Raw genomic sequence first — 72,089 nt, forward strand, 5'->3', positions numbered from 1 at the left:
CTCAATTTGACAATGTCACATTACTTGGGACGGAAAGAGTAAATATTATTATTCACAACAATACTACTCCATAATAAAGATCAGGGCCAGCTCTACTATTATCACCGGTAAGGGTTGTGCCTTAGGCCCCAAATTAGGGGGCACCATCTTATAGAAATAACTAGTTTCTCCTCAAGTGCGTCGTACGCGAATGCTTAGCTATGTAAAATCGACTTCCTTTACTTTTCTCGCTAAGATTTGATTGTTCATCAACAATAACGAATCAAGCAAAACAGATTTTTATAAACTTGGACATTTTAATTCACTATTAGATCTCCACAATAGACAAATAATTTTGCTCCAAATATCCTCTCTATCAGCCGTCAAATAGAATAATTATCTTCGCTTGACTTTGGACTCATGTTTCTGTGGCATTTTCTCATAAACTTCCCAGTAAAATAGATAAATCTTCATTTTGTAGCCGAACAATCATGCTCTATCAAACCGGGTTTATTGGGTCCTCCTTTTTCAAATTTCTTCACATATTTGTATGTTTGAACAATAAGGAAGATTCCATTAAATTGAAAAATAACTATCCTAAAATTTTTGTAAAATATTGAAAATAATTCAATGGAGTAAAATTGTGCAAGAGAATTTTAACGAAAAATATAAAATGAATGTAGACAGGATTTTTCAGAAAACTATATTTAGGTTAATAATTTTTTCACATGGTGCAAGTGATAAAAAGAAATACAATAACATCTACTAAAGGAATTAAAATTACACTCAATGAATAACTATCATAGGATAATTGCTTAATATATATTTTTCTCCAAAGCCGATTCACAAAAAGATAGTGGGAGAGGAATAGTCATAAAATTTCTAAACAATATGGCACAAAAAGTGTTTTTGAAGAAAACGAAAAGAAAAAAAAAATGTACGACTTCAAAAGGTAATTCTTCATTTGTAATTTCGTATTTAAATAATAAATAATAGCTTTTTCATTCTTTGTAACTAATTATTCATAAACTCAACAATTAAATTGAAAGATTAGTTGCAAAATAAAAATTATTCCTTCTCACAACTTAATTAAATATGTATTTTTTTCTCACCTAAACTTTTTTCATTTAACTCCTCTTGTCTTTACATTGATATGATATTTGTCTTTGCAATAATCTTAGTCACATTACGTTCTGTTTTTCCATCTCTTCGCTTTTGTACAAATCTCGTCTTCCATTATTTACTTCGCTGTAACAATCTATCACATTATCAAGCTAAAACAAGAGAACAAAAAAAAATGACAAATGAAATAAATTAATTTTTTTTAATAACATGAATGTTGCCTCCGTACAACAGTAAGTTGTTATCTTGCCTTTGTTGGCAGTCTTCATCTAAGTCCTCTAGTCACAGGGAAAGAGTACGACATCTTGTTACCTAACGTTTGCCAACGGTTTAAAAGAAAATTTAAAAGGGATAACTTTAGTTACTCATAATTAGAAAGACATACATGTTAAGGAAAAGGCATACCGATTTATTTTTTTATCTTTTCAATTATTAATAGTCTTATTATTTTATATAAAAATTTAGAAGGGTAAATAGGTAATTTAACTTTTAAGTTTATGGGTTCATGCTTTTAATATAATATAAAATATAGATTCAATTATTAATAGTCTTATTATTTTATATAAAAATTTAGAAGGGTAAATAGATAATTTAACTTTTAAGTTTAGGGGTTCATACTTTTAATATAATATAAATAAGTTTATAGGGATTTAAAAAAATATTTAATACTTCTAATACAAAAAGTAGTATTTACCCTAATATATTCATATTTGAGAAACCCCTTACATTTTCTTTGCCTTTCTTTTTTATATTATTATTCACCTTCTTTCTCTAATCTCAGACTTCATTACTCGCCTTTTTTTCTCAAGATTTAATTAGTTCAAGTGTTTAACAGTACTTTTAAATTTTTCGGTCTCATTTTAAACTTTGATTTTAGGCCACACATGTGCTTGAGTCGCCCCCGATAAAGATACAAACTTAAAATTAAGAACTTTCAATTATACATAAAGTTCGAAGTAATGACGATTAAAATGCAAGCATTCACGATCAAGAAGCTATTGTATTTATCTGGATCAAAATTGATGAGTTTTTATTCCTTTGCTTTGTTTGTGCTACTTCTCCGGTCCAAAAAAAGGTCGTTTATTGATTTGGGCGCACTAATTATGAAAATTATTTAATTGTAGTATTAATCATAATAACAGTTAGACTAAATTATTTGTACCTCCTCAAATTCTGCATTATCTCTTCTTAGACTTTTTAGCCTATTTATTAGTGTAAAAAGTAGATTTAGATAGAAATAATTTATGTCTCCTTGATTTCCAGATCAACACTTAATTTGGATCAAATAGTTTGACCAAAATAATACTCTTAGTACTTTTTTGTAGAAATAATAGTATTGCATATGTGAACGGAAAAAAAAACATTGCATTATTCGAGCTGTAGATCCTTTAGAATAGTAGTAAAGTTGAAGTAAAGATCTAACGATGACGCTTTAATCTCATATTGTAAATGAATTTAATGTCGTTCGCTACCCAATCAAAGGTCATTTTAGGCTTGTAGTTGTTGATTTTGAGGGGCCTCGTGCTATTTTCGGTGTGCAATCAATAATTTGGTGCACTTAATTACTTCAGAAATTAAACACGAGTCAACTGGATGACTGAACTTAATGATGCTGATTCCCATGTGCATTAAACCATCTTCCTTTATTTTGATAAACTTCTTCTGATCCAATAGCCACCAATTTTCCACTTTAACTATGTCTGTTCCAAATTTACCGTCTTACTTAAACTTGACGCAACTCTTAATAAAATGTTAATCGAATATTTGGTAGCTGTGCTCTGAAATATACTCGTAATATAGAAGAAGTTGAATCGGAAATAATGGTAAATTATACTATATATCTTCCTTTAAATTTACCTAAATAGATGTAACCTAACTAAATTTTATCGTCACAATCCAAACTAGAACTAAATGTTACCTATTATTCACATTTTAACAAAATTAGAATGGTCACCAAGTACAAGAGTTTACTCTCTAGTGATATTTTTTATAGGTAGAACTATTTTGAGTAGCAATCTAAACTTACTGAACTTGTCCAAATCAGTAAGAGTTAAATCGCCTTATTTACTAGTACTTGTGAATCGTTTATGCTTACGCTTCTGAGTAATCTCTCATATTTTTAACTTCGTATACATTACTCACTTGAGCATCAGAATAAATTATTTTAAGTTTTTAACTATTTTGCGAGAGATACTGAAAATTATTGTTGGTTCGTAGCAGGGGCAGCTCTGTGATATTTGTGGCCTAAAGCCAAACTTCAATAAGGATTCCTAAGATTTTTGTTGTAGAAGAAAACTCATAATTTTATTTGAAATTTATTTTTCTAGCTTTTTGAGATGCGAAATTATTAATAATATATTTATATTCGATTTCTTCTAATAATTCTTTTCCAATTCATAATATAGCTAATCCATTTAATCTATCTTGAGACATTGTTGATCTTAAGTAAAATTTTATTAATTTTAATTTTGAAAAACTTCTTTCCGATGAGGCAACTGTTACAGGAATTGTTAACATTATTCTATAAGCAATATAAACATTTGAAAAAGAATCAAGTCTTTTTATATGATTAAGTATATCGATTAGAGTATCATCTTCTACATGTATTATTTCCCTTAAAAATTTTAATTTAGAAAATAAGTCTAAACCATCAATATCATAGTAACTATTATATTTCAAAGATTTAGAATTTTTACTATTCGCTACAAATTTATCAAGTGCTCCTTTTTGGGATTGTATTAGAGTTTCAATCCTTTTCCTTTTTTGACGTTTTGAACATCCTGATTCATATTTTCTAGTTGACAACTCAAGTAAATAACTAAAAATATAATATATACTTACAAAGAAAATATATCCAAAAAAATTAAAAAGTAGATGCAAATAATAAAATATAGAATAATCAAACCTGATTCAACAAATAGATAATTTGATAAGTTTTTGCTACTTCAAAATTCTTGATGTAACGCCAAAATACTTGAGAACAGATAAAACAGATGGTACTTGTATTCTGCTCTTTTATACTGTGATAGTGATTCAATGAGATTGAAATGTAGAGAAGGCCAAAGAAACAATAGAAGAGTAAAAGTTAATAGACTTTTGCAGAGAAAGATAAAAAGAGATGAAAGAATGTGGGCCCATTTATAATAATGATGGTACATAGATGAGGTAAGATTGTGGAATGTTCACGCGTAAATAAGGCATGGATCCCAAAAATATATTCCTTTTCCAATTGTTCTCCAACGGCCCTCTTTCCTTGAAACTTGCATTTTTTTTTCTTTTCAAATACTTAATATTGTTAAAAAAATGGACAAATACATTAACTGTTAGAAAATTTTGGACCTCTACATTTTACTACGCTAAAAGGGCACTAGTCTTTAAGCAAATAAATAATCTAAACAAGATAAAAACAACAAATATATTTTAATCACAAAACAAACACAAAACACTAATATCTTAGTCTGGATAAAAATAACATACTAGTTTAATCGCAAAAAAAATAATACAAAACAACATGGAAACACATTCAAAACAACTAATATGCATTATTATACGAGTTTCGACATAAACTAAATCGGAATACCTCGATTTATGTTTTTCGGAAAGTCGATGAATTGAAAATTTGAACCCGAAACGAGGAAACTACAACAATAGAAGGCTTGACTAGGATGTGGGACCTACAATCTTATCTTTTTGTGTGACGGGTGGGGTTCACTATAATTTTTTTAGAAGGAAATTTTGGGGGGAGGGGGGGCGTCTGGTTCGAATGGGGAAGAAGGAGGGGGGGCGTTTATTTATGTATGTATAGCGCAGTATATAACTGCGCTATACATATATAGCGCGGTTATATAATTGCGTTATATATATATATATATATATATATATATATATATATATATATATATATATATAGCGCGGTTATATACCGCGCTATGCATAGCTGTCTTATCAGCCCTGTATAGCGCGATTTAAAAGAGCGTTATATATATATAGCGCTCTTTTAAAGAGCGCTATACTTTAACGGCCAAAACTCTGTTAAAGTATAACGCTCTTTAAAAGAGCGCTATATATAAAAATGTCACTCTTTTTTTTAAACACACATTTTCGTCACACTTGTCCAAAAAAATCACAAATGGGTTCTGGACTCCGGGGCCTAAGCAACGACTTTATTTGCTTGGCCATTAGGGGTTCGTAGTTATAGTAGTGTTAGTGAGAAGATTTAGTTGGTTTTTTCATCGTTTTGTTCGAATTTTCTTACTCTTGTAAGCTCGATTTGTCATGTCTATGTTCAGTTCCTCGATCGTTGTTTGACAAGCAATTTCCGACCATCTTGACCACACATGTTGTAGAGTCGAACTAATTCGAGATTCATCTTCATCTTGGCACATATTGTTAAGGTTAGGTAAGCTAGAAACATATTTGATTTATTAAAGTGAATTTATTATGTTTTTTAGTGAAATTTCTCACATATAGATATTTCAGTGAATAATTAAGAGGTTATTTTATTTGCTTGACTCTTGCTAAGCATATAACGACTTATGAGAAAATTTATCTTTTATTTCTAATAGATTGAAGGAAATGAACTTGTATTTCATGTAAAAAAAGAAGTCAAAATAATAAAACAAAAAACTAACTATATTTGGTTTCATTTGGATTTTATCAATTCAAACTTTAAGAAAAAATCATGAAGTTTGAATTGTGGCAGTTCAAACTCCAGGAAGAAATATTAAAATTTGTACTCCAGAGAAGCTCTATGATATTATCTTGGAGTTCGGGAGGAGACAATTCAAACTCCATGATTTTTTCCTGAAGTTTGAACAACACAATTGAAACTCTATGAATTTCTCGAATTTTAGCACACTGTGCATGGAGTTTCATTTGTAAAAGCTTGAACTCAGCATAATGTCTTGAATTTTTTTTCGTATTTTATCAAGAGGGGATTTCGGTTCGATATTTTCGGTATTCAGTTTCTTAAAATGCTATACCAATAGTATACCTAATTAAATTCGGTATGACTCGATTTTTCTCCTTTTGTTTTCGGTTTATTCGATCTGGTAACTTCGGTTTGTTCGGCTCGAATATTGACTAATGCATAATGTCATAGACTATAATTTTTTTAACTAAGGAATGCACAAATACGAAAGTAAAGAAGATTATGAGAATTTTAGGGGATTATAACAATACTTCTGGCCAGTTGATAAACAAAGCTGCTCTCACTTGTGTTTTCCACTACAATATTTCTAGAATCTTTTAAATCACTGGTTTTACTAAGAAAGAATCACCAATCACATACCTTGGTTGCCCCCTCTAAGTTGGAAGAAAAAAAATTCTACACTTCAATGGATCCATGAGCAGAATTAGAGAATGGCACAACAAAATGCTTTCTTATGGAGGAAGAGCTACTTTGATCAAATATGTGCTGCAATCCTTCCCCATTCACCTGCTATAAGCTGTTTCACCACCCAAAACTGTCATGAAACAACTAAAAAGACTAGCTGCTAACTTTTTCTGGGGTATGGAGAAGGATAAAAATAAATACCATTGGGCTTCCTCAAAGAAGCTATCATATCCACAAGAGGAAAGGGGTGTTGGTTTTAGAACTATGACTGATGTATGTAAGGCTATGGAATTCAAACAATGGTGGAATTTTAGAACAAAACAGTCTTTGTGGAGCACCTTCTTGCTAGCCAAATATTGCAAAAGATCACACCCAATCTCAAAGAAATAGCACTCTGGCCAATCAAAAACTGGGAAGAAAATGATATGTAACAAGAAAGAAGCAGAACCACATATAAACTTGAGGTTATATTCAGGCAATGCAAGTTTTTAGTGGGATAATTGGTTGGGAACATGTCCTTTAGCTAGCTACAAAACTGAGTAAGGAAGGCCAGGCAACATCACTGTCTCTCAATTCTGGGATTCTGGAAAATGGGATCTTCAGAAGCTCCACAACCAAGCCCCAGTCCACAAAATCTCTAATATCATTCAGATCCCAATCCATTTTTCTCCTCACACCCCTAATAAACCTATATGGGTACCAACTACCTCTGGTAAATTCACTTGTGCTTCAGCATGAGAAGCAGTTAGAAAGAAGAAACAGATCCTCTTCACCAACAAGATGACATGGCACAAAAGAATCCCCTTTAAATGGTCCTTTTGCATATGGAGAGCCCTCAGAAACAAATTGCCCACTAATAATAGGGCCATTTCCTTTGGTCAACCTATTGTCACTAGATGTGTGTGTTGTATCAAACCTAAAGCTGAATCAGTAGATCACATTTTTAGTTTGGGCCACTTTGCTAAGGCAATATGGAGGCAATTCACAGGTCCAGCTAGCTTAACAATACAACATCACATATGCACATCACAGGTGACCTGGCACGAACCTGAGGATGGATTTGTCAAGCTGAACAGTGATGGCAGTGCCCTCAACCATCCAAAAAATATTGGTGCAGGGGCAATTATTAGAAATCATCTGGGGAGATTTATCCATGCCATAGCAAGTCCACTTGGAGAAGGAAGTGGTGCCTGGAGAATTTCCACTTCAAAGTATATTTAGAAGCTGACTCTGCACTACTTGTTCATTGGATCAACCATGAATCTAGCCTCCTTGGAGTTTAGAGATGCAGCTGCAGAAACTGATTGACATATGCTCCTAGTGTCATAAATTCAAATGCTCTCATGTTTATAGGGAAGCTAATTGTCCTGCTGATTCTTTATCTAAGCTCATCCATGATCTCCCTCAAATCACCCATTTTGAGAACATTCTTGACCTTCCCAGGCAAATCAGAGGTCAAACCAGACTTGACCAAATGAACACCTCAGCTTTCAGACGTAAGAAAACAAGCAAACTTCAGCCTTCAACAAATCACACTTCCACCTCTAATTCCAATGGATATGGTTGAACATCCGAAACCTAGGAGCAGACCATATAGTCCAAACACCAAAGTTTTGGGTAGCAATTTCAACTATACCAGCTTGCCCAAACTCTTCAGGAAAAGGACTATGACACTATGGTTTTAACTAACAATTTCCTCCTTTTTTGCAGGTGAATCCACTGTTATCCTGCCCTGTCTACTGCTTCCTTTTCAGTGTGTGGTATCAACTCCTTTGGTACTCTTTCTGTTGGAAATCAATCAGGGGATAAGAGTAGGCATATTGTGCCATCTCTATAGGAACACTTGGAATCCAAAACATCACAACATAAACAAAAGCACTAGCTCCTAAGGAAACACACACATACACCTTCCATACCCTCTATCAGAAGAAACATAAACAGCAACACCACATACAACCTCATTACCCATATCTGCAACCTAGCCCCACACCAAACAACCAGGAATCCAGTTATACACCACACAATCATCACAAAGCCTCTACCATCCAGTAATCCAACTCACCTTCAATACTTCCAAAAACCAAAACACCACCACCATACTAGCATTTCTTCAGGGACCAGCAAACACAAGAACCTGGATGCCCACCCATCTGACAGAAATGTCCTTTTTTTCTCTAACCATGGTTTCTCTTTTGCAGGTACCTACTATATGGGTCGAAATCTGTCTTAGTACTTGGTGGGAAGTAACTTCGAGAAAAGAGTCAGTCGAGGTCGACCAGGGGATGGTGAAGCCTATGGTCGAGATGCAGACGTAGGTTGATGTCGAGCACGACTGAAAGAACTGTAACGACTAATTTACTAGAATAGGATATTAAAGAGAATATTCCTTTGGATATTCTTTGTACTTTTATTATTAGGGTTTATTGGGGTATGTCCCATATAAATAGAAAAAAAGACAATGAATAAAGCTATGTGATATTCACTTGATAAGAACACTTTTTAGAAGATGAACCTCTCTCTCTCTAGCAAAGATACAAACATTACCTTTTCATCAAGATTCTTGCTTATATTATTCCATACTTTTCCATCAAATCCGAGAATAGTTCGAACATTCTAGGATTTATCTGTCACGCATCAATGTCAGGAGGAACAATCATCTAACTCATTCATTATTAGGTAATTTATTTTTTTTATTTACTTAAATGTCATTTATTGTTATTTATTACTAGTTACTCCTCCATTATTGCTCATACTTTTGAAATATTTAATGTACGATATTATTAATCCCCCACTGGATCAGCCCCACATTATCCGTATTTTCAAGATCCACATTTAGGAATATTGTTATTAACTAGGTTTAACCTAATATTACATAAATATAAATGTTTAACCGAAAGTTATACTTTTTGGTCAAACAATTTGGCGTCATCTGTGGGGATTTTCTAGTTAAATTTTTAGTTTCCTCTAGATCTACAACTAACACGGATTGCTAACGTAAAAAAAAGAGACCAAGAACAAGATTTCCTTTCTTTGTATACACAGATCTAATATGGCAGGTAATAAAGAATATATGAGAATAATGAGCGACCTCCCAACTAACCTCATGAGCATCATCAATGAGAGCTCTGAAGTAGTGGACGAGGACGTAACTCCCAATGCCTCCCCCAGGTGAGGCGGGTTACCCCTCCTCACTGTAGCATCACGAAATCTCTTCATAAGGGAGCCTCCACATCCGTGATGGAGGAGACACAACCAGCAGTAAAAAAGCTCCTTGAGGCCTGGCTAACTGGCACGCTAACTAGCGTCCTCCATAAGCTCATTCGGGATGCGGCTACAGAAAGCGCAAGGACTTGCATTATACCACCAGCAGACGAGCAACATGATCAACTTCCTCCTCCTCCTGCAATGACATGTATTATTCACAATGTTGTTAACAATGCATGGCCATTCTGAAAAGGATGAAGGAAATTGAAAATGAGAACAAAGTACTTCGGGACCAAATGAGAGAACACCAAGAAAGGGTCGATAAAATACCGGGCGCTCCTAAGCTTTTGCCGAAGAGAGATACTGGTCGATTCGTAGAGAAACTGTACAGTGACGATGCTACCCCACATGCCATACCAAAGACCTTTAAAATGCCACTCTACCTGAAAATATACGATGGCATAACCGACCCCGAAGACCATGTGACCCACTATGTCACGGCCGTGAAAGGCAATGACCTCGCTAAGGAACAAGTATCCTTCATTTTGTTGAAAAGATTCGGCGAAACCCTCATTGGAGGAGCATTAACATGGTATTCACAGCTGCCCGCGCATTCTATTAAAATATTTGAAAAAATGGCCGATAAGTTCGTAACGGCCCATGTTGGGGACAAGAAGGTAGAGGCGAGAGTAAACGACATATTCGCTATCAAACAGTCGCCGGGAGAGGAATTGAGGGACTTTCTCGCCCGATTCAACCGAGTAAGAATGACCTTACCGAATATATCAGAAGAGATGGCTGTCGCAGCTTTCCAGAACGGGTTGAGCAGAAATGGTTCAAGGGCAACGATAAAGTTATTAAGTCGGCTTGTAAAGTACCCCCAATGACTTGGGATGTAATACACAATGCGTATTGTGCCGAAGTCCGAGCAGACGAGGACGACCTCAATGGGCCGACTCATCGACTGACCGCAGTACAAGCTGAACCCAGAAAAGATTGAAGAAATGATATCATAATGGACCTTACAGCTCCACGACTCAATCGGGAGCGGCATCTACCATATGTCAGAACCGCCATTGCATCCTCTTCCCGCCACGAAGAGGGCCCACATCGATCAAGAGCAGGGACTCACCGGAACGAAAGAGATATGCCCCCTATTATCCGCTCACAATTTTTATGTGTCACATACAGAAATAGTCTACGCCTTGGAGAAGCTCGAAACTAAGGTGAAGTGGCCACAAAAGATGAGGTTAGACCCGAATACCAGAAAATCAGATGACCTTTGCGAGTTCCACCAAGAGCGAGGACACAAAATCGAGGATTACATCGCCCTAAGATAGGAGGTCGTAAACATGCTACGATAGGGACACCTCAAAAAGTTGTTGAGCGACCGAGGAAGGACCAATTTTTTCAGAGGACGTGAACAATATCAAGGACCGTCGAAACCACCCTCGCCAACCCGCACCGCCATAACTAAGTATAGGTTAAACTTGACCTCATTCGAATCAACACATAATCGGCCCTCGGCCATAAATAAACATACGATATGTTCGACCTCGTTCGAACTAACATCTACTGGCCCTCGGCCATAATCAAACTTAGGTTTTGTTTCGACCTCGTTTGACCATACTCGAGCTAAGTTATTATGGCTAAGGAAACCAATGCAACCAAGAAACAAAATAAAAAAGCATACAAACTCGAACAGAAGAAAAAGAATTAGGTACAAATAACAAAACTGGTATTTCATACTTAGAATATTTTTTACAAAGGCTCGAAAAGACGCCCATAAAATAACGCACAAGTCTGCGACAAAACAAAAAGAAGGAAAAGAAAAGCTACTAATCTCCGCCTGGCCTAGCAGCGCCATCGGCCTGATCGCCTAGGCCATCCCCATCCTCCCCTTCACCTTCACCATCACCATCAGGATACTCATCCTTATACCAGGAATCCTCTTCAATATGATCCATACCCGCATCCTCCTTGTCATCACCAGCCTCCGGTGTAGCAGGATCGTAACCACAAGCGACCCGAGCTCTACTGCCTTAACACGAGCATCCTCAAAGACTGCTTATGAAATGATTCTCGCCCTCATAAGATCTCTAAATATATCTAGCTGGGCCTCGATGTGAATCCACTTCTCGTACAAATCTCGAGGAACATCAGGGAAACTAGAAGTGCGGGAAGAGGATGGTCGAGCCAGTAATTGTGCCTTCTCGGCCTCGAGAGCGGCGACTCGATCACAACGGCCAGAAGCCTCTTCTCAAATTCTCTAATCTGTTCATCAAGCCGCTTTTCTTTGAGCCTAGTCGTCTCCAAGGCACTCTCTCGCTCAGAATGAAGAACACAGATTATGATCTCCAAAGCCTCCGCCTTCCTCATAGCCCCCGACCGATCTAACTCCGCCTTCTCAAGATCTGCTGCCTTCTCAGTGAGCTCGCCACTTAAAGCATCCACTTTGAATTCACACTCCTCGAGCTCGACGTGCAACAAGACCATCTGGGCTTGGAGATCGCCGCACTGGGCTTTGACCCCCTACTAATCTCAAGCTCCTCTTCTTTATCTCTCAGCCCCCCCTCAAGAACGTTGTATTTTTTGAGGACCCTCACCAGCTCGCGGTGCTAGCCACGGTACTTGCAGTATTTTTGCTCCATCTTCAGAAAAATAGCCTTATGCTTCTCCTCTCTTCGAGTGCTTTCAATCTCCAAAATCACAGTCTGACAGAGAAAGACAAAGAAAACAGAGAGTAAGAACGAAGCCTAAATGTTGAACTTGACAAACAAAAAACGGAAGAAGTCAAGAAAATTACCTTGAGAGCGAGGCCGGCTATGCTCCTTGATAAGGTAGCGTCATCCAGCTTTTCAAGGGTTTTACCCTCCACGTCAGAACATAGGGGACCAAGGGAAGGAACTACATTCTCTATATATACCAACAAATCTTGATCCATGGGGATCGCAATGGTCCGCGTGGACCTCTCCAGGCTTACTTCAAGTCGAGTAAACCCCCCCCCCCCCATCATCCTCACCTCATCGACATCAATATCAGAGCCCATCTTATAGCCATCCTCGGCAACATTTTTTCCTTTCCTGTCGACCAGCGAAAAAAGACTGTTTGTTCCCCAAGTACATGCAAGTATACATGGTCGTCAAGTAATAAAGTGACTCAAAAGTCGGATGTCGAACCCACAAAGACTTAGATCAATTGTCAACTAAGCAAACTAAAATTAATTAATTGTCCAAGATAATCGAGAGTGATGTTTTTCTATTAATCTACTATTGCAGAAATTAAACAAGTAACAACTAACTTATCAATAATGCAAATGTGTATGATGAGATTTTACTTCAGAGGAGATGAAAATTCCAGGGTTGTGGTTGGTTTATCAATCCTATTAAGTTCAATAATCACACTCGTTAATCCAGATTATCTATGGTTGCTAATTAACCGGATCGTTTATATGAATAGCATGTTCCCACAATACTACTCGCCTGCCCATAATATATCAACCATATATTCCTATGGTATTGAGTCTATCATGAACGAATATAATACGATATTCAATTAAGCAAGACTATTAGGTATATTCCTATCCTAACCGCGAAATCTTTCCCTGAGCCACGGGTTCAGAAACAAGATCTCTCTAATTCTACTCTAATCTAAACATGGCTTTACCAAGTATAGCATAGATAGTAGGGTGAATTGGTAGCTACAATAATTCACAAGTTAAAACTAAAATTAAAGAAATAACCACAAGATGATAATCCGAATTAATGAATATGTAATTAATAAACGTTAATAATCATGTCAACCACAACCCTAGAAACGGAGTGCTTAGCCACTCATGTTCGTAGTAACAATTTTCCAAGTATTTTGCATAAACAAATTACAAAGAAAAGATAAAGGAATGAAGAACTCGATGATTTTCTTCTCAAAAGTTGTTCCACGTGATGTTCTTGCCTTCGGTCATAAAAAACTCCTAAAAATGGTATTAAATGACTATTTAAATGTGTAGGAAAAAGACCTAGACGAAATAACCAAGTCCAAAACTAAATTGGAGACAAAATAGGCTTTCAAACCCGGAACATCCTCGCTACAAACCTCGCGGCGCGAGACAAAATGCGAGCTTCATCTCGTTGTACCCCATGCGATGCAAGCTCTGTCGTGCGCTTTAATCCTCGCCTCGCCTGCCCTAACGCGAGAAAAGTAGCTCGATATGCCTGCTGCTGCTTCGATTCAATTTTGTTGCCTAACATTTCCAATTCACGTTTTTGTTTCTTTTTTTCAATTGTTCTTTTTGTCTTCTTTTGATTTGTCTCTTTTGTCTTCCTTTGCAATGTTAAACTTTAATCCTTATATATCCACTAATTAAATAATCATAACTCCATTCTTGTAGTGTATAAAATATACATAAAATCTCTACTTTGCTCCCAATTTTATCTTCAACGTACCTACACATAAAATAAACTCAATTAAGTACAAATATAGTATAGTTTAGCATTAAAACCCCAAAATATAAGGTAAGTAATGCACTAAAAATATGAAATTATAGCCAAACATCACTACCCCACACTTAAACGTTACTCGTTCTCGAGCAATCAAACTACACTTTATATAGACACGACCTTTTTTTAACAATTCTCCCAACTCATCACACCAAAATTTTTTAAAATAGACTAAACACAAGGGTGTAACATCTTCACCTCAAGATTTGACTCGCAAGTACCATGCATTATTCACAACTCACTCACTTACTCTAATATAGAAGTCAATGACATTACCTTTCCTTCATGAATAAAGTGCCCTCACACAACAAAAGAGATTAGTTCCACACACAATAAAATTTAAGAACAATTAGGAACTCAAGATAGAAAGAATTCACTCACTCTCAGAAATAACATTCATATGCCACAAAAGATGCACCATAGGCTTGCCTGTAGTGTACCACTTTACTAATCGAGCTCATTCATTCTAGGATCAATTAGGACTTTAATTGGTTATAATGTAGGCTGCGGGTCGGGTAGGATACGTTTGGATATAAGAGTGACTACACCTCCCTAAGCACTTTGTTTTTACACTTTAATATTTAAAACCCGTCACTTATGTCAAACCATAACTCCACCTTCACATCAATGTATATTAACTCCATACTTCTTTAAGAACAATTACATCAAGAGTCACCACTATTAAAGAATATTTTTCACAGTAATACAACTATATATATATATATATATATATATATTCAAAATAGTGCACTTTTCTCCTTATTTTATTAGTTTCACTCAAAAGCCAAACCAACTACCCACACTTTAACTTTTACAAAGTTCGTTAAAATTCAAGTGCTCATGAGAGGTTAGAAGGTTCAAATAGATGGTTAATTCAAACAAAAGATTAAGGCTTGTAATGTGGTTGCCAAAGAAATAGGATTACAGGCTCAAAGGGGTTAACTGCGTTACATACCAATTAGGCGGATAAACTATATATATCCGGTTCAACAAAGAAACGCCTATACCACTTCCAAGACTGAACAACACTACTATTTCACTTTGCAAACATACGGGGCAAGTTCTAGACATCAAATCCAATGTACAAAATAACACACAAATCTCACACACACAGCACATAACTCACTCAGGATTGGACTCATCAAGACACACTAGTCAAAACAATTAAGGAAAGTGATTATACAATTTAAGATACTTATACAAGAGTCAAAAACTGAGCCTAAGCGTCACAACCAAAGTACTTACTATTCTCAAGGCATAACAAAGTCAAGAGATATTGCTTCAATTCAATTCATCTCACAATGGCTCCTACTCCTAAAAAAATAAAACTAATTACACCCAGTTCAAACAAAACCTTTGGAAAAGAACCGCGGCACAAAAAAAAACCAAGGGCGAATTACTACAATACATACAAAGAAAATCTTTTTGTCCTTTTTCTTTAGACTTAAATCCTTCAAGAAAACTGTCTAGGAGATCCATCGTCGGAAAAAGTTCAATTTTTCTACTATTTTTTAAGGACCTACTAAAATACTACACAACTATAAAAAACAAAAATATGAAACTAAAAAAAATGAAATACTAATATAATATTACTAATGATCTAAAGGAATTCTCCCACCCCGCACTTAAAAGAGTGCAGTGTCCCCAATGCACAAATAAAGCAAAACAATAACGAGGGTGGACAAGAAACTCCCTGAAAGGCCAAAGGCCGAAGCAATAGCGGCTCACGGGTACTCAGACTTCCCCCCAGATATGGTCCTTTGTGTGCGCACCCCACACTTAGTCCTCACCATTTAGCTCGCTTTTGCACTCTTCCAATGGCTTTGCTTCCTATGCTTATAATCCTACAAAAAAAAAACTATAAAAAAATATAATAAAAATAAAAATAAAGTAAAGCAGTAAAGATGGGTTGCCTCCCAACAAGCGCCTGATTTAACGTCGCGGCACGACACTGCTACTCTGCTCAGGCTGGGCGCTTTCTCTTCTTCTTTCTCCCATTAAGTCGAGCCTTTTTACACGCTCTCAGAAGGTCTCCTCTTTCATCTCTGGCTCTTTTCTCAATCGTCCTTACACACTCAGCTTGCAACACCACCTCCTACAACTCAGTTGTCCCATCCGAATCACTATAATTCACATAAGGACTCTGCTTTATCCCCTTCAGTTCTACCACAATAATCATACACAAGTCCTCATAATGCTTAGGGAGCTTAAGTGCCTTGTACACGTTAAAAGTAATTTCCTCATCGTCAACTCTCATCTTCAACTTCCCTTCCCTAACATCAATAATCGCTCCACCAGTAGCTAAGAATGGTCACCCCAAAATAATGGGTACTACCTCATCTGCCTCGTAATCAAGAACAATAAAATCAGCAGGAATAATAAACTTTCCCACTCGAACTAACACATCCTCAATAATTCCTTCTGGCATAACTAGTGACCTATCTGTCAACTGTAAAGTGATTGTAGTAGGTCTAAGCACCCCCAATCCGAGTTGCTTGAACAAAGAGGATGGCATCAAATTTATACTAGCCCCTAAATCACACAGGGCTCTACCAACTTCTTATTTTCCGAGAGACAGAGGAATTGTGAAACACCTAGGATCCTTCAACTTAGGAGGAAGTTTACCCTGAACTCTAGCACTGCACTCTTCAGTAGGTGAAACAGTTCCAAACTCTGTATGTCTTCGCTTGTTTGCCACAATATCTCTAAGATACCTTGCATACTTAGACACTTCCTGCAAAACTTCCACCAAAGGTAAATTCACACGCACTTGGCTCAAAATATATAAGAATTTCTTGTACTTAGCGTCATCTTTTTGATTTTGTAGTCTTTGTGGAAACGGAGGTGGTGGCCTTGTCACAATTACTGGATTTGATCCATTGTTCTCTTTCTCATTCTCCCTAACTGGCTTAGGAACTAATTCTTCTTCAGGACTAGCTGTATACTTCTTTTTCTCTGGAACTTATTCTAATACTCTTCTATTTCTCAAGGTAACCGCATTGACTTGAGCCTTAGGATTAGGCTCAGTATTAATCGGGAGAGCTCCAGCAGGTCTAATATTCTACTTGTTAGCCATTTGCCCAAACTGCCTCTCTAGATTTCTGAATTTCGTGCGCAATTGTTGATTCTCTGCCATAACTTTCTGATTGTCTATCAAGAGCTTTTTCATCATGTCAGGCAAACTCTCTTCTGCTTGCTGTGGAGGTTGAGGTGGATGATTATAATTCGCTTGAGGCATGATGTTCTAATTTCCACCCCAAGAGAATTTAGGATAATTCCTCCAGTTCGGATTATATGTGTTACCATATTGAGCATTTTGATTCATCAGCCCTCTAGCTTGTTACCCACGTAGTAGATGGATTCAGGATTCACGGGGCATATGTCACTTGTGTGACCTTCACCACATAACTCACAGCAAGCAAACATCTGATGCACATGCTGCATCTGTTGTGCTTGGTGCATTGTCATCTTATTCATCTGATTTGCTAATCTCGCTATATCTGCCCTCATGGCTAAGAAATCATCAAGCTCGATCATACCTGCTGCCTTTTGTTTAAGTGCTCTTCGTAGTTCCCCATCTCCTAGCTAATTATTATCATTAGCAGTGAAATTATTTAGCAAGATCTGGATCTCACTATACGGCCTTGCCATGCAACTACCCCCAAATGATGAGTCAAGATTCATCTTTGATGCCTCGTCCAACCTATCAACGAAAGAGTGACCCAACACCTCATCAGTCTGACAATGGTGTGGGCAGTCTCTGAGTAGTTTCTTGTATCTTTCCCAAGCTTGTCGAAGAGTCTCACCATCTCATTGTTGAAACCCAAGAATCTGGGTCCTCAACGACTTTGTCTTCTTGGTGGGAAAAAAAATGATTAAGAATTTCCTTGCTAGATCATCCCAATTGTGGATTGGGTTCGCGGGCTCCTTTTGTAACCATTCCTTAACTTCCCCCATAAGTGAAAAAGGAAACAATGTCAGTCTGACATAGTCCTTGGAAACGTTCAGATAATTGTAAGTGCCTGTAATTTCCAGGAAGTTCTGAATGTGCCTCTGCGGGTCTTCATGAGATAGACCCATATATTGCCTTGTGGATTGAATCAGCTGTACCATGTACTGTTTGAGTTTAAAATGACCCGTGATATCAGGCTTCACAATCGCCTGAGTCATAAGAGCCAGATTGGGCCTTGCAGCCTCTATCACCGGACGCTTTTCATTACCCGCCATCTCTATTGGCTGTGGTTGAACTACGATGTCCAACTCTATTTTAATTCTAGTTCTAGCTTCGACTTTCCTCCTCACTCTATGAAGTGTTCGTTCGATTTCAGGATCAAGAGGAAGGAGATTATTTGCGCTTCTACTCCTCCGCATTCAAGAGAAGAGCTTGTGTTATCACAAATAAAACAAACTAAAAATTAAAACTTTAACAAATAACGAATAAAAGCTTAACTTAACTAAACAATCAATAACTAAGTCCCCGGCAACGGCGCCAAAAACTTATTGGTTCCCCAAGTACACGCAAGTATACGTGGTCGTCAAGTAATAAAGTGACTCGAAAGAACAAGGTCGAACCCATAGAGACTTAGATCAATTGTCAACTAGGTAAACTAAAATCAATTAATTATCCAAGATAATCGAGAGTGATGTTTTTTTATTAATCTACTATTGCGGAAATTAAACAAGTAACAACTAACTTATCAATAATGCAAATGTGTATGATGAGATTTTACTTCAGAGGAGATGAAAATTCCAGGGTTGTGGTTGGTTTATCAATCCTATTAAGTTCAATAATCACACTCGTTAATCCAGATTATCTATGGTTGCTAATTAACTGGATTGTTTATATGAATAGCATGTTCCCACAGTACTACTCGCCTGCCTACAATTTATCAACACTATATTCCTATGATATTGAGTCTATCATAAACGAATATAATACGATATTCAATTAAGCAAGACTGTTAGGTATATTCCTATCCTAACCGTAAAATTTTTCCCCGAGCTACGGGTTCAAAAACAAGCTCTCTCTAATTCTACTCTAATCTAAATATTGCTTTCCCAAGCATAGCATAGATAGTAGGGTGAATTGGTAGCTACAATAATTCACAAGTTAAAACTAGAATTAAAGAAACAACCACAAGATGATAATCTGAATTAACGAAGATGTAATTAATAGACGTTAATAATCATGTCAACCACAACCCTAGAAATAGAGTGCTTAGCCACTCATGTTCATAGTAATAATTTTTCAAGTATTTTGCATAAACAAATTACAAAGAAAAGATAAAGGAATGGAGAACTCGATGATTTTCTTCTCCAAGAGTTGATCCATGTGATGTTCTTGCCTCCGGTCGCAAAAAGCTCCTAAAATGGTGTTTAATAACTATAACCTAGACGAAATAACCAAGTCCAAAACTAAATTGGAAACAAAATAGGCTTTAAAACCTGGAACACCCTCGCTACAGGCCTCGCGGCGCGAGGCAAAACGCGAGCTTCATCTCGCTGTAGCCCGTGCGACGCAAGCTCTATCGTGCGCTTTAATCCTTGCCTCGCCTGCTCTAACGCGAGCAAAGTAGATTGCTATGCCTGCTGCTGCTTCGATTCAATTTTGTTGCCTAGCATGTCCAATTCACGTTTTTGTTTCTTTTTTTCAATTGTTCTTTTTGTCTTCTTTTGATTTGTCTCTTTTGTCTTCCTTTGTAATGTTAAACTTTAATCCTTATATATCCACTAATTAAATAATCATAACTCCATTCTTGTAGTATATAAAATACACATAAAATTTTTACTTTACTCCCAATTTCGTCTTCAACTTACCTACACATAAAATAAACTCAATTAAGCACAAATATGTTATAGTTTCGCATTAAATCCCCAAAACGTAAGGTAAGTAATGCACTAAAAATATAGAATTATAGCCAAACATCAAGGACCATCAACTGGTCGCAAGGCCGATGGCTCATCTTGCCGTGAAATATTAGAGACTCTCGGAGACGACCCTTCAGCTTCCATCGTGATATTGGGAAGGGACATGCCCTCTGCGGCCTCAGCCGATGGTGGAATTCAGGCGGCGACTCGATGTCATCTTCGAGGACTATTGTCGCCATCTCACGGATGACGAAATTGCCTTTTACTGAATCCACAGCCCGGGCGACCCCATCACCGACACCTACCAATCTTATCTTACAGGGAACCAAATTCCCACCACTCGACGACAACTCTTCCTCCCCATCCACTAAACGATGCAAAGGAGAAGCCGGGAGCACTCCTCTCGATATACCTGCAGACGGAGAAGAAACTGATACGGAGGTAGCAGTAGGTATGGCTGACGAACGAGTAGACCTCGCTGCGGCAGAAGAACGAATAGAATCAAATGACCGAGAAGGCATAGCAGCAGTCATAGTAGGAACAAACTCCAAAGAAGAAGAAGCCTTCCTATTACGAAACGCAGGAGGAGGAGCCCTCGGGCTCCTCAAAGATCCTCGAACTGAAAAAGAAAGATTAGAGGTTGTCACTGCCGATAATAAACTATAGCGAGAAAGTGACCATGAGGTCAAAAGTAAAAATAAAAAATATATGAACTCACCGGCCAAGGAAGAAGTAGGCCCGAACTTCTTGAGAAAGCCCGTCCACTCACAAATCCCCATAATGTGAGGCAGAATCCGTCCAACCCAGTTGAAAATGTCCCTCACCAAAGGAGGAGGCACAACCTTGGCTGTACGAGGAAGAGACAAAATGTTAGAGCCTATGACTAGAAACAGACAAATCAAATGCCTTTCACGAAAAATGGATACTTACGAGCGTGATTCCAAGTCTCCGGAAAGTCGTCTGAGTTGGCTACCACGTCTTCGGTTCTGACAAAAAAGTAGCTGAGCCAAAACTGATGATTTGCTTTGTCGTCCATCTGCACCACCAAGCATTTACCTCCTCGGTGGTGAAGGTGCAACATCATCCCCTATAAAAGCTAAGGGCGAAGAGATGCATCAGATGGCGGAGTGTGACCTCGACCTCGACCTCGGCCAATTCCATGAATTTTGTGAGCATCCTAATAAGTTGTAGATGTACGGAGAGAGTTGGGTCAGGAAAATACCATAGTAGCGGCAAAATTCTCCCGCCAATGGGAGAAGGAGGAGAGTATAGATAACCTGAAAAGGATACGCATAGAACGCACAATATTTCGGGCGGTGGATTTGCACCACATCACGCCCTGCTAAAACCAGATCGATGTGGGCAGGAATGTTGAATTTTGCCCTAAGCTTAGCCAGATCGGCCCCTTTCATCACTGACTCCGAGACTTCGGGCTCACCTTCAGGCACCTTTAAAAAGTCGGATCTAACATTCTCACTACGAGGGATTATTTCCTCCACCGTAGAAAAATTCTCATCCTCAATGGCGACAAAGACACTATCAGCGTGAGGGGGCATAAACACTGCCAAAGGGATAGAGTCAGTTGCCATACCAGAACCAGAGGATACATTATCCATGTTGTTAAGAGAGGATATTCAAGCAAGGAAATGTTAGAAGCAACAAGAATCGCTAAAACCAGTAAGAAGATACGCGACAATGGAGGAAGGAGAAGAAGAAGAAGGCAAAGAATTTTGATAGGAAGAGCAAGTAGAAGGAAAATAAAAGTCATTACATCCCTATTTATAAGAATCCGAGCATCAAAACCAAGAAATTATGCTATCATTACCTGGAACTGGAGTCGAAAAGGCAGCCCCAATTGACAGTCGCATGAGAAACGACACAAAACATCGGGAAAAGGCGCCATAATGACGCACGATGTCATGGCGTCATTCTGGTGCGGAGGCGACACCCCCCAATAGTGCGTTCACGAAAGGTCACAATGTCATCTCGTCTGGAATATCACTGCTCGACTCGCTGGTCCAAGTCTGGCCAACCGCAACAAATAAAATTCGCCCATTAAGGTCGCCCGAGGTCGGCCTTAATAAGCGGAGGGACTAACTGTATGGGTCGAAATCTGTCTCAGTATTTGGTGGGAAGTTACTTCGAGAAAAGAGTCAGTCGAGGTCGACCAGGAGATGATGAAGCCTGTGGTCGAGATGCAGACGCAGGTCGATGTCGAGCACGACGAAAAGAACTGTAACGACTAATTTACTAGGGTAGGATATTAAAGAGAATATTCCTTTAGATATTCTTTGTACTTGTGTTATTAGGGTTTATTGGGGGTATGTCCCATATAAATAGGAAAAAAGACAGTAAATAAATATATGTGATATTCACTTGATAAGAACACTTTTTAGAAGATGAACCTCTCTCTCTCTAGCAAAGATACAAACATTACCTTTTCATCAAGATTCTTGCTTATATTATTCCATACTTTTTCATCAGATCTGAGAATAGTTTGAACATTCTAGGATTTATCTGTCACGCATCAATGTCAGGAGGAACAATCAACTAGCTCATTCATTATTAGGTAATTTATTTTTTCTATTTACTTAAATGTCATTTATTGTTATTTATTGCTAGTTACTCCTCCATTATTGCTCATACTTTTAGAATATTTAATGCATGATATTATTAATCCCCCATTGGATCAGCCCCACATTATCCGTATTTTCAAGATCCACATTTAGGAATATTATTATTAACTAGGTTTAACCCAACATTACATAAATATAAAGGTTTAACAGAAAGTTATACTTTTTGGTCAAACACCTACAGTTTAAAACAATTGGCATACCCTCAATGTGTGGTATTAGTATTTATAGTGCTCATCCTATTGATGGTGTATCAATTGACTAAAAATAGTAGTATCTACAAGATTAAGCATAATCAGCTCCAATATCTAATTAAAGGACATCCATCCTAGCAGCTGGTACCTCCAGAACAAATATACCCCCAGAAACTACAAGAACCTGGGCACATATATCATCACCTACTAAGTGTTCAAAGAGAAGCAACTCACAAGACTTGCAGCTCACTGCTGTCAATGCCTGCAATTCCCCAAAGATGAACAATGACCAACCCAAGCACCCTTTATTTCTAACTTGTTTGTTATTTTTTCCAGGTACAAGAGACAGATTCAAATTATTGATGCACTTGCAAAGTGTGGTACTAGCATCTCAGATGCTCAATCTCTTACAAGTGTACCAATCACCTTGGACCTGTCATAAGGATCCTGCAAATTTGTCACAACAGACAAACACTTCTAACAGGATCCTTCAGAGAACCCTCAGATTTTTCAACCCATCTACATAGCTTGTTACACCAATATGAAACTTTCAGAAGGACATTACTACACAAACCAGGACATCAACACCTAACCACCAACATCCAACGCCTTATTCTTCAACTCACCAACAGAAAGTTTCTGCCCAAATGGATACTTTCAGACACTAGCACCAACCTGCCTCTTCTGCAGGCATTCAGCAGGACACACCTAGGGGCCCAACCTAGTTATCATATACTTCCCTATCAGCTCACAGAAGCAAAAATTTACAGGATGCATCAGCTCACTCAGCTCCAGGTCACCAGTTAAACCTGCATGCTCCAAAGTATTCTAGATGAAAGAAGCAGGTATTTGCTTACTCTCTTCTGTCGAAAATATCATTCAGCAACAGCAGTTCTGCCCAGTTACATGGGTCATTTTGATAGCTACCTTCAACTTGGCTTTCTTTGGCCTCAATGTTAGAACTAAGTTGAAGATAGTTTATAGCACACTCGTCTATTTTTTGCCATACTCCATAGGAGAAATCTACATTTACTCTAGATGTAGGTCTTGTTATATATGGAAGATGACCTTCCTACTCATCTGTTTCGTTGATTTAGGATCATTTGTGCATTTTTTTATAGTTGACCTGGACTCACTTCACATTGTTTTTGTATACACAATTGTCTATCACTTAAGAATAGGCAATTGATACATCATCATAGGCCTAACTCATCAAATTTCAGGATTTACTTGGTCGTCATGCTTGGAGGACCAAGTGTATATCCGTCATAATTTTGGAGGTAAGGTTCATGTCCCCCTCCTTTGTTGTACTTTACTCTCTATATATATGAAAACTAATCCTAGGCGCAACGCCTAGTGGAATTTAATAAAAAAATATATATTATAATATAATGGAAAAAAATGAAAACCAAAAATGCTAAACCTAGACAAGAGAAAGGTTGAAACGTAAGTAGCCAACCAAAAAAAAAAGTGGAAAGGCAAGTATCATGGTAAAAGTTAAAGATAGCTATAAAAATAACGGAAAGTAAAACTTGAATATTTATGTTATAATCAATAATATGTGTATTGTGTAACTTAGTATGTATTTCGGTAAGATATCGGTATTTTATTTTTAAATACCGAATACTAGACCTAATACCAATATTTTTTAAAACTTAAACTAAATACCATATCAAATATCAAATAACAAAATTTTCGGTTTCGATATGGTGTGGCTACATATTAACAAATGTCCAAAAAAAGGGGTGAAATTCAAAAATAGCTAGATTTACAAGTGGTAATTGAAAAATAATCACAGTTTCAAAAGTAATCGAAATTTAGTCACTTTTCATGTAAAGACAAAAAATGAGTGAAAACATTATTTAAAATCCGAAAAATATTTCAGCATAATATACTGGAGTTCGAATTTTTTATATGTGAACTTCCAGTATAATACACTGGAGTTCCAACATATTATGCTGGACCAGTATATTATGTTGGAACTTTTCGTGTGCTGGAGTTAAAGTTCATACACAGGTGCACCAATCTTCAGTATATTACGCTGTAACTTTTTGTGTTGCAGCAAAATAGTGACTATTTTTTAATAATTTTACAAACGTTTACTATTTTTCAATTACCGGTCCGAAAACTGGCTAGCCCGTGCTATTTTCACAAAAACCAGTCATCCGGGCCAAGTTTTACAAAAAAGAGACCAAATCAATCAGGTGTGGATCGAGCCCACCCAATTATTTTCACTTTTAGGCCCACCCAATTTGGCGGCCCAACTGCATCTGCAACTTCGCCAGAGTCGGTAATGAGAAGCATCTACACGAACTATTCGGTTAGTTTTTGACAAAAGCATCCAGGAACAGGGGCATAGCTAGATTCCGAATTCTCGCTGAGCTCAAAAAAGGAAAAGAGGAGATTGATCGTGAAATCGGCAAAGAAAGATGCCGCCGAAGAAAATGGGAGTAAATAGTAAAGCCGAAGCGGCTAGGGCTCGGAAGGGCGCCGCCGAATCCGAACGCAAAGACCGTGAAACTCGAGAAAAAGAAGAGCAGTATTGGCGCGAAGCCGAGGGAGCGAAGTCACGTGCCGCCAAAAAACGCGAAGAAGAAGCCGAGAAGCGAGCCGAGGGCGCAGCGAAGAAAGCGGAAGTACGGAGGCTTGCCGAGCTGGAGGAGAAAGAGCTCGAGAAGTCGATGAAGAAGCCGGATAAGAAAGCCAATCGCGTCTCGATTCCAGTACCGAAGGTGACCGAGGCGGAGCTACGGCGGAGGAAGGAGGGGGAGCAAGTGGTGTTAGCGAAGAAGGCGGAGGAGGAGAAGCGGAGGCAGAGCCGTATGGCGGCGGAGGAGGAATATGAAAAAATGGTTCTTGTAACTAATAGGAATCGTGATGATTCAATTATTGAGGCTAGTACTGTGGATGATGCCATTGCTTCATTGGCTATTTCAGATAGTTTGCCACCTGATAGGCATCCTGAGAAGAGACTCAGAGCTGCCTTTAAGGTATTTCTCAGTAGCTTTTTGCTTGCGGTTCTATTTATAACTTTAATGATAAAGAGTCTCCGCTTAATGCTGAATGCTGATTGCATTTCATAGTACCCCGAAAAAAAGAAAAAAATCATTCTTTTTGTTGGAAAGCAATGGACGAATAAAGCATTATGATATAGAGGATACATATACAGAATATCTTATGGTTACCCACCCGGTGTTCGGTACTTGCTTTGGACGGACTAATCCGGAATAGTCCCACTTTGGGGGTGAAGCTCCCTGCCAAAGCCGACTCTATTCCGAGGGTTCGAACTCGAGACCTCTGGTTAAGGGTAGAAGAATACTTATTACCCACACAACCTTTTTGGTAATATCAACTAGTTTGGTATTGTGCGTAGTTGATTGATTATGGATTTATGTTATAGTAATTTTTCAAGAAAAGAAGCTGATCCCTCTTATTTGGAAGTTTTCTTTAGCATGTACAACTTAATCTTATGCTGGATCTTCTAGGCAATAGATGACTATTTATTTATATGATAATTGCATAAAATGTTCTCAATATGTTACTTTCTGATTTTGCACTAGCATAATTAAGGTTGTATTACACATTTTTATTTCGAGTGTTAATTCTGGTACTTGCAGGCTTTTGAGGAGGCCGAGCTTCGTGTTCTAAAGGAGGAAAAACCAGGTCTGACACACACTCAGTATAAAGACTTGATTTGGAAGCTATGGAAGAAGTCTCCGGACAATCCTCTTAACCAGGTACTTTAGCTTCATGAAGTTTGGATTAAATTGATAATAGAGGGGTCATAATTTTGGACTTTTTTTCCGAATAATCTTTATGTTTGTTTTCATTTTATAAATGGTTTTTATGCGTAGTTCCCTGGTATTGGTCTACAGTACACGAGTAGTGTAGGTCAGAATTGAATAATCCTTGATGAATCGTTGGGTGATTACCATACCAAAGTTAGCGTATTTAATGAAATCTTCTCTACTAATTATGTGACATTGGCCAATCTTGAAGTTCCCAACACATTCCAGGAGCTTGTGAAGGTTGACGTTGGATTTGATTGCTGAAAGTAGGAATAGCCAAAGCTAAATGTTTCGAACTGAGGTTTTTAGATGGAAATAATGTTCACCACCTTCTCAATTAACAATTTCAGGCTCATGCAACTGATTATTCAAATTGTCCGAGTTCATTTCCAAATTGTATGCCGGTGTGTTTTCATTTTATTTGGTTTATGTGGTGGTTGGATCTGTTATTCCAGCTTCTGGATGTTCTCATTCTATCACTAGCTTCAAGGTTGCTTTAAAGTTTAATTGCTTTTCCTTTTGGATGCGTGGAGTTCATTTCTAGTGAAACATTGAATCACACTTGAGGAAACATGAATACATTGGACAATATTGCTGGATCTTTGAGATGAAAAAATCATTTTGCTGGGCATCTGGCTGCATGTTTACATATCGGCAATATGATATGTAGGTTTATTTTAACATGACTGTAGTTTCATTTAATTGATTAACTGAAATATAAATAATGTAAGAAACTAAGAATATGAAAATGATTGATGAACAAATCAATATGCATAAAAAAAACCAAATACATATGTTGGAATATCTTTGTAATTGATATCTCATTTATTTATCAACTTTTTATTCATTTTTATTGTGTTTTTTATTTTATTTTATTTTATTTTTGCATGAGTGCATTTTCTACTTTTAGGTGTAGTTTAAGCCTTTAAGGTAAAAACTAACCCGCACCCAGTGCGCTAAAATATACTCTCTCCGTTTCAATTTATGTGATGCTATTTGACTGTCACAGAGTTTAAGAAAAAAGAGAGACATTTGAACTTGTGTTGTAACATGAGCACATACATTTTGTGTGGCTATAAATTATTGCATAAAGGTAAATTATTTTCAAATATGGAAAGAGGTCATTATTTTTGGCACGGACTAAAAAGGAAATAGATTCACATAAATTGAAGCGGAGGGAGTACTAATTTAGCATAGTTAAGTCATAAATTAAGGTGAGATATGATTTAGTGATAAGAGTTTATGTGGAAATGTATCATGTTTACGGTAAATTAGTACATGGTTAAGTCATAAATTATTGTGAGATATGGTTTAGTGATAAGAGTTTGTGTGAAGACATGTCATGTATTCCTTGGATTGGTGTAAACACCATGTAAACTAAGACCATCTCTGACAAAAAACTCGGAGCCTAAAGAGAAGAGAGTTCAATCTACAAGAAGCTGGCTAGAGGAGAATAACCCTTTCCGTGTTTTTGTTCTTCAAATGACACTAAAGGAGAGTAATTCCTTTCGGCTAATGGACATACTGCTCCAGTTTTTCCGGTGGATCCATCCTATCCCTAAGAATGGAATGAACGAAGTTAACCTATATGAGAGTGGGGAATACAGACCAAAAATCAACTTACCACTTCTGATGTCTCACGATTCTGCCAGTTTAGAAGCTAAGGAGGACTGGGGTTGCTAATTCAGAAAAGTGACAACTAAAAAATGTTTACATGATGAGAATTGGCTGTAAAACTAATAGGTACATAGTATTGCTTAGACTTCATATTTTTCTTATGACTTGATTACTTGTCACTTTCTTTTTGTGACATGTGTTTAAATACTAAAAGTAAAAGAAGTTGAAGTAGAAGATTCCTACAAATATCATGGTTTTGGCTCTCTGGTTTATTTAACCTTTTTTTAAATCTGTAAAGGGTAATTTTATTAATTAGCAGCATTAACTGTATGCTGGGCAGCATGTATAGTAAGCTACATTACTTGTTATGTGCTGTGCTAAAAAAATCAACCATTGCATCTACATCATTAATTGAATGATATACATCTATATTTTACTATAATGCAGATTTATTTCTGATCTCGAAAAGCCTTGCTTTTCTTTTTCTGGTCTATTTTTACCCTCACGACAACAATTCTAGTGATATTAAGGAGTCTATAAATAGTTTTGGGCAAAGCTAAACCCCTCGATTATGTTTCCCTCAGCATTGATTTTTAAATTGGATGTAGATCGGTGTATAATAAATTGACTTCTCAAAGCTTTAATTCTACTGGAAACAGTCTCTCTACCTTCACAAGGTAGGAGCAGGGGCGGACCCACGTGCTACTAAGCGGGTTCAACTGAACCCGCTTCGTCAAAAAATAATACTGTGTATATTAGTAAATTTCTGGAAAAAATAGTATAAGGAATAGAATTGAACCCACTTGACATGTACACTCTCTCTGTAAAAGTGGACGCGTGGGTTCAAAATTTTCAATGAGGTCATGTGTTCGAACCCGACTTTCACATTGTGAATATTTTGCTCTTTTATTTTTCTTCCCTTTTTGTATTTTCATAGAAGATGTGCTACAACAGTGGGCCTAGAAAGCTTGCAGGTCAAATTAACCCCAACTTCATTCAAATGTCCAATGTCTTCTATTTGTCTTTTCCTATTTCACTTTATATTTTTTTCTAATTAAATTTAATAAAATTACTCTCAAGTTTATTTTACTTCAAAATTAAACCCTTCTATAAAGTAAATTTTCATTATCTCTTTCATAAATTTTGCTAAAACATGCAATTATTTTTATTTGATGAAATTATTTATATTTTCTTAGAGTTAATAAATTTTAAATTATTTAAATTAATTTAGTTGTTAAAATTTAACAGATCTTGAATTTGCTGAAACAAGATTTGTTAAAAATAGATAAATTGTTTAAAAAATAGAAGTAAATAGGTTTTTTGTACATTTTTAAGAATATGTGCGGACTTAGTTAAAAATATAGAGGCTCCAAATTTAAAATGACTTCATTTTAAGATCACGTTATGAATGAAAATGACAATAAAAAACAAAAAGAAAGATGTGACCAAATCCTACTGGTCGTGCCCGACACCGCTTATACTATTGATTATCGTCGTCTTAGACTGAACCCGCTTGCATAAAATCCTGGGTCCGCCACTGGGTAGGAGTAAGACCTGCATACATACTACCCTCCCCCGATCCCACTTGTGGGAGCACACTGGGTATGTTGTTGTTAAAGCTTTAATTTCCATGTAAGAGACATTTGAAGAGCTTTGCTGAATGATCAAGTGTCAATGGTCACAGTTTTGATTTGCAGGCTATAGATGCTGGATAATTCACGTAGTTGGGGCTCTTAAGTTTCTCCTAATATATTGTCATGTTTAATTGTTTGCAGTCCTTATAACAGAGTATTGCTTGATCTTTTGATCTTAAGTTTGTGCAGATTGCAGATAAATCTTAGGTGCACTTTGTGCTGATGTGGTGGCAATAGGTCCTATGGACCGAGAAAGGGGCTGCAGCTGTGGGGATATGTTGATGGTATATAGTGTGACCTGATTGGTGTTGAAAGTCTTCTGCCACAGATGTTTGGGGTGTGCTTATAGTATGTTGCTTCTGGTTGGAGTGTAACGCTTCCTAATTAGATACTATACTCCTGTGTATTATCACTAAATTAATGTCTGCACCACAGTACTCATGGTGTTTTTCTGTCATTTTACTGTAAATAACGTACTAGTACTAAATAAGTCCTCAGTTTTTGACAGTGCATAATACACTCAATAGGTTTTTGACCCTTTTTAGAAGCAAAGGGTAAAAGAAAGGAATGTAATCGGATGTATGAAGGGAAAATGTGCGAAGGCATCAGATAATTTCCTGTTTAGTAGCCGGAATGCTCAACTCTATGATTATATTTCCCATATCTTTTATCTCTCCATTGTAAATAGACATGACTCTGGTCAATTGACTTATATTCAATTGGTTGTGAAATGCCTATTTTACCTTGATTTTGCTTTGGGGAGTCAAAGAAGTCAGAAATCTGGAGAGGAGTACGGATCATTGTGTTTTTACTGTTAGGCTAGGTTGATTAGAGGTTAAGGTATCTTTACTTGGGTGTAAATCTTGATTCTTTTGGTGTTAAAGTACTTTGTGGAGTTGATGCTTGAGAACAAATAAAGGGTTAGAGAAACTCATATTAGAAAGAGTTTCTATGTTCGGCATGTATCACATAAGTTAAAGGGACATTAAAGGGAGAGCCCAATTGGTGCTTTTTCACGTAGAGGAGTTGGTGTAAGCCATTGTCCTGTTGCATTTATGTGATTTGATACACAACGTACATTTGGTGCATATCAAACTTCGTTTTATTGCATCATGTGCAGAATTTGCCGAAGTATCCTTGATGCATGCCTGGAGAACATCTTTCACGTGTTTGAGGGTTTCATCTGTTAATCCTTGGTAGTACTATATTCCGATAACGATAATTTCAAACTACTTGAATCTCTCTCTTTCTCTTCCTTTTTCTGAGAGCAAACTATTTATCGTTATGAGAATGGTATTGATATTTACATTTTTGATAATGATGATGTCTCGGTTAACTTGTGCGCATATAACTTTGTCCATCAAAGCTTAGGCAAATAGAAAGAAATTATTTTAATTTGTCTAGAATATGATCTGGCTCTGGTCTTAAATATCATTGATATTTATACATAATTTAGAAGTATGCTACTATGGCACCAAGGTGAATGCATTCAAAATTTCATGCCTTGTCATTGGTTACATTGTGATATCTGAAGGTGGAGAAATGGTTCACAGGTTATAAAATTGGAAGTTCATTAAAACTCTTATAAATGAAGTGTCGGCACATTGCAAGCGAGTTGAATTTTGTCTAATTCTGTACCTATCAACCTTATAGTAAATGTTAATACCAACCTACTGGAATTTATTGTGAAGGTCCACAAATCACATCAGCTGGCATAACTAAAATGTTTGGCACAATTTAGGTAACTTAAAACTTAAAAGCACCTCCATGGGCACTCTGACAACAATTCAAAATTTAAACTTGACACCCTCAACTTTTATGTTCTCAATGGGTTTAGATTTTAATATTTCTTGAAGTTCAGTGATTTTTTTTCACATATATATCTCTATACTCAATATAAAAATGCCAGATTCGGACTGTTGATTATATATAGCATCCACCACTCTCTAGCAACGTCCGGTCAATTGGCAATGGGATGCTGGGATTGCCCATGAGTATGTACAATGTTTGGTCGTTCAAGTGCCAAAGGAGGAATTTCCTCACTCCTGAGAAGCAGGAGAGTGCCCAAGGCCAAGAAGCGAACACTTGTGGTTGGTCTCAAATCCGACAACATCAGCAGCAGAGAAATGCTGCTTCGTTTGCTCACCTCAGTTGTAATGCCCGGAGACTATGTGCTGGCAGTTCATGTACATGAACCTAATTGTATTTTTGATCCAAATACTTTTCACAGGCATGAGGATCTCTGCAAATCCAAGCAGGTCATTTTACATTCCAAAGTTACACTTGACATATTGCTTATTCCCACCAATTGGTTGCTGATTCCATAGTTGTACAATTTTCTTTTAGGTGGATTTTCAAATCAAGGTTTGTGTAGGAGAGTCGTATATAAGTGAGCTGAGTAATCAAGTACGTATAAACTTTGCCACAATGCTTGCCGTCGGATGTAGCAGCCCCTGGTATACATAGTTCCTCTCCTATTTGCTTACAGGGACCGTTTTGATGGTTCCTCTCCCTCTATTTGTCTCATTTTGACTTTTGATGTTCAAGTCCAGTGATCAGATTGTTGGCAAACTTTTGAAAGAGTTGCCTCCTACTTGCTTACTTCTTGTAATGGATAAGGGAGGAAAAGTCCTACTCCAGAAGCCGGGGACTTCACAAGAAGGTGCTCCAATTAAAGTTCTACATTCATCTGAGTCCTCTCTGTCAGCTTCCAGCAGCTCTACAGAGTCGAAAAATAAGTATTTGATTCAAAAATCTTTGTCAATGCCGTGTTCCTCAACATCAACGTCATCACAGCCGACTGAAAATGCAACTTTTCCTAGGACCAGGAAATATTTGCAGCACAAAAATACTGCAGCTAAGAATCTGTTTCAGAGGTTAGCTTACTTAGAGATAATTTGCTGTACCAGACGCTTCACAATTGATGAACTTAGATGTGCAACAGATAACTTCAGTCCCAATCTGTTGACTGGAGAGGGTGGTCATAGTAGAGTCTATCGATCCAATCTCGATAATGGCCAGGTTGCAGCAGTGAAAGTCCTTAAAAACACACAATATTCCGAAGATGATCTGTTCGGGGAAGTTGAAATATTGAGCAATCTGAAACACGAGAACATAATTCAGCTTGTCGGTTACTGTTACAGTAAGGATATGCGAGCAATAGTGTATAATCTACTGAAGGACAGTTTGAAGCAAAGGCTTAAACAGCTTAATTGGAACACAAGGTTGCAAGTTGCTATAGGAGTGGCAAGGGGATTAGAATACCTCCATTCTCAAACCCCTCCTATCATTCACAGAGATGTGAAATCATCAAACATTCTCTTATCTGGCGATTGCCGCCCACAAGTAAGTATCTTATTAGCTCGGTTTCCTACATTAGATGGCTTCTCATATTCATAGCCTGTTTTTGTGTTTCACTGATTGCCATTGTAAAACTATGCTATAGGAAGATGCTCGCTGACTAGTTTAAGAGATGTTAGGATTATCCAATTCCTCTTCTTTTGGTTTTTGCCCTCATAACTATGATAAACCGTTTAAGCATACCTAAGGTATATTTGGGACCCTTAAAGATAAATAATGACGATGATATGAGTTGATCTTAAAGAAAGAAGCGAGAATTCGTATAGCCGACCCAAACTTGTTCGGGTCTGAGGCGTAGTCTATGTTGTTGCTAATGATAAAAAACGACAGAATGCTGCTTGCATACATTACTTGGTGAATTCTAAATCTAGTAGTTGCGTTTAGGCCAAATTAGTGAAGACTGGATTGGTCCCGACTTCAAAAATATTTTATGCACGTCCACTGCCTAGTTGCTCAATTTGATAAGCTATGATGATATAATTTCTACATCCGCTTTTGTTACACTTGATGATTTTTGAAGCTGAAACGTAGATATCAGATTTTGGAGCAGCAGTTATACACCAGCAAAATCAGCAAGATTCAGCTTATGTGAAACCAGTTCACGTTGTTGGGACATTTGGATACCTAGCGCCTGAGTACATAATGTATGGCAAAGTTGATGAAAAGATAGATGTATACTCTTACGGGGTAGTCCTGTTGGAATTGATCACAGGGAAAGAGGCCATCCAAATAGACCTGGAATCTCATCATGAAAGCTTAGTGCTGTGGGTAATAATACGAAGAATGTATGCCTACTTCAAAAGATAAAACGATGTCAATGATTTTGACTCTAGATAATGTGAATTGCAGGCGAGGTCTCTACTCAGTTTTGGTCTTTGTGATCTTCTTGTTGATCCTGACTTAAGCGAGAACTACAACAAAGATGAGATGAAAACAATGATGCTTGCAGCACGGCTCTGCCTCCTGCATTCATCTTCAAGGAGGCCAACAATGAAAACAGTAAGTCCTTTTGTTTGGTCTTATACTTTTTTTTAAAAACATTTCCTTCATATTGACTTCATTTCAACAGCATGCAAAGATTTTGGATATTGCTTCTAATTTTCTTGATCAGTAAAGTAAAATTTTATCGATTATATCAAGCTCTAAGAACGTGCTGTAACATTTAGAGCAAAATGCAAAACAAGGCATATTCCATTTATCTTTGTAGGAATTCTAAGATCTGACAAAGTTTCCGCCTCATTTACAAATCGCATTCTACACCAAAAGAAAGCAAATGTAAATAATTAAATTTGCTTCTCATATTTACAAACTTAACATACAAAAGTGGCATAAACTAGCAGAGATATTCTTAAGTTTGTGAAGTCATGATGATGGAAACCTAAATTAGTTGCCACTATCGAAGTTTATGAATGATGCTAAAAATAACACGAATGGTGCTGAAATAGAACGGAAGATTTTGAATTTGCTGGTGTGCAGATTCTGCGTTTGTTTGAGGAGCCAGAGCACTGGTTAGAGCTGCAGAGAAAGAGAGAAGAGCTTCTGGATGGAATTGGTTCAAAAGATGAATGTTGCTTGTGCAGATGTTACGGATCAGATTCTGATGAGACCATGTTCTTGGAGGATAGCTAATCATATGTTCTTGAGTTTTCCACGATATATTGGAATGTACATACTGGGTTTTTGGTGTTCACCAATACAACCATTCGTTCTCAACCCGGTCACTAAATAAAAAGGAAGAAAAGAGAGAAGAGAATTAAAGAAACCATTTCTTTAGGAGATTGTAGTTCTATGTCAAAGTGATATTTGAGTACCAATAGACATGTCTTCATTATGTTGTCGGACATTATTCTTCAAGTGTAAGCTCTACGTTGTAGTCCTTATAGTTCTTTTCTTTCTTTTTCTTTTGGTTTTTCTCTCTTGCCGATTCCAATTTAAGACATCATGTTGATTGTTTTTCTCCTTTTTGGTTACTCGGGGGGATTGGGGAGGATTATATGAGCTCGTCCTGAAGATCATGACTTTTATTTCTTCAATTTCATAAAACATGACAGAACAAGAGAAACATTGTCTCTGTCCTCTCAACTAATATTGAGATGCATGGAATGACTACAAATAACTTCACACATAATCAAAAAGATTCCAAATACTCGAAGGCAGAGGAACCACTAATAGGACATTATTGGAAGTGTAATGGAGAGACTGAGAGGAGAAAGTAACAATCTGTGACATTCATTTGGCAGGTTCAATGACACTAATTTTCTGCAGCCAGCTGAGCAAAGTTAATTGGAGAAACATATTGTGTTGGACCACCGTACAGTGTATTAGCCGCCAACTGTGCAGCAGCTTGTGTTGGGTGGAACAAATCCCAGAATACAAACTTTCTGCGATCTGAACAAAGATTAGCTGTTGCATTACAAATTCCTTCGGCGTTTAGTGTTCCATGTCCACAGCAGGCTGTGTCCACATTTGAGAAGTCTGAAATCCAAGAAAAACAACATTCTCACATTTAGTTCTACTAGTTTGCATATACTCATAGTAGAAAGAGGAACGAAACCCCACATATTTATCAGTTTTACCAAAAGGAGTATTAGACTTATATGAAAGTAAATTGTAGTTTAAAACTTTTATAATTAGCACAGATAATCTAGAGCAGTATAATCACAAATTCTTTCTTAGTTGTAGAACTTTTAATCCTTAGCACATTGTTATTTTGTCAACAGAAGTGCTTACGGAAGGGACGTGGATTATCTATAACGTCTATGGTCATTTTGTATGTGTCCCCTAGCGCATACTTCATCCCGTGCAGCTCTGAGCTTAGGTTGCACATTAGCTTGTCAAGAGCTGAATGGAAACATCGGGCAAAATCATTCATAGGCTCGAAACACTTTGTTGCGTTCAAAAGTCTGTTGGCTGGACAACAACCAACTGGTGGCACACTTATGATGCCAAACTTGCGTGCTCCGAGGCTGTACAAAGTCTGTTATATAGCAAATGTGGTGTTAGCTTCTGATAAACACCATCTTTGAGTTTCTACTTATGCAAGTTGAAGTAAGAATTTTAAGTAGAAGACCAACCTTTATGTGGTTCTCATACGCTTCCATGAGAAGATTGATAAACTCTTCTTTAGGCATTGTACTTCTGGCCTTGAAATAGACAAAGATGTCATTGCTTCCGGTACTGATGCAGAATAAAGATCTTGCGAGCAATACTTTTGTTGATTCATGACCAAGTGCAGCGGTCAGATTTTTGCGTACAGTGACAAATTGGTTGATCTGCTGTGGCAAGTTCAGGACATTCTGTTTGGAGAGAGAGAGAGAGAGAGGTAAAAATACATATTAAGACGTTGCAGTGATAAAAACAAATTCTTTTTTCTTTTGTGAGAGATGATTATTGAGCATATTATTCAGGAATCTGAAGTAATAGTAGTGAAAAGCCTTACCAGCTGTAAACCAGTCGCATCGAGGAGACCAGAACCTCCTGAGGCGAAGTTTACACCTCGATATATTCCCAATTGAAGACCGTATTTCAGGCTGTGAAGAAATAGAAAAGGGGGCGGGCTGCTATTGTATCCGAAAAGCCTTGCTGCAGTTAGAATGTGCAAGATCCTACATTAGCACTCTACATGTAATAGTGAAATGACTGTACCAAGGGTGTGACCTAGTGGCCAATGAAATGAACGAAAATCATGCGAGATAACTGGTCAAATCCCATTAGAGACAAAAAACACTTGGTGATTTTTTCTCATCTGCCTAAGCCATAGCTGGCACTGGGCGGAGTTACATGATACCTGTGTTGTTTGGAGATAGCAGGTACTAGGTGGAATAGTCGAGGTGCGCTCACGCTAGCTCGGACTCCACCGTACCAAAAGATAGTGAAATGGCCCTATATATGACATGATGTAGAACAAGTAGGAATGCCTTCTCAAAATCTTATTGGTTATGTTCCTTAGACCTAATGCTAAAACTTTAGTAATCACTAACCAAGATGATCAGCACTGTTTAGGCCATTGCTGAATCTTCCAGTTGGCCTCGAGTTGACAAAATCAATGCCATTATGAGGAAAGTTAGCTGTTGCATTGCAGTGAGGGATGTAAGAATTAGTTCCAACATCTGCTGTTGAATCCCCTAGTATGAAAATAGGCGGTGGCGCTGGCCGCTGTGCATCAGCATTGACTAAGTTGGGGCCGAATGTAGATAGACTCAGGACAATAAGAAGAGAGAAATGACATATTTTTTCCATGGCGAAAATGAGGTTGTTTTAGTGTAATGCCTTTCTGTCCCCTCTACCTAAATTCTCGGTATGTTTGAGTTAGTTATACATACCGATTCAATATTTTGCTCCGGGAGAGAAGGTAATTTATAGGCTATTCAATTGAGCACAAGAGAATTATGCGTTTATTTTCTAAAGCAGAAGAAGACACTTTACTAGCTAAGCATAAGATTGGGCGGACTGCGCAGTGGTTGGTATGTTTATTTTGCAATATTGTCCCTGACCGGCATTACTTGTGGTGATAATCACACTGTTAAATTAATTATTCCATTCTTATGAAACAGTCAAAATGTCTCTTTTGCATGCGTATTTATCAACTTGGATTATTGAGTCTTGTTCTTTTGAGGATATTTTTCTTATTGCTTTATGCAAAAGAGTTGAAAAGTTCTGCTTGTTCCTACGATGAAAGCAAGTGAGAAATTCTTATATATTTGTTCCTTATTATTGGCCTTAACTTCCATTCTGTATTGGAGATGGTTACTACTTTGGTCTGATGAAGTTATCGATGGAGTAATTATATTTGTGACAGTGACCCCCATGCCCCCAGAATGGATCAATCTTGGCTTCTTAACAGGGAAAACAACATGTATAAACTCTCTGAGACTTGTTACTAGTAATTGGGGTGCTTCAAACCACATTTTATACATAATTAGTGACAGATTACAAACGCCAAAGCTAAGTACATGCCTAATAATTGATAATGCGAATTACAGTGGAAATAATGGGGGTTGGATTAGTAAAATAATTGCAAGTGAAAAATGATTAGCAGCATATAAAGATGACATGAGGTTATTTTTTATATTTTCTTTTGAGAGAACTATAATGCTCTTATGGCTCTACCCCTGGCCCTGCCACAGTGCAAAGCATTCTTTGGGATAGGATATTCGTCGCGGAATGATTGAACTGGTGTATAAACTCGCAAATAAAATTGTTGGCCAAGATACTGCCTTGCCCAGAATTGAGTCCTCAGGTTCCACATTCCTACATTATCCAGGGGTATATATATTGCAGTCCATGATCTTGGATAAACCTGTCAAAGCCAATTTACAAGGCGTCACATTTGTACCTCTAATTCAAAAGTTAGCAAAATGGTACTGTGAAACATAAAAATATTGAGTAATAAATTCATCATTTAATTCTAACCTGTGTGGTACAACGTGAAACTGCGTCTATAAGGTTGTACTGATTTTTACTTGCATGACTCCATCTACCTTCATCCATTCTGTAAAAATAACAATATTTCATTGTTCAATTAAGTACTGAATGCATGTGATTTCTATGGATATGTAGAATGAGATGTTAAGGTGTAATTACCCGACGACAAAGAAAGAGTAACCATCAAGATGCCAGCTTTGCATAATGTTCTCTCTATTCTCAAAAACAATCTCCACAAATGATCTGTAGTCTGCTCCCATAACTGCTGTGTTAAGGTGTATGTGTCGACCTGTAGGCTGATCAGGGATGCTTCCTACTTCGAATACTCCTTTGATTTTGTAATAGTCTGCTAGCTTAAGCGGCGTATCAGCAGGGATGAAAGATACTCCATTAACTGCATATCTCTGTTTTTTATCAACTAAACCAGCAGAATTTGCTAGTCTTATTGTTCTACTGACATTTATCTGACCATAATGGTAGGAGCCTTGCGGGTTTGGTCTTGGTCCACTGGCTGTAAGATTAGTCCTGTAAATCATAGAAAGATTCAGTTTCACAATGCCCCTTCAATTCAAGAACAAGAATAAACCAATTACATGCATTCTCTTAAAATAAATTAAGGTTGTTCCAGAGTGACATGATTTTATAGCCACAAAGTATCCTGACATGTTTAAGACCACAAGTTACAAAAGTCTTTTTTTCTTACTTAAATTTCGTATATAGTCAAATAGCTTCAATAAAATGAACTGGAGGGAGGGAGTACCTAATAGAACGAGCCTGATTTAGGGACCAAGAAATGTCAGTGGTCGGTCCTGGAGGAGGTGGTCCAGAAACCGTTTTTTGGGAGTTGCTGTAGTGAAGAATGGCGGTGGAATTGAGAATTTGAGTGGTGAAGCGGCTGGAAACAGCAATGTAGTAGTCTTGAGCAGGCTGATCTGCAGTGACCAACACTGAGTAGGACTGACCAACATGCACATCAAGAGAAGACAATGTGGTTTGTATTGTGTGAGTTCCCTCAACTTCAATCAACTTCATTTTGTGTCCCTGAATTCGTAAGTTCAGTGTATTTTGAAGTCCCACGTTGGATATTCTTAACCTGTATGTTTTTCCTGGAAAATTATCACCCATTTCAGCTCATTATTCTACACGTGAAAGTTAACAAATGGTTCTAGAAGACGAAACAATCCATTTTGTTTATCGGCATACCTGGTTCAACAGTGAATTTTGCACCATCAGGACCAAGGCCATTAATCTGAATACCATTTGGGAATTTAAGCATCTTTCCACGGTCTAAAACTGTTTGTAATGCCTGAAAATACAAAATAAAGTCATTTTATAGTAACCCGCCAAATTAGTCCAAATTTAAACTGGTGACGTTGTTACTAGTTTGTTGACTTGAACCCGAAATGATCTATCAAGTTTTGGGCTGAAACGGGTCAAGTGAAATTAATTAAATAGTGTTGGAATACCTTGTGATCAGTTTTGTACCAATCTCCAATAAGAATGGTGAAATCTCCAGCAGGTTCAAGGAAAGGGACTGGAATTCTTGGCCTACTGAGAATCCTAATTCCTCCAAATCCACCAGCGGCTTTATGGAATTTAAGAGATGGAAAATAGAAGAAACTTCCTATTTGATCTTTCACTTGCATTATGTACGTGAAATTTTTTCCAGGAGGGATGGGACATGTTGTTCCATATACACCGTCTTCAAACGAATTTTTCCTTTGTTGGAGCCCGTTCCTGCATTGTAAATTTCCAGTAAATTACACACTAGTTAACATATTACAGTACTGTTACTGCCAAATTAAACAATAAAGTTGATTGCATTCTATGTTTTATTTTGATAATTAATAGTATAGTATTGTTTCAACTCATCAAAGATGTTTTTCGTCTATTTTGCTGATATGACTAGATCAAAGTCTCAGCTGCTCCAGAATACTTAAATTTTTCAGGTGAAGGCCGAAGGGAGTTGAAAGAGAATGGAAATAAATTAAAGCCACAACAGTAAGCCCAGAAGAAGAGGATTTATTAACTTATACTAGAAGGAAAATCGTGATATGGACAGATAAAAAGGTGGTTCTTTAGTTTCGTCATTTATGCTTCTGGCGTTTCGTCCTGGACTAAATTTCTAACAAACCACTTAACTCAATGAGTGATTTATATGTTTCATTGATTAGTTACACAAGAGGAATTGTCAAGTGGGTCATTCTTGAAAAAGAAAAGTCTATTTCATGGTGCAAAAAGTGAAAACTTCTAACGATTGTGTAATAAAGATAGAGTTAATTAAAGAAAGGAAACTATAGACTTTACCGGGCACGCGATATACACTTTATTAGAACGTGCCAAAGAGACGTTACATCAGTTTAGTAAATGCATGCAACAGGGAACAAATGTGTTAAAATTATTTATTGCATTTTGAGGTAATCAAATTAGAATTACTATAAATAATTATTTGTTATTAGAGATCATCAAAAATTGATAGCATAAAAAAAGTTGTACATTCCAGTAAAATGAAATTAATTAGAAAGTGAAGCACATACCAAGTGAGAAGAAATGGGTCAGGCAAATCATTATGGACGTTGATGATAAGGTTGTCATTGGTAACACTGTATATATCAGGACCCGGAAATTGTCCATTTATCAGAATTCCCTGTTCACCATCCATCTTGTTATCATTACAATTTTGACAAACAACAGAGACAAATTCAAACGTGCCTTACGCTAGTCGTACGTAGTTTAAGGTTTCAAGAGTCTTAAAAAAAATGAAGATAATGCAACACAACTGAAAAATGACTCTCCTTTTTTCTTTAGTCATTCTTTTTATGTATTGCTAAACATTTATTGTTATTCCATCCATATTTTGTTTTATATAAAATATATAATTATACTATTCAAATTTCCGCATAACTTATTCCGGTAGGAAATGCGGAACTTAGTGAAGCCAAAAAATGAAAAAAATGGTATTAAGATATATTAAGTTTTCTTATATTACCAATCTGAAACTGTATGACTTGTGGGGGTCAGTTTTACAGTGTGATTATTTTTGTTTACTATTGAAGTAAACCAAAAGACATACACCAAAATATTGTATAAGTACCTGTTGGCGAACACCGAGAGGATATATGTCGCCATAGCTGATTCTCCAGTCGAAGTATCTGTATGGATCCTCAGCAACTATTTTATATACCGCCATGTACAGAAACACAAGGGCAATTCCATTTCCCCGATGTAGCAACCTCATTCTGTTCGGTCTCTTAATTAATAAGGAACAACGTATTTAACTAATTGCAACACAAAGTAATAATAGTAATTTGTTCGTAGTATCTAATGAAGATGATAGTTGACGTGTGCATAAAATATAGGCATATATTGGAAATATGAATACAGGTTTACGGACTGTGAAATGCGCAGATGAGTTGCGAAAGAGTTATATATATATATAGATGGAAGTGGGAATTAGGAAAAAGCAAAGAAGCGTCGTCGTAAAGTATGGTTTAATTATTATTAATCAATTAATAACAGAATGAAAAACACGCATCCGAGACTCATGGTTTGGAAGCGCCATAAATCTTGGTGTATTGCCATAGACAAAGTATGAATGAGTATAAGAAACTAAAAAAGAGAGCTGGTCTATAGTTGTAAAACTTGACCCAATATTTCCACTTGTTATTTTGTGCTGGTGGGACCCAACGTCTCAATAGTTCCATCTTGAGATTATATATATGTTAGACTTGACTAAAATTAATTAGCCAAATTAAATTCTTAGGTCATATATATTCTGGTAAATAAGTCTTTTTAATTTTTATAACCAAAAGATTAGGTTAAATGGGACATCATATATACTCTCAAACTTCTTAATGTATGTGAGCCGTACCTATGAGGACGTGAGCACATAATAATTCCCGGGGTAATTACTTCTTCTGATTAAACTTCCAATTTACGCATTAAAAATTCTTATTACTTAAGTATGAACTGAAGAGAAATCATAAAACAGGAGATAGGTGCAATTTCCGCATGGTTATAGTCTTTGGTGACAAATATTATATATTGCTTTTGTAATCTTATTGTCTTAACACGTTATTATCAATTAAAAAAAAGGCAGGCAACTTTTTTTTTATTTTTAATTTCATTCTTTTTAATTTCTAGTCCTGCACCGCGTTGATTGTATTCGTACATTTGCTTCTATTTTATTTTTGATTTAGGCTGGAAACTTCGGTATATCCGTGATTATTGACGGGACACACGGAATTTTTGTGCGTTTCCATAATTTTTATTTATTTTGGACAACCTTACAACTGCCTTTCATGTTTGAGAAATTGGTTTGGTCATACTATTGATGGAAGTTTATAAAAACATGGGAAGCTTCTTTCTTCCTTCCTTTTTCATTTGCTATTGGTGCCTTTAGCTAATTTTTAATTTTCTTGGGCATTTTAACTAGCTGCGTCTAAATTATTATTATTATTATTATTATTATTATTATTATTATTATTATTATTATTATTATAACACTTTGGTGAAGTGAAGTCGCCTTCAATTAAAAGAAAAGAAAATAGCTGTATAAGAGTTTTAACCTTTTGGTTAAGTATGACGTGAAGTCCCCTTCAAGTTCAATATGAAATAAAAAATAGCTTTATTAGAATTTGATCTTTTGGTTACAAGTATAGCACCTTCTTGTAACTCAGCATTTATAAACTTTAAATTTACTTCGATTTTGGTTTTTCTGCTGTTGGCTGACATAATATAGATACAAAGTAAACAATTATGAAAATTTGTCTAAATAAAATTATTTCGTTATAAGCAATTTACTTATATAGATGATTACGAAATTCAACATGATTATCAAGTCAACTCTTTTGATAAACTGTTTTCTCATCTACAGATCCTATCTAAAGTCACGGATCGATCAAAATTGAGTAATACAAGCAATATAAAATTCTCAATGAAAGGTTATTTGGGACAGTCGATAGTGGACTGGACTAAAATTCGCTAATGATCCAGAGTGTTTTTTTTGCACAAACTCATACCCTGTTTGGCCAAGTTACTTTTCGGTCAAAAGTATTTTTTTTTTCTTTTTAAAAATATCATTTTTCCAAAGTTAAGGTGTTTGACCAAGATTTAAAAAAAAGTTAGTGCTTTTGAATAGAAGCAGAAATATTTTTTTAAGAAGCTGAAAAAAATAATTTCTCCCAGAAGCACTTTATAAAAATACATTTGAGAAAAATACAATTAGGGGTCATTTCTTTGGAAAGAAGTTATCCCAGGATTAATTATCCCGGGACTAGTTATCCCGGGATTAGTTATTCCACCTTTCCTAGGGGACAAAAAAAATACTACAATCTCGGGATTAATTATACCGCACTTTTCTCCCAACCTAACATGGGATAAAATCTTCTTACATTTAGTCTCGAAATTAATTATTCCTTATCACTCATACCAAACGAGCCCTTAGAAACACTTTTAAAAGCTTGGTCAAACACTAATTGTTGCTGAAAAGTATTTTTCAAATTAATTAGTCAAACACAAACTATTTTATCTAGAAATGCTTTTTTGAAAAGTAATTTTTAGAATATCACATTTCAAAATAAGCTGATTTTAGAAACTTGACCAACAAACTATTAATAGTTAAAATTAGTCTTATTTCCATGTTAGTACCAAATGGCAGATGAATTACTATTTTTGTCAAGACTCAAATCCACGTGACCGGCATCCGGCATACTACCTGATCCGAGTTAACCAACCCATATGTTAAAACCAAATATAATTGCGGAAGCCAATTGAAAATCTTGTACATTTTCAAATCAAGTCACAATTTTGTTTTTTTATTTCCAAAATCATACATGAAGCTTTTCATAAAAATGATATAATCAAATTAAATAATTATTTGTTTATGCAAGACGTCCACAACCCTATTTTTTTACAATCCAACACAACTATCTATGGAGCCTCTATACCAAAGAATAGAACAAACACTTGGAATAATTTTTACAATAAAAAAATAACATGATAGCTACCATAGTACAACAAAATAAAAGTGGTGCTTCATCATACCTCGAAAAGAGAGTCATCCTAGCCATGTCTACACATCACGTGTCGTACCTTATCCTGAAACATGCAAAAAAAGCGGGACCCTGAATAGGGGCCCTTAAGGGCTGAGCACACCACGATGATGCTCAATAAGTGTCATAGACTCTCTCTAACTTAAGTTCTTGGAACAAACTTTATAAAAACAATGCACAAATATTTGATATAAAACGATATTTTTTTTTATCAATTTATGATCTTTATCATTTTAAATAAAAGATAAGTGAAATATAACCCACATTATAAACTTTTAAAACATTTATATCAATCCAAGATTTTGAATAAAATCATACAAAATCATTCCATTTGCTTTAACATTGAAATCACTTTCGGCTCTTTAGGTCTAAACATAAGAAAATCATCCTTACCTTTCACTGGGAGTACTATACTATCATCGACACAAGAAGGTCAATCAGGTTATGTACCTAGCGGCAAGTATCATATACCCTACTTGCCTAGGTCGTCTCATCGTAGTGCGTACGAATCAACTCAGCCTTACTAATAATAGCACAAAATAGTACCCTCTCGAGGGAGAGCACTCTGCCGTAGTCTGTACCACAAAGTGGTCATCTACGCCTACACCAGCACGTGTAGTTTCATGACGACGAATACAATATATTCGAAGCCAATCTTAGTGAACACAAGTAACTTCCAAAATATTTGATACTCCAAAGTTAGATTCATAGCATTGTAACATCAAATGATCTATTTTTTTTTTATCAAATCATAGCATTAATAGAAAATCTAAACCATTTGAACAAAAATTAAATAAATGACCTTTTACATGTTAAAGCCTTTAGTAATTTAACATCAATCTTTAAAAAGGTACTACAAGTGCTATTCTATTTATCAATTTTCAAAAGAAATACTTTACATGAAAACTTATCTTTAGCACTCAAATATGTATACTCTTATCAATACATAAATTTTTGATAAAAACTTATACCATTTACCTTAAGTGTTATTTTGTCAACAAGATTTAAAATAAGGTTTTATAAAACAACATGACACTACATATGCAACATAATATTTTAGTACATGGAGACATCTGTACTTGTTTGTCCCCACAAGCACGAAAGCACATTTGCAAACAATTTAAGAATTAACTCGAAATATGCTTTTAGAGAAAATCCTTCAAGAAGAGTAAGTTTTAATCAACTTACCTCGTTTTCGCTTTAATAACATTCTTAAGCTTTTAATCCTCCTCCGACATCCTAACATTGAGTAAAATGCTCAGACGCCACCAACAAATTGATATCTACAATTACATATCCCAATTACAATCACAATATGACTCAAAAATATTTATCAATATCCATTTATGGCTCACAAGTTGGCTACAAGCCTCAAGCTCAAATCGTCCAATAGGGTCACTTACCAGCACATTTAACTCAACTCTTATCATTTACTACCCATTTGAAGTCATCAATGATACTACATTAATTCTTCAACACCGCAAATTACTATTCATCGTCTTCCTTAACCAATATTTCCAAAACATTCAATTTGGTGATTACTTAATTGAACACTTCCAATTTAGCTATAAAATGATTCCATAGGTTAATTGCATCCTTTAATTTCATTTCTAAGAACATTATTTATCTTCCCTTCATTTTCTCAAGAACACTATTTATGTCATAAACTAGTGTTTATAAAATCAATTATCCAACCATAACAACTTGAAACAAATATTATAATTACTCTCATCGACTCATAAGAAATGAGTTGAAAGCATTAGGATTACCTTCTCGAAGCTTTTCCTTAAAAATTTAATATTTGGGAAATTTGGTATTTTTGAACAACTTAAAAGATTTTTAGGGATTTTAAAGATTGAATGATGTTAATACTAGTTAATAGGATGTTATTAACTTAAAATATCCATAAAAACTCACCTTGTATTCTTAAGTAGTCCCAAAGGTCGAATCCACCGTGAAAGAACCAATCTCTAGCTCAAACAAATCCCCAAAAAGGGCTGTTGCCCGTGACTGCCTTATATAGGCACAAGTGCTTCAGCGAGTTGTACCTTGCTCTGTGCAAGTTGTACCTCGTATCCCAAGTTTTCCCTGCTGTCACCTTTTACTAAAATGTCCATAACTCCTTCTAGAAATGTCCAAATGAGGAACGGTTTGAAGAGTTAAAAACTAGACTCGAATATCTTTCATTTGATATATTGTTCACTACATAAATCCTTATATATATATATTAAGATATGCTCGTACAAAGTTAGGTCTTGTGCGTACTTATTTAGAACTTTAGTCTATCATGTAATTTCCAACTTGACTTGTCCCAAGAGATCTCCTTAGGCCCTATATCACTTCAAATACACCTCATACACTTGTAATTATGTTCACGGGATATCTTTCATATTATTAATTAACACTCGCATATAAATAAATATAATTAGCACACGTCAGACCTCTTAATGACCTTATAATATTTCGAATTTTTTTTTTTCGGGGCACTACAATTTTGGCCTAATGAGTTATCAATTAATTATTATAGGGTAATCTACATAGTGTATCCGCTCCCCCAAAAATAATAGTAGTTGACAAATATATATTTTTTATATAAAATATAAATTTTTGTATTATATTTATATATTTTATACATAATAATGTATTGTTTTTTGTATATTTGACTTACCATATTATTTTTTTATTGACCGGTCAAATGTATTAAAAGCACTTAATATATTTGTGACAGTGACCAATGCTATGGACCAATCTTGGATTCTTAATGTGGAAAATGACATGCATAAATCCTCGTTAATTGTAATTGGTAACTTTAAACCATATTTTATACATAATTAGTGACTGGAATATGAACATCAAAGCAAAATACATCCCTAATAAGCAATAAAGAATGGGGTTGGATTAGTAAAACAATTGCAAATAATTAGCAGAAAGAAAAAGATGACGAGAAGTCAGTCTTTATTGATAGGTTCTTCTTCCTCTTCAGCTTCCTGGTGTCTTTGAAAGGACTATTATGTTCTTATGGTTCTACCCTTTGCCCTGCCACAGTGCAAAGCATTCTTTGGAATAGGATATTCGTCCCGAAATGATTGAACTGGTGTATAAACTCGCAAATAAAATTGTTGCCCGAGGTATTGCCTTGCCCAGAATTGAGTCCTCAGATTCCACATTCCTACATTATCCAGGGGCACATATATTGCAGTCCACGATCTTGGATAAACCTGTCAAAGGCAATACAAAAATTCACAAGGCGTCACATTTGTACTTCTTACTCAACATTTATCAAAATGACATTGTGAAAAATAATATTGAGTAATGAGTTCATCATATTATTCTAACCTGTGTGGTACAGCGTGAAACTGCGTCTATAAGATTGTACTGTCTTTTACTTGCAGGACTCCATCTACCTTCATCCATTCTGTGAAAATTACAGTATTTCATTGTTTTGATTCAGTAATTAAATGCATGTGGTTTTCTTATGAATAGAATGAGATGTTAAGGAGTAATTACCCGACGACAAAGAAAGAGTAACCATCAAGATGCCAGCTTTGCATAATGTTCTCTCTATTCTCAAAAACAATCTCCACAAATGATCTGTAGTCTGCTCCCATAACTGCTGTGTCAAGGTGTATCTGTCGACCTGTAGGCTGATCAGGGATGCTTCCTACTTCGAATACTCCTTTGATGTTATAATAGTCTGCTAGCTTAAGTGGCGTATCAGCAGGGATGAAAGATACTCCATTAACTGCATATCTCTGTTTTCTATCAACTAAGCCAGCAGAATTTGCTAGTCTTATTGTTCTACTGACATTTATCTGACCATAATGGTAGGAGCCTTGTGGGTTTGGTCTTGGCCCACTGGCCGTAAGATTTGTCCTGGAAATTATACAAAGAATCCGTCTCATATTGTACTTCTAATTCAAGTATAAAGCAAATACATGCATTATTGAAACAATGTTGAAGCACATAATTATCTCATCTAAAAATTTAAGTTTTAACGTGATATCAGAGTAGCCATCCAAAAAAAATCCATGTGTTGGCCCTTGAAAGAATCAGGTCCACACGTGTGGGTGTGTTGAGACATTATATAGTTAAGCTTTTAGATGAGATGATTACACACTTCTAACGAAAAATCAAGAAAGGTATCACACCTGATAGAACGAGCCTGATTTAGGGACCAAGAAATGTCAGTGGTTGGCCCTGGAGGAGGTAGTCCAGAAACCGATTTTCTCGAGTTGCTGTAGTGAAGAATGGCTGTGGAATTGAGAATTTGAGTAGCGAAGCGGCTGGAAACAGCAATGTAGTAGTCTTGAGCAGGCTGATCTGCAGTGACCAACACCGAGTAGGACTGACCAACATGCACATCAAGAGAAGACAATGTGGTTTGTATTGTGTGAGTTCCCTCAACTTCAACCAACTTCATTTTGTGTCCCTGAATTCGAAAGTTCAATGAATTTTGAAGTCCCACATTGGATATTCTTAACCTGTATGTTTTCCCTGGAAAATTGCAAGGAATATTACCCATTTCAGCTAATTACTTGCAACAAATAGTTCCTGAAGACGAAACAGGTCCATTTTGTTACAGTGTATACCTGATTCAACAGTGAATTTTGCACCATCACGACCAAGGCCATTAATCTGAATACCATTTGGGAATTTAAGCATCTTTCCACGGTCTAAAACTGTTTGTAATGCCTGAAAATACAAAATAAAGTCATTTTATAGTAACCCGCCAAATTAGTCCAAATTTAAACTGGTGGTGACGTTGTTACTAGTTTGTTGACTTGAACCCGAAATGATCTATCAAGTTTTGGGCTGAAACGGGTCAAGTGAAATTAATTAAATAGTGTTGGAATACCTTGTGATCAGTTATGTACCAATCTCCAATAAGAATGGTGAAATCTCCAGCAGGTTCAAGGAAAGGGACTGGAATTCTTGGCCTACTGAGAATCCTAATTCCTCCAAATCCACCAGCGGCTTTATGGAATTTAAGAGATGGAAAATAGAAGAAACTTCCTATTTGATCTTTCACTTGCATTATGTATGTGAAATTTTTTCCAGGAGGGATGGGACATGTTGTTCCATATACACCGTCTTCAAACGAATTTTTTCTTTGTTGGAGCCCGTTCCTGCATTGTAAATTTCCAGTAAATTACACACTAGTTAACATATTATCAGTGCTCTTAATTACTGGCAAATGCAGTTAGTTCATCTGCGGATAAAAGTTCATGATTCTTGATTTTGGCTAAGCTTATAAGCACATTTTGGCTCATCTACGCATTTGATAAACACCCAAAGTGCTTATAAGCTAAAATTAGTTATAAGTCATAAGTTGGTTACCCTCGGCTTATGGCTTTTCAGCTTATAAGCATTTTTAGTTTGACCAAAACTTTTACTAGTTTAAACTTTATAATATTTTTTAATTCACAAAATATTTTTCCCAATATAAATTTCCTAACTTTCTCTTCATTCCATATTCGTTGTTCATCATTTTCTTTACAAAGAATATTTTTAATTAATAATCTTTTGTAAAGCTTTTAAGAGTATTTAATCATTTTAACAAAAGAATAGTTTATTAGCACTTTTCTACCAAACACATCAACTGATTATTATTAGTTTCAGCATGTCTACCTAACCACGTAAATGTCTATTTAAAAAATCAGTTCCAGCGCTTAAAAATGCTTTTCAGCACTTCAAACTTATCAGCTATTTACAATCAGTTAATCCAAACAGGCTCTTAGTTATCTAAAAAAAGATGGTCTAAACATGCTTATTTATGTTGAATAATTTGACACATTTTATTGTAATTGTCCCATTTTTTAACTTCATTCTTGTCATCTCCTTATGACTCCTCATTAATGAACTTCTCCCCCTATTTTTTTGAAAAAGTAAAATACAATTTTGTTAAGCATTTAATAAGTACTTGCATTGATGGTATGCCTATGTTAAGCATTTTGGTACTTTTTCACCACATACAAAACAATTTCATTTCCTTTACTGATGTGATAATTGGATCAAAAAGAATTCAGGTGAAGGGAGTTGAAGGAGAATGAAAATGACCCAACAGTAAGCCAAAGAAAAAGAGGAAGTACCATGGAGTATAGTAGTATATATAGAAGGAAAATCGTGATGAATGGACAGATGAAAATGTGGTTCTCTTTCGTTTCTTCATTTATGCTGTTGGTGTTTCGTCTTGGACTACTTTTCTAACAGACCACATTACTGAATGAATGATTTATAGGTTTCATTTATTAGTTGCGCATGACTGGAACTAAGTCGTGGTCAAGTAAGGCATTCATGAAAAACAAAAGTTTATTTCATGGTCAGAAGGTAAAATTTTTTAACCATATATTGTGTAATATTACAGATGATAAAGGGAGAGAAAAACAATGAACTACAGACTCTATACTAGGCTATATACTCATTATTAGAATGTAAGAAAGAAAATTTACACCAGTTAAGATGCATGCAAACAGAAAAAAAACAAAAAACGAAGCACATAAATATACCAGGTAAGAAGAAATGGCTCAGGCAAGTCATTATGGATGTTAATGATAAGGTTGTCGTTCGTAACGCTGATTATGTCCGGACCCGGAAATTGTCCATTTATCAGAATTCCCTGTCGCCATCGTCCAACATAAGAACATTAGAATTTTAATAGAATTATAGCATTCGTCGACGTACTAAACACGTCCTGAATATATATATGTAGGTATACCTGTTGGCGGACGCCAAGAGGATATATATCGCCATAGCTAATTCTCCAGTCGAAGTATCTGTAAGGATCCTCTGCAACTACTACTCTACAAACTGTCTGCATGTAGAGAGCTACAACCGCAAACCAACACCATCTTCTTCCATTTTCCAACCTCATTATTCTTAATTAAAGAATAAAGTAATAAATTAATTAGTAATCTCTGATGGATCGGAGAAGATCTTTGATGTGTGTATATATATATATATATATATATATATATTGGTATATTAGAATATGAAAACAGGTTATGCACAGAGGGATATTGAGATAGGAGAGTAATATATATAGATATATAGGTGGAAGTGAATTGAAGGAAAAAGAAACGAAGCGCCGTAAGGCATGAATAATTGTTGTTAGTACGTAACAGAAAAACACGCATCCGTGACTCCATGGTATATGCCAGCAGGTTGCCAATAGTGTGAATACTTATAATTAAGAAAACTATAAAAATAAAAAATAAAAAAGAGCCGTAAAAGGGAACTTTGTCACGCTGGTTTATTAGATGTAAAATAAAGACCCTACACCCTCCACTTGTGAATTCTGATTTTTCGTAGAACTCCCCTAGTCTCAGTGCTGGTGGGACCAACTTCTCTAAAATGACTTTCTAAATCTAGCTAAAACTAGTTACCCAAAATTCTTAGGTCATATAAATTCTTGTACACAATTTTGTTTGGAAGTATAACCAAAAGATTATGTAAAAGAATAAAGAACAAAATATTCTCAAGCTTCTTTTTACTGATGAGGGTGCGAGTTGCGACTACGCAATTTAAATTACAACTTAAAAAATTTCAATTTAGGCGTTGAAGTCTTACTTCATTGTTTTGTTTCACTAATCATCAATAATATCACATATATGAACGTCGACTGTGAAAAGAAAATCTATAATTTAAATCGCACCTGACTTATATAAGATTGTTCTGGTATCTCGTAGAAGATCGCTTGCTTCTTTCTCTTTAGGATTCCTTTTTTTCGAGAGAGATGGTTAAGTTCTCGTTTTATTCTTCAATTTGTTGGTGAAAAAGATGGTCTTAATATAATTTAGGACTTAAGAGTTCCTAAAATTATTAGGACTCCTTCGTGTCTTTATGAAGTGACAACTCTTCAGACATATGAGTTAGTTTCCCAATAGATGTCTTCTTTCTATTTTCATTTTTCTCTTATATATATATATATATATATATATATATATATATTAATGATTAGGATTTCTGTTATGAGCTTGCAAGATGTATAACCAAAAAGAAAAAGAAAAAATCCTTTACATTATTTATGAATAAAAGTTAAACCCACATCCCAAAAAAGAAAAGTATAAACCCGCAACAGTGCGTTACCCTAAAGTGGAGCTTGAGTGACTTTGCATAATTACAAAATACATTCATCTCTTTGAAGGAAAATTTTAGGACTGCATCAAGCTACCTTATTAATTAGGGAAATCATAAAATAGAGTAATTTGTAAAAGAAGAATTAACCCAAATAGCCGCCCACCCAATCACTTAAATTAAAAATAGCCGGTGGAGATATAATATATATATATATATATATATATATATATATATATATATATATATATATATATATATATATATATATATATATATATATATATATATAATTTTTATATATATTGTATAATTATATATAATCAATATATAATTTATGTATATGATTTAAAAAATAAACAATGAATATGACCGGCTCTTCGCGACAAATATTGCCTTTGTTATCTTTTACTGTTTGGACACGTAACTTTCCATACAAATCAACATAAAGCTGGCAACCTTATTTATGTTATAAGAAAAATTAAATTATGGTGGATGTCTACTCTTCCTCCATGATCTTCTCAAATGCTTAATAACATATTCAATGACATATTTCTATACTTAATGACATAATCAATGACATATTTTTCTTCACTTTTCATGCCTATATAAATGCCTTGTAATAGATAGGAAAATACACACAATTGAAGAAGAAAATCTCTTCCTTCTCTCTATCTCCATTTCTTGTTCATGTTTTACTAAATTGCTTTTATTTCATAACAACATTTCTTGTTCATTTTTTACTAAATTGCTTTTATTTCATAACAACATGTCTTGTTCATGTTTTACTAAGTTGCTTTTATTTTATAATACATTATCAGCACGAATTGCTCATTTCATAATCTTCTATGTCAAGACTATGTAAGTTATAAGCAGGCAATGAGATCAAGTACAATAAAAAATGTCTTGGATGATAATACAAAGATAAGTTTTACATCCATCTAAACCCATTCATATTTTCATATCTTTGCATTAACTTTATGTGCAGTGTTTAGTGAAAATATTTTTTTCAATTGTATCCAGTGAAATAAAGAACTGGAAAGGTATGTCTTTATTTGCTACATCTCTTATAGGACAAAGATAATATTCTAACGTATATATATGTTCTGACCTTTTACATACTATGATAGATAATTATTAAGGTAATTTAGTAATAATATTTTTACAATCACATGATGTATTTCATTGAAAGCAAAATTATCAAATATTTAGGCGATTTTATAGTACCTTACAAATTTGGCATTCGAATATACAATCAATATAAACTCATTATAGTTATAATTTATAATAGTCACAGTTATGCATTAAGCCTTAAATATTTTTGCTAGAAACATAAGGCTCATTCCTCCATATTGAATTTTTTGGTGAAGTTCTTATAGTCTTTGAAATATAAGTGGTTATAGGTTATCTGCACCTTTTCCCTAATTAATTTATTAAAATGTAAAAGTGATTGTATTATTTGAAAACAAAATGGCATATATCTTAACTAGCATTTTTGTTGCAGAGGAACTGTTTCAAGATTGAAATAATTATATGTGTCTTCTTGAAAGTTAATTTACTTATGCCTATAATTATGAAGTAATAATATTTTAAAGGCTCGAATGCGAGTCATAGTGAATTTTAGCCCATTATGCCAAAGTTTGAGGGTAAGACAATGGGTTCAAGTCCCAACACACTATGTTGATGAAAAGACGTTGGATTCAAGTTCCAACGCATTATGGCCTAGCATGCCTTTATATGGGTAAGGCATTGGGTTTGAGTCCTAATGCACCATATTGATAATAATAATAACTAAAGAAAAAATAATGTAATTTTCATAAAAAAGCATGAAGCTTGTCCCACTTGATTTGCTCCATTCTTAAAGTGAATGTGATAACAGTGCATGATAAGTCTAAATAAAGATAAGTGGTTGACCAATGAATGTGGGCGTGCGAAAGGCCAAAATAATAATAGTTATCACTATGGTAATTATAAAAAGGGAGAAATTCTTTGAAGAGAATGTGACTTGTGATAAACATTGAGATTGCATACTCATTCCTGAAAGTGAATGTGAAAATATATATATGATAAAGATTATGCATAATAATGTACTTGTGCATAGTTGGATAAATACTACAACTCACCTCTAAGGGAGGTTTGAGACAAAGAAAGATAATGAATATTATTGTGTAGTTACATAAATATATCATTGGTCGCATGCATATGATACGCCAAAATATATTTTGTCATGCCTTATGAAAGTTATTAAAAGCAAAATTAAAGCAAAAAAATTATTTTGCTTGTGATGATTTTGAACATTACAATTATTATGATATGATTCTCTTTGTGAAGGAGACATTCATTATATGGATGGTGTGACAAAAGATCTTGTAGTACAAAAACAGTTAAGAGCTCTGAAAGAACTAATTTGTTACTACCCGGATGAATGAAATTGTTCATAACATTAATATTGTAGTAAGTCTCAAAAGAAATATTTTGATTTATAAATATATTAGCCAAAGTGGTTGGCATATTGAGACTATAAATGAAAAGAAGATTGAATATCTTTATATTACTATAATCATACTGGGTAAATATGAAAGGTTACTTGACTTTTCTTTTATTTGTACTAGACAAGTATAAGCATGATGATGCAATCACAAGCCACAAGTAAACTAGAGGTTTACTGAAATAAATATTAGTTGGCATGACCGGTTGACCATTTCGGTTCAATTATGATGCGAAAAAATTAATTGAGAATTACATTGGCATATATTGAAGAAATATAAGATTCTTCAAGAATTCTCTTATGCTGCTTATTATCATGATATACCAGTTAAGGTTAGGGATTGAATCCCTTGATTTCTGGAATGAATAAAAGGTGATAAATATATGGGCCCAGTCACCTTCCATGTGGACCGTTTACTATTATATGATTTTCATAGATGCATCTATTTTATGGTCACATGTGCATTTGTTATCAACTTGTAGTTTGGCTTTTGCAAGATTGATTGCTCAAATTATTAGAGCACAGTTCCAGAATATAAATTATGATGATTTATCTTGATAATACTGGTTTAAATCCAAGTTGGTTTAGTAGAAATTGTATGCCTCCAATTATATCTAAACCATTGGTTATGAGAACAAAATTGCCAAAATAAAATTTGGTATTTGATGTATTATTTAATATACAACAGCACTTGTAAGCATCTAGCCAAGTTATGATAAGTTCTCCCTATCACAATCAGTTCAGGGTCAGGAACCAAATAATTTCCATCTACAAATATGAATGTGCTATATGATTTAATTGTTCCACCACAGTGCACAAAGATGGATCCCCAAATAAGGCTAGGGATATGTGTTGGTGATCTCAACAATAGGGGGAGAAAATGGGCAGCTGAAAAAGTAATGCATGAAATGAATTATTATGAGTACATCGAGATCCTCGTACGAGAAAATGTGAACTTGAAGTTCAAGTGATAATTCATTTGTAAAATATTGTCAGGCATATTTGCTGACCCAAAGCTAAATATCATATTCAGCTGCTAATGCTCCAAATAAAATAAAGTCCATAATGAATAGAGTCCACGGCATGCATAAAGCATAATAGACTAATCGGTTCCAAAGATAAAACTCCTTGAAGAAGGAGAGGAGCAAATGTTCAAGATGGTCATAATAAGGAGGCAAGTGCTCTAGAAGAGCACCACGATATAACACTTCATAAGACCTCATGGGAGAGGCTCAGGTACCTGAAAATAATAAGATAAAGAGATCTCAATAAGTTATGTCTTTATTGAATAATAGTAGAACCGATATAAAATGATCGTCGACGATATTGTTAATATAATGTAGCGCTCAATATTATTAATATTGACGAGGATCTTGAGCTCAAATCTATCATGAAATTTGGACAGATAAATAATTGGCCAAATGAAAAGTACGCAATGAAAATTGATTTCACATGAAAAATATGAAGTTGGACGGATAGTCCCAACACCTGAAAGTATAAAGCCAGTTGAGGTATAAATGTGTTCTTGTGCGGAAAAAAAGAAGATCAAGTCGATAGACATAAAGACGACTTGTGTCACAAGAAGATTTGTAAATATCCTGGCATTGATTATATAGAGACATGTTCTCCTGTGGTGGATGTCGCCATTTTAGGTTTTAATCTGACAATACAAGAAAAATGTGATATGCGTATAATGGAAATCATTGAAGGATTTAAATTGTTCTGAAGCATATTAAGGTTTCCAAGTAATTTATTAAATAAAGCTTCAAAAATCCTTATACGGATTGAAACAATTAGGGCACATGTGGTATAATCGCCTGAGTGAGTACCTGTTGAAAGAAAGGTACAAGAATGATTCAATTTGTCCTTGTGTCTTTATAAAAAGATCTGGATCTAAATTTATTATAATCACCGTGTATGTTGATGATTTAAATATCATTGGAACTCCTAGGGAGCTTTCTAAAGCAGTAGAGCTTCCTAAAGTAGTAGACTATCTAAAGAAAGAATTTGTAATGAAATCTTGGAAAGACAAAATTTTGTCTTGGTCTACAAATTGAGTATATGAAAGATGGAATTTTTGTCCATCAATCAACATACACTAAAATGATTTTAAAGCGATTTTATATGGATAAAGCACATCCATTCCGACCTCATGAAAATAATGAAGAGCTTCTTGGTCCTGACGTACCATATCTTAGTGCAATTGGTGCACTAATGTATCTTTCTAACGTTACAATGTCTGACATAACTTTTTCAGTTAATGTCTTAACAAGATATAGCTCTGCTCCTACAAGGAGACATTGGAATGAAATCAAACACATATTGCGGTATCTAAAAGGGACTATCGGTATGGAATTATTTTATGAAAATGATTACAGTCCCGATCTTGTTGGTTATGCCGATGCTGGGTATTTATATGACCCACAAAAGGTTCGATATCAAACAGGCTATATGTTTACATATGGAGGCACTGCCATATTTTGGAGATCGACTAAGCAATCAATCGTGACTACTTCATCTAATCATGATGAGATAATTGCTATTCATGAAGAAATTCGAGAATGTGTATGGTTGAGGTCTATAATACACCTTATTCGAGACAAATATGGTTTGAAGTGTGACAAACCACCCACAATTTTGTATGAAGACAATGCAGCATGCATATCCCAGTTGAAGGGAGGATTCATAAAATGGGATAGGACAAAGCACATTTCACCAAAGTTATTTTTTACACATGATCTTCAAAAGAATGGTGATATCAATGTGCAACAGATCCGTTCAAGTGATAATATGGCTGATTTGTTCACCAAATCTCTACCGATGTCAACCTTTAAGAAACTAGTGTACAAGATTGGGATGCGAAGGCTCAAGGATGTGAATTGATGCTCTCATCAGGGGGAGTTAATACGCGTTGTACTCTTTTTTCCTTACAAAGTTTTGTCCCACTGGGTTTTCCTTACAAGGTTTTTAACGAGGCAACCAAAAGGCGTATTTCTAAATATGTGTACTCTTTTTCCCTCACAAGGATTTTTTTTTCCCATAGGATTTTTTTTTTTAATAAGGTTTTAACGAGGTACATTATCTATGGACATCCAAGGGGGAGTGTTATAAGAAAAATTAAATTATGGTGGATGTCTACTCTTCCTCCATGATCTTCTCAAATGCTTAATGACATATTCAATGACATATTTCTATACTTAATGACATAATCAATGACATATTTTTCTTCACTTTTCATGCCTATATAAAGACCTTGTAATAGATAGGAAAATACACACAATTGAAGAAGAAAATCTCTTCCTTCTCTCTATCTCCATTTCTTGTTCATGTTTACTAAATTGCTTTTATTTTATAACAATATTTCTTGTTCATGTTTTACTAAATTGCTTTTATTTCATAACAACATGTCTTGTTCATGTTTTACTAAGTTGCTTTTATTTTATAACAATTTATTTATTTTTAGTTTCATTATTTCTATGTCCTGAGCGCGTTGAATTGTACTCGTAAATTTGCTTTATTTTAATTTTCTTTTGGTCTAGTTACTTCGGTGTATCCGTGGTTATTGACGGGACACACGGAATTTTTGTGCGTCTCTGTAATTTTTATTTATTTTGAACAACACTACAACTGTCTTTCATGTTTTAGAAGTTGGGTTGGTATTCTATTGGTCATATATATTCGTACACTAGTGAAGTTGCGCGATAGTAATAAACTTAAGTAGACTAATAAGTGATATTTTTATAAATTTGTTGGATAAAAATAATTCTTATTATTTTACGTATATAGAACTAAATTTTGTAATTGATTAAATCACAAATACAAATCTGTTCATTAGTATTATTAGTGGAATCTTTGAAGATGAGAAATTGACAATTATCTCCTTACCAAATCCACCCAATCCTATCTTGACGATTACTGAATGAATCGACATGTATTTTTCAAATTATAAAATATTTAAAAATTAGCAGTGGCATTAAGAATATCATTAACTCCTATATATCTTTTTGTGTACAATTTTTAGTAACAACAATTGGGCATTTGAATAAATGGCAATTAGGATGAGATCTCTCTAAGAACTAATTTTCTAGCAATGGTATGACAAATGAAAGAGGGTATTTTCCATAATTCTCAAAGACAAAAATTCCACTTACAAATCAAATAGCCAAGGCACATTGCTTAAGAAGCAAAAGACTACTTGAACCTATGCTAATACTACATGCATCTAATAGGGTATGTGCATTTGGGCACTCAACCAACAATATTATCTATTGATTTAAAATTTTGCAATGGTAAGTGTCACGCCCCAAACCTGAAGGGACGTGGCCGGCACCCGGTACCATACTCGGCCCGAGCGTATCACTCTGTAACTGTGAACTCTAGAGGAATAACCCTCAACCTACGCCGATGAGACCATATTCTGAATCATCTAAAAATATCGTCTGTCTCATCTAAGGGGTAAACATACCCAAAAACTCATATATATATATAAATGTACAGACTGAGGAGGCCGCCGTGAACATCTACTGTTATACAAACTATACAGGACTTGTCTACAAGCCTCTAGAGATAGTTGAACTGTATCATGGTCGGGACAGGGCCTCGACCTACCCATCAAACCTGTATATATATAACAGACTCCAAGGTCTAGACCTGGTAACTCCGGGGAAGTGGAGCTTACCAACCAAGCTGATATTTGGCTCTGTCTACTGGGAAGGTCTATCCAGCTGTCTATCAGGACCTGCAGGCATGAAATGCAGCGTCCCCAACAAAGGGACGTCAGTACAAATAATGTACTGAGTATGTAAGGCAACAAAATAACTGAAAGCTGAAACTGAATTGATGATATAATAACGAAATGTAACTGGGAGTCAAAAATAATCTGAATATATGCTTACCTGCTGATACTGACTCAACTCTCTCCATATAGTATGTAAAAAAGTTGTCCGGCCCTATAAGGCTCGGTATGTGTAACTGCCCTGCCGTAGTAGGCTCGCTCATAGGCGCTCGGCCATACTAGGCTCTGTATCTCGGCCATTCTGGGCTCGCTCATAGGCGCTCGGCCACAGTAGGCTCGGTATATACTTACCATCTGATCAGAGGTTGCCCAATAGGGGCCTGCCCATCGATTATAGCTCGATGGTAATGAAAATACTGTAATACTGTATATATAGGCTTGCTGCTCTCTTGACTGAAAGAAGACAATACTAAAATTGAATATAGAGTCTCGATAAGGAATAATATTGTAACTTATGAGACTAGAATAGTGTGAATAAATTCATGAATATGAACTTCTCTTTTTGTCTCATTACTAACACATGTAGCTACGAGATCATGCCAAAATGAAGGAAGGCTTAGCCTTAACATACCTTATCACAATATTTCCAATCACCAACTTGAACTCACCTCTTCTCACCTTAATCTACAACAACGATAATAATACTATCATTAAGTTACGAAAGGTACAACTAACGCACAACGAACGACAAGCTTATTTTGTATTAAAACGGACAGCATCTCCCCTATAATCCTTACTTCTTCCAAATTCAAGATAACACCACAACACCAAAAACAACAATAAGAACATATATACATTAGTTTCCAACCTTATGCATACCATACAATACTACAAAACAGCCCAACACACCCCAATCGCTTCATACACAAAACGACCACCGTAGTAGTGTCAACAACCCGAAATTGTTACGATGAACGACCAGCCCAACATCCTGCATTTATGTGGTGTTTCTCCACACCCTTCCTCCTCCAAAACTCTCACAAAACAGTAGTAAAAGATGCTGCCCAACAGCACAACAAAACAGTCCACAAAACAGTCCGCTACAAGTGAATAACTCGAACTCACGGCTTCCGATCACCGTCCCGTGAGTTCTTACAAGTATAGAACGACTTACCATGAATTTACAGCAGACAAAATGGATGAAAGAGAGCAGTAAACTCACCTTATTTGTTGGATAACTCAGCTCCTATCTTGGTTCTTCAAACTCTAGGTTTTACCTCCAATTAGAACTTGAAAGGGAGAGAAAATCAATTAGGGTTTGTGGGAAATTTTTGGGAGGATTTGTTTGCAGAGCTTATGTCTGATTATTATGCTCTATTTTAAGTCTAATATATGAAGAAAATAGGCCTTTAAAAGGCCTCTTTGGACGACCCGAAATGGCCCATTTTTGGGCTTTCATTTAAGCAAGTAGGTGACACACCTACTTGTCACCTAGCAGCTTGCGCAGTATCGCAAACATGCCCATATCTCTCTACTCCGATGTCGTATTGACAAACGGTTTAATGCGTTGGAAAATAGACTCATAGATCTTTAATTTGATGTGTGGAACACCCCATAAATCTAAGTATATTGGGAGAAAATTGCAGTTACATTTGACCCAAAGTTTCTGTAAAACTTATGAACGTAACTTGTGATGACTTTCATCGACTTTTGTTCCACCACTCGCTTGACTTCAAAACATAACACACGACTATCATACGACTAACATAACTCATAACCAAGGTAAAGGTTAAGAAGGTACGAAATGCTCAAATGTAGAAGGTTGTGAATAGTCCATACATCAGATAGCGGGCTGGAAGCGCCATGATTCAGTACCCACAAATGATAGTGGTGTTGTCAGGGACATATCTTCTAGCCTATAGTTTCCAAGTACCGAGAGGTCTAGTTAAGAGAGTAAAGAAGAGTTAGAGACAATTTGATGTCCCGCTTGAAGTTCCTGAATAACATAAGGAAATGTATGGTGCTAGAAAGTTAAAGGAAGGTTGTGAGTACTATAAATAAATATGTGTAGGTCACAAGATAAAGTATGGTAGAGAAACATGGTTTTAGGCGGACATGAGTAAGGATAAGCAGAGGTGATTGAGAAGCTGACGAGAATAGGTAAGGCCTCAGAATTAAGCCCATCAAAACAAGAGAACTGATGGTTTCCGTAAGTTATAAAAAAAAAATAACTCAGTATAGCCTGAACGAACTCAGAGGAGTCTAAGACTATGAGAAATTTGAAGAGATAAAATGTTGCCCTGGTAGTAGAATAATGGTGTAATTGTGATATATAAGAGGATAACGTTAAGGCTATTGATTGGTTAATGATTCAAAGAGGAGGGAAACTCATGAATTGCATGAGATTAGAATACCCCTTATAAGATGAATCACGTTGGGATGCGATGAAATACACTTATTGAAGTATAGTATCATCCCTAGATGGATCAAGAAAATAACTTCAGATGTTTCCTAATGAGACGTGATCCCTAAGGACAATGTATTATGTAAGAGGTTTCAAGTTATCAATGGTAGATTATAGATCCACATTAAGGTGAATCAACAATAGGCAGATACAAGTTCCAAAGTATGAGATGATATCAGGCCTTCATTTTTAAGATGAACAGTAATGAGGAAGAACTAAAGGACTTAGATTTATACATATAGGATAAGAAGCGAGAGGTAACATGGAGTTGGGTAGCAAACCTCGGCAATAATAAACGGAAGCAAGTGTGATAGTGTAGTATGACCTACCTAGATGTAGTAAATCAATAAGGATATATTTACAAGGCTACGAAACAAGATATCGCAACAGTCGTAAGTTTGACAAATTACCGAGCGAAGAACTTTACTACACCTATATACACTGGGAGGAACAACTTGTCATAGTTCTATATATGTTCCCAAAGTGAGGCCTAGAGATTGGCTAAAAGCTGGAGGAAAAGGAACAGAAGAGTCGCATAGGCACACATATAAGGATAAAGTCGTACAAGATGAATGACAGAAGGTCGCAATAATTACGAGGTTGGAAGGATTCAGACCAAAAGTCATGGTGTCAGAAGAGGCCTAAAGGGGGGAATGCCCTGGCCTATGGATTTATTCATAGAACAATTGCCTAGATGGAAAGGCCAGAAATAAAGTATTTATGAGAGCAATAGGTTATGAGACTGATAAGTGCACCAGTCAACATTCGAGGACGAATGTTCCAAAGGGGGGAATGATGTTACAACCCATGTTTTCGTACGTATGAGTCGTCATAAGTCAATTGATGTAAGCTCAGAAGTGAAATCATATTTGAAAAGTTTGCAAAGTAAGTTAATCATATTACCTCGGAGGTTACAAATATTAAAGATCATTAACAACAAGTACAAAGATGGTTGGAAGTTTCACAAGCTAAAGGAATTGAAAACAAATAATGTTTCGTCGAAAGTCGACAAATTGGGAATGTTATAACATGTACTTTTGGAGTGAGACCAGGGTGTTTAAATTGATAAGTAGGTTATGTTATGAGTTATGTTAGTCGTATGATAGTCGTGTGTTATGTTTTGAAGTCAAGCGAGTGGTGGAACAAAAGTCGATGAAAGTCATCACAAGTTACGTTCATAAGTTTTACAGAAACTTTGGGTCAAATGTAACTGCAATTTTCTCCCAATATACTTAGATTTATGGGGTGTTCCACACATCAAATTAAAGATCTATGAGTCTATTTTCCAACGCATTAAACCGTTTGTCAATACGACATCGGAGTAGAGAGATATGGGCATGTTTGCGATACTGCGCAAGCTGCTAGGTGACAAGTAGGTGTGTCACCTACTTGCTTAAATGAAAGCCCAAAAATGGGCCATTTCGGGTCGTCCAAAGAGGCCTTTTAAAGGCCTATTTTCTTCATATATTAGACTTAAAATAGAGCATAATAATCAGACATAAGCTCTGCAAACAAATCCTCCCAAAAATTTCCCACAAACCCTAATTGATTTTCTCTCCCTTTCAAGTTCTAATTGGAGGTAAAACCTAGAGTTTGAAGAACCAAGATAGGAGCTGAGTTATCCAACAAATAAGGTGAGTTTACTGCTCTCTTTCATCCATTTTGTCTGCTGTAAATTCATGGTAAGTCGTTCTATACTTGTAAGAACTCACGGGACGGTGATCGGAAGCCGTGAGTTCGAGTTATTCACTTGTAGCGGACTGTTTTGTGGACTGTTTTGTTGTGCTGTTGGGCAGCATCTTTTACTACTGTTTTGTGAGAGTTTTGGAGGAGGAAGGGTGTGGAGAAACACCACATAAATGCAGGATGTTGGGCTGGTCGTTCATCGTAACAATTTCGGGTTGTTGACACTACTACGGTGGTCGTTTTGTGTATGAAGCGATTGGGGTGTGTTGGGCTGTTTTGTAGTATTGTATGGTATGCATAAGGTTGGAAACTAATGTATATATGTTCTTATTGTTGTTTTTGGTGTTGTGGTGTTATCTTGAATTTGGAAGAAGTAAGGATTATAGGGGAGATGCTGTCCGTTTTAATACAAAATAAGCTTGTCGTTCGTTGTGCGTTAGTTGTACCTTTCGTAACTTAATGATAGTATTATTATCGTTGTTGTAGATTAAGGTGAGAAGAGGTGAGTTCAAGTTGGTGATTGGAAATATTGTGATAAGGTATGTTAAGGCTAAGCCTTCCTTCATTTTGGCATGATCTCGTAGCTACATGTGTTAGTAATGAGACAAAAAGAGAAGTTCATATTCATGAATTTATTCACACTATTCTAGTCTCATAAGTTACAATATTATTCCTTATCGAGACTCTATATTCAATTTTAGTATTGTCTTCTTTCAGTCAAGAGAGCAGCAAGCCTATATATACAGTATTACAGTATTTTCATTACCATCGAGCTATAATCGATGGGCAGGCCCCTATTGGGCAACCTCTGATCAGATGGTAAGTATATACCGAGCCTACTGTGGCCGAGCGCCTATGAGCGAGCCCAGAATGGCCGAGATACAGAGCCTAGTATGGCCGAGCGCCTATGAGCGAGCCTACTACGGCAGGGCAGTTACACATACCGAGCCTTATAGGGCCGGACAACTTTTTTACATACTATATGGAGAGAGTTGAGTCAGTATCAGCAGGTAAGCATATATTCAGATTATTTTTGACTCCCAGTTACATTTCGTTATTATATCATCAATTCAGTTTCAGCTTTCAGTTATTTTGTTGCCTTACATACTCAGTACATTATTTGTACTGACGTCCCTTTGTTGGGGACGCTGCATTTCATGCCTGCAGGTCCTGATAGACAGCTGGATAGACCTTCCCAGTAGACAGAGCCAAATATCAGCTTGGTTGGTAAGCTCCACTTCCCCGGAGTTACCAGGTCTAGACCTTGGAGTCTGTTATATATATACAGGTTTGATGGGTAGGTCGAGGCCCTGTCCCGACCATGATACAGTTCAACTATCTCTAGAGGCTTGTAGACAAGTCCTGTATAGTTTGTATAACAGTAGATGTTCACGGCGGCCTCCTCAGTCTGTACATTTATATATATATATATATATATATGAGTTTTTGGGTATGTTTACCCCTTAGATGAGACAGACGATATTTTTAGATGATTCAGAATATGGTCTCATCGGCGTAGGTTGAGGGTTATTCCTCTAGAGTTCACAGTTACAGAGTGGTACGCTCGGGCCGAGTATGGTACCGGGTGCCGGCCACGTCCCTTCAGGTTTGGGGCGTGACAGTAAGGTGGCAGTAGAATGGAAATGCATCAACCCCTCCCGACTCTTGTAACACACAAAGCAATTAGTCATGAACTGCTTATTCTTTCTCGAATAGTTACCTTTTTCATTGATATCTTCCTCACAACTTAAATGAGATAAGTAGTATGATGAGATATTGAGTCTGCTATTCCAAATCCTTAAGAGAAATTCAAATCAGGAAAAAAAATACTAAGATAAGAAACCCAAAAATACTACGAAACTAAGAAAAAAGTCAAAAATTAAACCACCAAGAAAGCCACCATGAGAGCTACAGTATGTTATGACAAAGAACATGAACCAACACTATGCAAAGTTTCTTTCATATTTATGGAAGTCCGAGTCTTCACTCTAAAGCACATCTCCTAAGGATAATACAGTAATCTCCCATATTGTCTAGCAAAATCACATCCAGTTCCATATACATCCTGGCTCCCATTTAGTAAAAGTATAACTGAAATTTGATTCACAGTTAATGCATTAAGCTAAGTTGCAAGAATCTGCCGGTGGCTTTAAAACCATTATAGAAGGGAATACGCTGGCATTATCTCGATGCAATTCAGATGACTCTCATAACATAATCTGTCATTATAAAGATAAATGCAGATTAGCTACTATAATTACTAAGAAATCAAATAGAGATGAGGCCTAGTTATTTAAGGATCATATCCGAATAGCTGTATCATCCGACAAAGGAAAGAAAAATAATAAGCAGTGAATAATTAACAGAGCCAAATACAGGGTTCAGTTGAGAGAAATTTAGAGGGATTGAACCGTTATCTATGTCCAAGTACCAAAATAGCAATAATTATTGTATACTGCAGTTGTTGGCAAATAAAGCTGAATTTATACAATGTTCAAGTTCTTGTTCTCATTCAAATAAGCATCGATAGATTTATCAAAAAATAATGAGAGCAACAATAACAAATTTTTCAGTTTATAGTTTAATTCTTGACAATAAGTATTGCACTTAAGAACTTGTGAAAACTTGGTATAAGATTCTTGATTAGAAGTCTGCACATAATACATGAAGAAACATAAAGGGGCAATATAGCTTTGGGGCTTGCCTTTTTCAAAAACACAAAAAAGGATGAACCACATCTTTTCCCTTGTCAAATAAATCCAATGAGGGAAAAACATTGACGCTAAGTAACCACTACATGAAATTTTTAAAAAATGAACTTAAGGATACGCAAGCTCGCCGGACACGATTATTTAAAAAATTAGTAATATACATAGAGATCACACATGCATTACTATTATGTATATATATGATATATGAGGAAAGAAGGAAATAGCAGATTTAATATTCTAACATGTTTCTCAAATAGAACAGGAGGTTGTAATAGCAAGACTACCCTGCAATTGAGAGGCAATTGACATGATTTATGTTTGGAAGAAGACGATTACGTGTTGCCTCTCGATTTTTGAGGCATTGTTGCAGACAAAATTGCTCCTTTCTCAGGCATTGTCATATGATAATAGATCTCCCGGCTTTTGACATCCTTATCATGAGCTTCCTTCACCGTGCGAGGCCTTTTTGTTTGGGACGATCCATTTGAAGTGTCAATACTAAGATCATCCTAAAAACCTGTAACGTTATAATTATTCTATTTCATCAGACAATCATTTACTACAAATAAAGAAAGAAAATAAAAAGATACCACTTAACATAGATAAATAGCAGTATGGTATAAAGAATATACTTTTAACACTTAACTACTTGGGAAATTACTTTCACTCTAGACGGACAATAGATAAATGCATTAGATCAAGGTGATGGTTGTGGAAAGACACTATTGGAGCATGTAGATTCAAGATGTCACTCATGATTAGGTGATGGTTGGAATTAAGATGTTGATCAGCTTCTCGTCTTCTCATTCTTTTCCTATTTTATTTTTATTTTGTTTAAGAGCTCTTCTGCACTTTGGCTTTGAATCAGTGGAAGCACTTCTATTATTGGTGCCACATTTACTACTTCCTAATTTGTTATTCAGGAGAATGGTATAAAGTGTAGATCATGAGAGGTACTGCCTAACATGACCAATAATTCAGGAGGGGAAAAAAGTAGTTAACATTTGCGAGTAATGACATACATGGCCTAAATGATTAATCAACATTGAGTTGTGTATTCACTGTTTTTATCTGTTATAATTTTGTTTATAATATATAGTAGACATGAAATTACTCTGTTAAACTAAATATGTGATAAAGTTTATTCAATCACATCATCTTTTCACTAAACTAAATATGGGATAAAATTTAATCAACATCATCTCTTCACTAAGGAGTAAAGAACACTTAGATAATAGAGTGCACACAAGAATATGAGATAGAATATATATCATCACAATGCTGTTGCAAAAAAAGTCTTTTTTGTGACCATCAACGATATGTTGCTGCGATATTAAATGCATAAGCCGCTCTCTAATCACACAAAAAGAGTAGAGCAGGAAATCATAATAGAGCAGAACAAATATACTAACACTAATATTGCAACACTTCTGTATAATTGAAAGATACTAAGATTTAACAGGAATTTTTACCACTATACAATACAAATAGCCGAGGCTACAATAATAATCTAATATAGTCTAAACTCCATATCACTAAACTATAATCAATATTTAAAGATATTGTTAATGAAGTTCGTTATCATTATTAAACATATAAGTAAAACGGCATTCTTGTTTTCCATATAAAACACATCCTTAGTTTCTCAAACTTTTTCACGTTGTTATGTTCCTTCAAATTTTGCACGCCCTTTTGTTCCTTTTCCGCACCATCTCCCATCAAGGGAAAAAATTGTGTCCTTGAGTGAAGGTGTAATTGTACATTTAGATCATGCAATTGAACGATCACAAGATATTCACTTCCCATTTTTTTTTAAAAAAAATCATGTCCTTGGTAATATTTACTATGAGAATTACCGACCTGTTGAGATAGCACCATTTCCTAAAGCCGTGGGGGTGGGCAATGTCTTCCTATAGTACCTTTTTTCAAACACTTCATGGGCGTCAAATATGCATCTCATGTTTGGTTCTTTTAAGGATATTTTATCCGGTTCTCCAGTAATGTAATGGTAGCAGCGAAGTGATTTAAAGATGGAGTCGAATAAAAAACCAAAATGCATATAACTGGAGGCAAAGTGAAAAAGACAATGAGGGAAGAACATAGAGGTTAGCATGTGAAATAAGAAAAGTAGATTGAAAAGCATAGAGCAGGAACAATAAAGAAAATAGAATAACGAGAAAGTGTAGGAAGAAACACAGTTGTAGAAAGTATAGATAGAAACCGTTGGTTTTTTTAACCGGTGTTTTTGACGACTGTTATTTTTTTGTGGCCAGAATGAAAGGAAAAGGCAAAAAATTATGATAAAAGATAAATGCAATTCATGAATAAAGAGGCTTGCCACGTCACCGGCTCTTGTCCCTGCATTATATATATATATATATATATATATATATATATATATATATATATATATATATATATATATATATATAGATTAGAGTACTATTAATACATGGGAAGCTTCTCCCTTCCTCTCTTCTTCTTTTGCTATTGGTGCCTTTAATATTTTTTCTTCTTTTTGTGGTCCTTAGGTATTGTAACTAGCTCCTTCTGAATTCTAATAATTCAATTCAACACTATGGTGAAGGGAAGTCGCCTTCAATTCGAGCTGTTTGGGATTTGACTTTTTGGTCAAGTATAGTGTGTAGGCTGAAATAGGATATGACACGTGGAATCCAAGAAGGGGATGGACGAAAACCGAACGCAGTCATTCCGCTTGTCACTGGAAGAGATACCATTCATAAAGGTGTATTAAATGTTATGTGCCCAGTAGCATTTAATAAGGAATATTCTGCAGCATTAATAGCGACGACCCGTTACATAGAATTTGGGATCTATGTTTACCGTTACATCTTCATCAATGACCCTCATAATTGACATTAAAGGAGGGCATGATCCTAGGACCTCCTTCTCTAGACACAGCTATAAATAGTAAGCCCAGATATCAATGTAAAGGATACGAATTTCCTGGCTAAACTTGTAATGACCCAACCGGTCATTTTAACTTTTAGAAATCCGTCCCCTAAAATAAAACTCCTCGAACATGCTTTTATTAATTTATGACTCGCGGGGATGGTTGGTTCGGGATTTGAAAGTGTGTGGGTTGAAATCGGAACACTTGGTTCCTTAAGTTAGCTTTAAATAGACAAGTTTGACTTCGGTCAATATTTTGAGAAAACGACCCCGGAATCGGGATTTGACGGTTCCAATAGGTTTGTATGATGATTTTGGACTTGGGCGTATGTCCGAATCGGGTTTTGGATAACCCGGGAGCGTTTTGGCGCTTAATAGTAAAAATTAACTATTTGAAGGTTTAAAATTCTTTAAATTTGGTTTGGAGCATGATTTTGAGTAATTGAAGTCTGTTTGGAATTCCGAGTTTGGGAATAGTTCTATATAGTGATTTAAAACTTGCACGCAAATTTTCGTGTCATTCTGAGTAGTTTAAGTATATTTCGACGCATTGGAAGTAAATTGAAGAACTTGAAATTCTTAAGTTTGAATCAATTTGGTTTAGGGTATGATTCTTAGATTTGATGTTATTTTACGCGTTCCAAGAGTTCGAGCGAGTCCGTTTTATGATTTCAAACTTGTTAGTATGTTCGGGCGGGGTTCCGGGGACCCCAAGTGTCAATCGGACGAGGCTCGGACCAAGTGGAAAGTTGGGAGCCAAAAAATTGAAGCTCCGAGCTACTGTCAGAATCGCACCTGCGCTTGGCCAGTCGCAGGTGCGACATTCGCAGATATGATAGAAGCTCGCAGGAGCGGCACTCGCAGATGCGAGATTTCTTCGCAGAAGCGGAAAAGGAATGGGAGGCTTGCCATCGCAGGTGCGGAATATTGGGAGCACCTGCGAACGCGCAGGTGCGAGGTTTGATGCGCAGATGCGAGAATTGTCCAGGCGAGTGGAACCTCCGCAGGTGCGAGGCTTGACGTGTAGGTGCGTTCCAACCTCGGCAGGTGCGAAAGGCATGTTTGGCAGAAAGCTTAAAAGAACGAGAATTCACCATTTTTTCCCGTTTTCCCGTTTTCTCTCCACATTTGGGCAATTTCAGAGCTTTTGAGAGGGGGGTTTCAACTAGCAATTTGAAGGTAAGTTAATTCTACACACCTTGAGTTAAATACATAGATTATAGGTAGATTATAACTAGTAAATCTTAGAAATCAAAGATTTAGATGAAAAACCTAGATTTTTATAAAAGTGAGATTTTAACCATGAAAATAGTTATGGAATTGGGTAGAAATTATATATTTAAGTTCTTGAGATTATGGGTAACGTTTTCATCCAAAAATTTTCAGAATCCGAGCACGTAGGCCCGGGGTGAATTTTAGGAATTTTACCATTTTGGATAAGGTAATTTATTTAATAGATAAATTTCGAATCATTTAGCATATATTAATTATTTTATATAATATTTGGATAGTTTTGGATTTTTTGGCGTCGAATCGAGAATTCAACGCGACGTGGTAATCGGAAAGTGGACTTTGAGACAAGGTAAGTCTCTTGTCTAATCTTGTGAGGGAAAAATTATCCATAGGGATTAAATTGAATAATTATTGCTAATTGCGGGGGCTACGTACGCACGAGGTGACGAGAGTCCGTGCGTAGCTATTATAAATGCTAAAGTCCGGGTAGTTTAGGATTCAAAGCATGAATTACTTGTGTAAATTGTATTCTTTGTTTAATTAATATTAATTGATATATATGAATATATTGTGAATTGTTAGATAAAAGATATTAAAAGATGAAAATCTCATATGCTTGATTTTTTATTTAAATTAATTAATTGTTAAAAGAAATTGTTCTTCCTCCCGAATTTATCTTATGATAAATATACTCTCCTTCCGGAGGTATATAAGAAAAATGTCCTCCTTTCTTGTGGAGGGGGCCGAACGCCTCGACATGATAGATGCATTTATGGATCGTGTCTCACGTCTCTCGGCAGTGTACACGACACTCTGGATCGGGTCGTACGTCCTCGGCAGAAATCGTGCTTAATAATAATAATTACACGATACTTTAATAGTTATTTCAAGCTTGCGAAGCTAATTGATAAATTGGAGAATCCTTAAAATTTAATGAATTATTATTCCTGCTTGTTAAGGAATTAATTGTTATTCCTGTAATGAGATTAATTGATAAATTGGAAATTATTTGAATTTAAGGAATTTAATTAATATATTGGGAATTGTTGTATTTGAAGGAATATGATTATTTTCGCCGG

At 35.8% G+C, this 72,089-nt stretch overlaps 5 protein-coding genes and 1 long non-coding RNA gene across 8 annotated transcripts; 2 read left to right on the forward strand and 4 right to left on the reverse strand.

Annotated features, from left to right (window-relative positions):
• Window positions 1–25,154: 25,154 nt before the first annotated feature.
• On the forward strand, window positions 25,155–30,494 carry LOC104120774 (uncharacterized). Its single transcript, XM_009632612.4, has 3 exons — window positions 25,155–25,821; window positions 26,449–26,568; window positions 30,060–30,494. Exons 1-3 carry the CDS (start codon window positions 25,261–25,263, stop codon window positions 30,075–30,077), a joined length of 699 nt encoding a protein of 232 aa, XP_009630907.1. The 5' UTR covers window positions 25,155–25,260; the 3' UTR covers window positions 30,078–30,494.
• Window positions 30,495–31,615: 1,121 nt separating this feature from the next.
• On the forward strand, window positions 31,616–35,108 carry LOC104120773 (PTI1-like tyrosine-protein kinase 2). 2 transcript variants are annotated; one of them, XM_009632610.4, is made up of 6 exons: window positions 31,616–32,128; window positions 32,217–32,326; window positions 32,423–33,215; window positions 33,762–33,998; window positions 34,080–34,229; window positions 34,684–35,108. In XM_009632610.4, exons 1-6 carry the CDS (start codon window positions 31,874–31,876, stop codon window positions 34,741–34,743), a joined length of 1,605 nt encoding a protein of 534 aa, XP_009630905.1. In that variant the 5' UTR covers window positions 31,616–31,873; the 3' UTR covers window positions 34,744–35,108. The 2 variants fall into 2 exon arrangements, with proteins under 2 accessions (XP_009630905.1, XP_009630904.1); XM_009632609.4 differs by having other exon boundaries at window positions 31,622–32,128; window positions 34,707–35,108.
• A 122-nt stretch (window positions 35,109–35,230) lies between these two features.
• Window positions 35,231–37,570, reverse strand: LOC104120772 (GDSL esterase/lipase At5g55050-like). Its single transcript, XM_009632608.4, has 5 exons — window positions 37,211–37,570; window positions 36,670–36,812; window positions 36,305–36,526; window positions 35,961–36,207; window positions 35,231–35,705 (listed from the first exon to the last, which is right to left on the reverse strand). The coding sequence occupies exons 1-5, from the start codon at window positions 37,467–37,469 to the stop codon at window positions 35,482–35,484; spliced, it is 1,095 nt and encodes a 364-aa protein (XP_009630903.1). The 5' UTR covers window positions 37,470–37,570; the 3' UTR covers window positions 35,231–35,481.
• Window positions 37,571–38,084: 514 nt separating this feature from the next.
• On the reverse strand, window positions 38,085–42,063 carry LOC104120771 (L-ascorbate oxidase homolog). Its single transcript, XM_009632607.4, has 8 exons — window positions 41,749–42,063; window positions 41,192–41,301; window positions 40,121–40,391; window positions 39,858–39,960; window positions 39,415–39,760; window positions 38,814–39,179; window positions 38,643–38,721; window positions 38,085–38,529 (listed from the first exon to the last, which is right to left on the reverse strand). Exons 1-8 carry the CDS (start codon window positions 41,890–41,892, stop codon window positions 38,317–38,319), a joined length of 1,632 nt encoding a protein of 543 aa, XP_009630902.1. The 5' UTR covers window positions 41,893–42,063; the 3' UTR covers window positions 38,085–38,316.
• Window positions 38,464–51,651, reverse strand: LOC108942782 (L-ascorbate oxidase homolog). 2 transcript variants are annotated; one of them, XR_011411401.1, is made up of 8 exons: window positions 51,423–51,651; window positions 51,214–51,323; window positions 49,563–49,833; window positions 49,297–49,399; window positions 48,856–49,201; window positions 48,215–48,580; window positions 47,970–48,122; window positions 38,464–38,565 (listed from the first exon to the last, which is right to left on the reverse strand). XR_011411401.1 is itself a non-coding variant. In XM_009632606.4 (8 exons), exons 1-8 carry the CDS (start codon window positions 51,576–51,578, stop codon window positions 47,716–47,718), a joined length of 1,641 nt encoding a protein of 546 aa, XP_009630901.2. In that variant the 5' UTR covers window positions 51,579–51,649; the 3' UTR covers window positions 47,472–47,715. The 2 variants fall into 2 exon arrangements, 1 of the variants encoding a protein (XP_009630901.2); XM_009632606.4 differs by lacking the exon at window positions 38,464–38,565 and adding an exon at window positions 47,472–47,925 and having other exon boundaries at window positions 48,044–48,122; window positions 51,423–51,649.
• A 14,340-nt stretch (window positions 51,652–65,991) lies between these two features.
• LOC104090889 (uncharacterized) lies at window positions 65,992–69,108 on the reverse strand. The gene is made up of 3 exons (XR_685013.4): window positions 68,725–69,108; window positions 67,149–67,381; window positions 65,992–66,372 (listed from the first exon to the last, which is right to left on the reverse strand). It is a non-coding gene; the product is annotated as an uncharacterized lncRNA (long non-coding RNA).
• Window positions 69,109–72,089: the final 2,981 nt, after the last annotated feature.

This window comes from Nicotiana tomentosiformis, chromosome 1 (genome assembly GCF_000390325.3).
Source record: "Nicotiana tomentosiformis chromosome 1, ASM39032v3, whole genome shotgun sequence".
Classification (NCBI taxonomy): Eukaryota; Viridiplantae; Streptophyta; class Magnoliopsida; order Solanales; family Solanaceae; genus Nicotiana; species Nicotiana tomentosiformis.

Excerpts from the sequence above, each read along its gene's own strand:
- LOC104120774 (XM_009632612.4), top strand. The coding sequence starts at position 25,261 with ATGCCGCCGAAGAAAATGGGAGTAAATAGTAAAGCCGAAGCGGCTAGG. Across the intron at positions 25,822-26,448 it reads GACTCAGAGCTGCCTTTAAG|GCTTTTGAGGAGGCCGAGCT; the intron begins GTATTTCTCAGT and ends TGGTACTTGCAG.
- LOC104120773 (XM_009632609.4), top strand. The coding sequence starts at position 31,874 with ATGTTTGGTCGTTCAAGTGCCAAAGGAGGAATTTCCTCACTCCTGAGA. Across the intron at positions 32,327-32,422 it reads GTCGGATGTAGCAGCCCCTG|TGATCAGATTGTTGGCAAAC; the intron begins GTATACATAGTT and ends GTTCAAGTCCAG. Across the intron at positions 33,999-34,079 it reads ATGAAAGCTTAGTGCTGTGG|GCGAGGTCTCTACTCAGTTT; the intron begins GTAATAATACGA and ends TGTGAATTGCAG.
- LOC104120772 (XM_009632608.4), bottom strand. The coding sequence starts at position 37,469 with ATGGAAAAAATATGTCATTTCTCTCTTCTTATTGTCCTGAGTCTATCT. Across the intron at positions 36,527-36,669 it reads ATGCGACTGGTTTACAGCTG|AATGTCCTGAACTTGCCACA; the intron begins GTAAGGCTTTTC and ends CTCTCCAAACAG. Across the intron at positions 36,208-36,304 it reads CGTATGAGAACCACATAAAG|ACTTTGTACAGCCTCGGAGC; the intron begins GTTGGTCTTCTA and ends GCTATATAACAG.
- LOC104120771 (XM_009632607.4), bottom strand. The coding sequence starts at position 41,892 with ATGAGGTTGCTACATCGGGGAAATGGAATTGCCCTTGTGTTTCTGTAC. Across the intron at positions 41,302-41,748 it reads CTCTCGGTGTTCGCCAACAG|GGAATTCTGATAAATGGACA; the intron begins GTACTTATACAA and ends GATGGTGAACAG. Across the intron at positions 39,180-39,414 it reads AATCAGGCTCGTTCTATTAG|GACTAATCTTACAGCCAGTG; the intron begins GTACTCCCTCCC and ends TATGATTTACAG.
- LOC108942782 (XM_009632606.4), bottom strand. The coding sequence starts at position 51,578 with ATGAGGTTGGAAAATGGAAGAAGATGGTGTTGGTTTGCGGTTGTAGCT. Across the intron at positions 49,400-49,562 it reads GGTACATAACTGATCACAAG|GCATTACAAACAGTTTTAGA; the intron begins GTATTCCAACAC and ends TTGTATTTTCAG. Across the intron at positions 49,202-49,296 it reads AAAATTCACTGTTGAATCAG|GGAAAACATACAGGTTAAGA; the intron begins GTATACACTGTA and ends GCAATTTTCCAG.